At 32.5% G+C, this 59675-nt stretch overlaps 4 protein-coding genes across 5 annotated transcripts; 1 reads left to right on the top strand and 3 right to left on the bottom strand.

Annotated features, from left to right (window-relative positions):
• Positions 1-7728: 7728 nt before the first annotated feature.
• On the bottom strand, positions 7729-8385 carry LOC120090089 (Histone superfamily protein). Its single transcript, XM_039047578.2, has one exon. It carries the CDS (start codon positions 8275-8277, stop codon positions 7858-7860), a length of 420 nt encoding a protein of 139 aa, XP_038903506.1. The 5' UTR covers positions 8278-8385; the 3' UTR covers positions 7729-7857.
• Positions 8386-9679: 1294 nt separating this feature from the next.
• LOC120091436 (uncharacterized) lies at positions 9680-12664 on the bottom strand. Of its 2 annotated transcripts, XM_039049462.2 has the most exons (3): positions 11898-12664; positions 9955-9996; positions 9680-9865 (listed from the first exon to the last, which is right to left on the bottom strand). In XM_039049462.2, the coding sequence occupies exons 1-2, from the start codon at positions 12509-12511 to the stop codon at positions 9990-9992; spliced, it is 621 nt and encodes a 206-aa protein (XP_038905390.1). In that variant the 5' UTR covers positions 12512-12664; the 3' UTR covers positions 9680-9865; positions 9955-9989. The 2 variants fall into 2 exon arrangements, with proteins under 2 accessions (XP_038905390.1, XP_038905388.1); XM_039049460.2 differs by having other exon boundaries at positions 9680-10449; positions 11898-12647.
• An 8820-nt stretch (positions 12665-21484) lies between these two features.
• Positions 21485-24422, top strand: LOC120091167 (ras-related protein RABE1a-like). Its single transcript, XM_039049058.2, has 8 exons — positions 21485-21819; positions 22395-22467; positions 22566-22666; positions 23065-23130; positions 23415-23512; positions 23634-23696; positions 23827-23919; positions 24049-24422. The coding sequence occupies exons 1-8, from the start codon at positions 21747-21749 to the stop codon at positions 24130-24132; spliced, it is 651 nt and encodes a 216-aa protein (XP_038904986.1). The 5' UTR covers positions 21485-21746; the 3' UTR covers positions 24133-24422.
• A 75-nt stretch (positions 24423-24497) lies between these two features.
• LOC120091166 (DNAse I-like superfamily protein) lies at positions 24498-32561 on the bottom strand. Its single transcript, XM_039049057.2, has 11 exons — positions 32266-32561; positions 31494-31585; positions 31308-31392; positions 29758-29817; positions 29351-29420; positions 28341-28445; positions 26079-26454; positions 25788-25990; positions 25595-25703; positions 25353-25510; positions 24498-25242 (listed from the first exon to the last, which is right to left on the bottom strand). Exons 2-11 carry the CDS (start codon positions 31521-31523, stop codon positions 24975-24977), a joined length of 1464 nt encoding a protein of 487 aa, XP_038904985.1. The 5' UTR covers positions 31524-31585; positions 32266-32561; the 3' UTR covers positions 24498-24974.
• Positions 32562-59675: the final 27114 nt, after the last annotated feature.

Raw genomic sequence — 59675 nt, 5'->3', positions numbered from 1 at the left:
CTAATGAATAATAAATCATAGTCCAACTATGATCGAACCCCTCTCGGACCAGGAAAGGGTGTGGCGTCACACTATTCAAGTCCTGGAGTCAGCTCTTAAGAGAGCAATTTATCAACTTACCCTGACGTTAGGGAATGAGTGAATTCTCTTGTGTAGCTGTGTTCCCAACTCCTTAAACAGACGAATCCCCAAAATGGCAGGTTTGTTGAGTCGGCGATCTGGTCACTCTCACCCATACAAATCAAAATATCGCCTTCACATGCAGGAGTTCACAACTCACTCAGGATTCAGGTCATGTTATCTATGATCATCCTAGTGAAATATAAGTCTCTATTATGAACGGCATTATATAATGAGACTGAACATTTCGTGGTCCGGTCTTATACAAACTTCTTTATATAGAATATCCCCCTTCACATGATTAATGATCAGGATTAGATCATTTGTAGCACTTTACAATAATTGTTTCATCTATAAAACGGGTCATACTCGTAGTGTCATCAGGATAAGATATCCATTCTTATTCATCTCCTACAAACCATTTAGGTTATCATTTAAACATGATTCACCCATACATCTCTACATATATGCTTAAGGTACAAGATAACCTTGAATGTAGTTTATTGGTTTGTGGTTAATGCAACTAATTTTGAAATAAAATATCGAATATTTTATTACATAAATAAAATGTTTGTACATTACATTTACAAACTATAGAACCCTACGAAATTTAGGACATCAACCCCAACAGACTACTGGTTTGTGGTCAACAGAGGAAAGATTGAAAAGGGATACCAGCTGTGAAAGACTACAACATTTCGTTCTCGGACCCAAGGATGATAGCAAATCAATTCTCTGTAAGATTGTGGAGGCTGCATTTGAAAAGTTCAAATTTTCAAAGGACGAAGATGTTGTGAATGTTGCATTAATATCATACAAGAAATGGTGACGATGGGGAAAGACAAGAAAACCCAATTCGATTTGAAGACACTTCGAATTGTCGATGACACTGAAGTCTTTAGACATTTTGACTAGTCCTCCGTCCTATATAGACAAACATTGGAAAGTTTGAAGAACATTTTGCATGGGAAAAATGAGGTACACGAGTTAAGGAGATAATCAAATCCCAAACACGAAACATGTTACTGCATAAAAGGATTTGCACATGCATTTCAAGTACGTACTGATCCAATTTATTTCAATATCAATTAATTTATATGTTGTATATTAACATTATTGTCTATTCAATCATGTAGGTATGGGCTTATGAATGTCCTCATCTAATAAGTTCGTAGCTACCAAAGTTAGCAAGAATGCAATCCCACACATCTTGAAGTGGACATGTTCGGTAGCACCATCCTAGAAGCTGCTAGAAAGGGATGTCTTCCAACCCAAAAAAGTAAGAATGTATTTTTGTATACTACTAAATCGTTTAGCCTTTACTACCAGATCGTTTTGCTTATACTACTAGATCGTGTACTTACATCTATACGATCATTTAGCTTATACTATACGATCGTTTATCTTATTATAAACGATCGTTTAACATAAGCTAAGCGGTCGTATAGCTTTAAGTATACAATCGTCTATCTTACACTATGTGATCGTGTATCTGAGTAATCTGTCTTGCTAATGTTAGTTATTTTTATATACAGACTATTGTCGTGTCAAAACTTATATTGACGGCGGATAAGATAAAGTACAAAGAGGATCAACTATTAGGGATCGATGGACCCAAGTGCTTGAAGAATGAAGGATCAGGATATATTCGAAGGTGGTGATGCCGGGGCTGATCAACACTCCTCCCACCAACTCTCTCCAATGATGAATTTGAGGATTTTGATCACGGTGAGGCAACTGGACATGGTGATCATGTTGAGCACCAGATGACCAACTCCCCTCAAATTCGCCAGTTTCATATGGAGCAGTCTGACACACACAACAAGATGCAACATGCAAAGAAGCACATAAAATCCTCAAGAAAACATAAGAAAAGCAAGTCTTATAAAGTTATATGTGAGGAATTATCATAAATCCACAACACATTGGCAAACTTAATTAGCATGATTCGTCGATTGGGTGAGAAGCTAACTGAAGTTCGCAATCTTTGCGTCCATAATTTAGGGAAGGTAATAATTGTGTGTTGTGCTATTTACTACAAGATTGATTATATTTATCTAAAAGATCGTGTACTAAACTCTAAACGGTCGTTTAGATTTATCTACACGATTATTTAGCTTTACCTACATGATCATTTAGATTTGGATACATGATCGTTTAGATTTGGATAGTCGATCGTGTATCTTTATCTGAATGATCATGTATCTTTACCTGAACGATCATGTTTCATTTATTTCTATAGGATAACCCCAATGATTGCGATCATGGTGATCGAGATGATGATAGAGATAGTGACGAAGGGACCGGTCATCATGATCATAGTGATGTGGGTCACCAAACAGTTGATGGTGATCAAACTGTTGATGGGAAAACAGTTAATGATGGAGATATTGGATGAACCCCCCTTCACGATCAGTCCATTCCTATTAACAACGAGCAACCCATGTTGAGGGTCGGACTGTTGATGTAGCCAATGCACATGAACGTAGTTGTTGAAGGCCAAACAATTGATGAAGAACGAATGGTGAACCATCAATTTCATCAATCATTGAGGGTCGAGCCATTGATGAACCATTTGTAGTTGAGTATGACAACTAAAGAATATGAAGTCGATGAGACGTCAATTGCACATATACTCAACGAACCATCAATTGGACCGATCGTCCATGAAAGTCAACTTCCTGAACAGTCGTTCAATGTGCAGACCCACTTCGACATGAATTCTCCTATTGAGTTACAAGTCGATGTTGAACGATTGGAAACACAAAAAGAGGTCACTCAAAACAAGGTACGACTGTAGTATCAAATATTGACACACTCAAAACACCATAGTCACTAACTTATAATCTAATTGCAGGAAGAAGTTGAACACCCTGAGCGCCAAAAAAGGAAGGAGCCAGAAAAGTTTACACCTGAAGAGGTGCGAAAGGCAAAAAAAGGAGGTTGACTCTCGAAACCATAATCAATTCTAGATGTCCCTATAAAACCCTAACTATCTTCAAACGAGCCTCACCCACCTGCAAGGGAATTAAAACCACCCATAAGTGTTATAAATCCAAACTCATTGGTCCGATCCCTGAATTTTCCACTAAGATAGTTATGACCCATTGTTCCCCATCTCAGATGTTTTATTGTCGGCATACAAGACATGGAAAGCCAATCAAAAAAAAAAATGGATGGTGGTGTATACATTCTGGACCAAGGATTTCTTCAAAACACTCGAGAAGAACACATGGGTGCTTAGGGATGTGAGTATTTAATAGTTCGTCACTCATTTAACATAAACGATCGTGTTGTTAATCATGTACGATCGTATAGAATGATCTACACGATTGTGTTGTTATTAAGTATACGATCATGTTTGTAATATGCACGATCGTGTAGATTGATCTACATGATCGTATAGTTTGATTTACACGATCGTGTAGATAAATTTACATGATCTCGTAGATTAATCTACATTTATAATTAACTACACCGTTAATTGTTTGTATTAGGATAGGGACGTTTTAATGATGCACGTGCATCGGAAGCTACATATGCAACCTAACCCCTGCCAATATCGATTCACAGTGATGGATTCGAGCTTCATGGTATGGGTTATTTAATTTTAATTACAGTTTGAAACATGATTATGAATACAATATAATATATATGTTCTGTTTTAGGATGCCATCGTGGAATCAAAAGGTATATCAAAGAATATTTATGCAGTTGGTTTGGTAATGGAAGACAGAAACGTGGCACTCTAGATGAATCAAAGAGCACATATGAAGCACTCGGCGAACAGTCAGTTCTTTCTCAACTATGTGCTTAATGTATTCAACGAGTACAAGCCTACGTAGAATGAAGTGGACTTCGTCTTTAGGCTAATCAACATCAGACAACATTAGCTGGTGGCTGCCATCGACTCGTGCAACTGCAAGATAAAGGTGTTCAACTCCATGCCAAACTACATCCCCGATGACATCATGAATGACTATTTGCAACGGGTGGCCAGATCAATACCGTCCATGTTGATAGTCGTTGGTCATAATGAAGGTCATTCAAACTTCAAATATGGTCCGTGAGAAGTGAAACAATTGAAGGTCGTCCTTTAAACAGGAAAATCTCTATGTTGTGGTATTTTTTATGTAAAATTTATTGAATATCTTGTAACGAGAAAAGATAGTAGTAGCTTGCAACAAGAAAATATGCAACTATTTAGGAAACAATATGTTGCCCTATTGTGAGCCAATAAATATTTATGGTAATTTGAAATTCATAGTATCCGCAATAATTACATTTAATTAGTATATTTGGCCTAACCTAAACGATCTCTTAGTATAATTAAACGATCGTTTAGATCTAACTAAACAATCGATTAGATAATACTAAAAGATCGTTTATGTATAATACTAAGAGATCGTTATACCTAAACGATCATTTAGGTTATGCTAAGAGATCTTTTAGGTTTAACTAAACGATCGTTTAGATAATACTAAACAATCGTTTATGTATAATACTAAAAAGATTATTATCCCTAAATGATCTATTAGTGTTATCTAAACGATCATTTAGTTAAACCTATAAGATCTCTTAGCGCAATCTATATGATTGTTTAATTCGATTACATATCGTTTATCCTCGATGGACCCGCATCTGGTGTTATCAGTGGTTGCTTACATGTTATTTTGTTATGTCCTATGCCACCGCATCTTGTGCACCTATGGTCTGTCGTGGCTCCTCCCCAGTATAAGGTATACGAACGGTCTGACGTCGACCAACACTTACTACCTTTCGTGGTGGTAAAATTGTCGTTAAAGCCCGATCGCCTTCATTCTTGCCTATGACAAACTGGGTAAATCGGTTCTACGTATGCAGCAATGACACATTCAACAATAAACCACTTTACACAGAGTTTTGGCATTTATGTGCTGCAATGCAGCCGCAACAAGTGCATGTGAACAAGAATCTCTAAACAGTTGAATTCCATGCAACTACAAGTACGTGCACGAAGATCCACCAACCCATTCAAATGTCCATCATCTACATTAATTACATGCATGTCAATCGGGGAAACATGGTACGTTCTAGATTTCAATTCCTCAAGCTTCGGAATATCAAATGCATAATCATAAACTATGTTTGTGTATGCAATTGCGTCTGTGCGGCTAATATAGAACCAATCCTATAACCACTCACATATGTGCTCCACAACCGCTTTGTGATGAGCAGTTCTTGAGCATCCTTTAGCACTACATTAAAGCATTCTACTATATTTGTAGTCATCTTGTCATACCTTACAGTGGACTTGATAAACTCTTGTCCACCGTTGTACCCCAATTTCTTTGAGATATCTCGTCACACTAGGATATTGTTGGAGCTTGGCCTAATAAATTTCAAAATCGGACATCCTATATGCTTTTGTCGCAAGATAAAAATGTAGGATTATATCTTCATTTTTTAATTGGGTCATCAAGTTATTTCGGTTGTGCATAGCAAAATGCCTCAAAAAATACAGATGCGACCGTTTTTCCAATTGAGATATGACGGTCAGATATAATGACAAATTTAGAAATTCTCTTATTGACGCCTTTAAATTAGTCATTAACCATGTCCAAGCAGCATCATTCTCATCGTCCATAATACTAAATGCAATTGGGTAGATGTTATCGTTGATGCACATTGCTATTAACAACATACCTTTGTATTTCTCATGCAAGTGGATCCCATCAACCACAATGGCGGGACAAATGCAGTTAAAGGATCCCCTAGTGTAGGATCCTAATGCCATGAAGACATATTTAAAATATATGTCATCTTCTATTTCACCCTAAAAAAATACTTGGATTGACAAGTTTAAGTGCTTCACTGAATACCTTAACAAAGGCATATAATCCTTCTAGTGACCTTTGTACATATACCGATGCATATTCTCTTGCGCGACAAGCTCATCCATCGCTTATATTCACTCCATAATCTCTCCGGACATCTTCAATTATACCTATTGGGCGATATGATCGACCGACTTGATCGTATTTGGACGTGATTAAGTGTCCTGTCGATAATTACCACTCCTTATTTCAAGTGCGCAGGTATGTATGCTTGGGTACTTTGTCACCTTAAAGGAATCACTTCCTAGACACGCCATTTACATTCCTCTACTAAACACTGCATGGTTAACAAGCTCTCTGTCGACTTCTTTGCACAGTAGTCAAAATCTTTTCTTATCGCAAGCATTAACAATTTAATAGATAAATCATACTTGAAAAAGAAAATCTAACCAGGGAAGGAACATTGGATCTGAGGGCATCACCATCCGTGGGATTAAAGGAAGAATAAATATCCATATTCAATATGAGTCTGTGAGGTCCATCTCGTTTGGATGTCCCATCTAAGTTTCATTTCTATCTTCATCTCCCAAGTTACATGATTGGATGTCCTCATCTAGTGAAGACGAGTTATGTCTAGATGTAGTCTGAATGTCAGAATCTTGACTAGTTGGCATGGTTAGATTCCTTTGATGGTTAATATTTTCGGTGTATGTTTCCATGAAATATCATGGAGTGTGACTAATACAAACAAAGGCATCCAAGATGCATCACTTCTTTCCAAAAAAACTAAGGTCTTCATCATCGATTAAAGGACTTGTCACAATTTATCATATCTAATCTCGATCAAACATTGAAATTAGGTAACAAAAAATGTGTATACGTGTAGGTTATGATACACAATTGTGTATATCATGTAATATATGATCATCTATACTATTGTATAAGATCGCATTATGCTATGTTATGCACAAGTACACAACATGTACCTAATGATGTAAGTGGAGAATGATCTTCAGAAAAATGTAATAGAGAAGCAAATGGTATACGAGTGAAACTAAAGAGTTGAAAATGAAATTCAGTTAAGATCCAATAGCTTTTGAGAATAAATGGTTGAATTAAATTTGCAAATCAAAGATCAAATAATGGAGAAGAGTAGGAGATAAGCATTTAAAGCAAGGGTAGAAAAATAACCTTTCACATGTGAGAACAAAGTTTTTTTAAAAGAAAAAAAGGAAAAAAAAAAAAAAAAGAAAGTTTTTTGCTTTTTGAGTTATTTTATAAAATTTTCCTTGAAACCAATCAAAACCTAAAAGACTGAATGTTATAATTAGAAACTAGACCCATTATTTTTTTTCTTATCATCATCTTCCCATAACGAGAATCAAGAGTTACAAAAAACCAAAACCCTAACCTCCTCGATTCTCTCAAGAAACAAATCGCTCTCTTTCGTCACACCTGACAGAATCCTGCTACATGTAAAATGCAATCATAATCAATGGTGATTCTGAATGACGTCAATTCTCATGAATACTGGTTAATGGAGCAAGTTCGATCCGTAAATCAATCTCTGATCAAGAAATTTCACATTTACTCGAAGATCATGTCGATGCATAGGCACTATTAAATAATCGAATCGACAAAATAAGAGAATCCAAAACAGAACTCCGATCAGATCTGCAGAAACCCTAGTTCTTCACGTCGGAAATTCATTAAAAGCGAAATTTTAAAAAAAAAAAAAAAAAAAAAAAAAAAAACCTTCATCAGCATTTGCGTAAGAAAAGAGATAAAAATCTACCGAAGAAATAACTTGTTATTTATTAAAACTATTAGTTCGATACACCTATGACCTGATAGAAAGCAGCATCTACACAACAAATTGCCCAAAACGTAACCTAATTCCAAAATTCACCGACTCCGGAATTTAAGAGCTTGTAAATTTGGTTACCGCCTTAGTTCCTTCAGATACGGCGTGCTTCGCTAATTCACCAGGCAACACCAATCGAACAGCGGTCTGGATCTCCCGTGAGGTGATAGTAGGTTTCTTGTTATATCTCGCCAATTTCGAAGCCTCTTGAGCAAGTTTCTCAAAAATATCGTTAATGAAACTGTTCATAATCCCCATTGCCTTGCTGGAGATTCCAATGTCAGGATGAACCTGCTTCAAAACCTTGAAGATATAGATCTTGTAAGTCTCGGTGCTCTTCTTGATCTTCTTCTTCTTCTTGTCGCCACCGTCTTTGGCGATCTTCTTCTCGGCCTTTGGCTTCTTCTCCGCCGAGGAAGGGGCTTTCTCGGCTGGCTTCTTCTCAGCGGGCTTCTTTTCGGCTTTCGTTGGCGCCATTGTTAAGCACGGAAGAATTACAGGAATAAAGAAGGTGAGAGAGCTCTCGCGGGTTGAAGACGAAATGCACGAATTGAGGGGATTGAACGATTTTAAGAAATTGGGCAGAAGAGAGTTTATATAGAAGAATGAAGCGGTTTCTTATTGGCTAGCTGAACTTCACGCAGATCGTTGACGTGGCGCCGTAATCACCGTCGGATTCTATTTAAATGAGTTGCGGTTGAGATTACGTACTGAGTTTACTACTCTTTCCGAACTTCCGACGGACTCGACATCTATTTCAATGGTAAATGGTTCAAATTTTATTTAGATAAAATTATAGAAATTATATTCTTTTTAAATTTAAAAAAAGAAAACACAAAATACTACACTCTAAATAAATCTTAAATTTAATCTCCACTCCTAATGGTTGATTTGTTATAAATTTTTCTTTTTATATAGGAACAATTTTACTATAAATTTTGAAAATATATTTATTTATTGTATTTCCTTACATATAAATATATTAATATTATTATTATTATTATTATTATTATTATTATTATTATTTTTTAACTAATTTTGATAAAAATTAACTTGAATAACTAAATTTAAGATTTATTGAAAACAACTAATCTAACATTGAACATACTTCAAAATACAGAACCCACAATGATATTTTAAGAATTAAGAAAAAGAAATCTTAGTTTGAGTTCAGGCTTTGAATAATTTTGTTTATACGCTTCTTGTAGTCGTCAACTTGAATATATGTCACATTTACCAATCAAATAATGAAAATTGGTGTAATCGAAATAAGATTTCATTGATAGATCAATCATAATGAATCACAATCGCAAACATAATTAAATTATTTTTTATCAAATTTACTTAGAATTATGAAGTTGTCACATTTACTAGACATTACCATTGGATCAAATAGTAATCATAACAAAATGTGACAAATTTTGTGATTCTCATGTGGTGACATGAACGTAATCAAATGAGATCACATTTCACCTAGGAACAATGTGGCCATTGTTCAACTAATTTAAGCATACAACTCAACTAATAAGTCAAAAGTTTGAATCTCCCAATTATTGGATATCGTTGAACCAACAAAAGAAAATATACTTTATATAGTCAATTTCCATCATCTTGTACGACCAACAATTTAAAAAAAAAAAAAAAAGAATTAGAAGTTTTAAGAGCACTTTTACTCATAATACTTCAAAAGTAAATGATATGATAATACTTTAATGGTTTTGAAAAAGGAAAGTTGTTTAATAGATTGTATACTACTTTTCAAGAGTTAAAAATACCGTAACATTTATAGCCTTCCAGAAAAATACAGATGTTTAAGCAAATATGTGAGTTTCTCATAGACAAAAAGGATGAAATTGCAGAATCATTGGCAGATGAGATCTGTAAAACGCAAAAAATTAATCAGCAGGCAAATAATCTTTACAACAAAATGAACTGAAAAGAGCAAAGAGCAAATGTTTATTCAAAATGATGGAGAATAAACTCATCAAACAGATTGAAAGTTAACGAATCTATGTATTCATCTCCTTCACTTTACTTTCAATACACAAGAAGTTGTGTGTCCTAACTGCAGAAACACACAGGTGAAATTTGTAAGACGATAATCCATAGCAGCATCGTTTGGTATCCAAACTTCTTATACTGGTTGAAACAAACCTCTTGTACTGATCGAAAGACTGCAACTCGGCTGACTAAAACCTGTCGATGGTAAAATGTATAATGAAATAGAATAAGTCTACGGGCATCAAGTTAGAACAGCAAACTGATCATCATGACAGAGGAAGTGAGTCAAAGTTTTTGCAGATGTGAATTTGACCCTGTCTCGATATAGTTTAAACAGAGGGAAAGTGAATTGATCTAGCAATAATGGTAATAGCATGAGTCCAAGCCCGAAAGTGAATTGAATCTTCCTTCAAACTGAAGCCAAAAGAGGGGGAAAACCCAAAAAAGAACTCCAAGTTTCTAGCACAATCAAGCAACAATATAACCTTCACATATGGACTCTCAAAGCACATAAGAAACAATTATAAGCAAGTACACCAAAGAGGCTTTCTTTGGCCTTACATTCAGGGTGACCATAAATTTCCTAGAAACTAAACCATGTCCCCAACTTATGCTTCTAGGAGGAGCATCTACTTCATCAGCCATATCCTGCAATAAGATTGTGGAAATAAAGTGGAAACTGGAAAGCTCTCTTGCAATCGTTGCTTCGTTCAAAACATGTTGCAGTATGTAAGTAAATTTATGGCTCTTCTAAATTTCTCACTTCCTAATAAACTATGACTCTTTCTGCTTGTTTTTTATTCATGGTATTGGAAGTACTTAAAATTACAAAATCGATTTCAAAAGTGCACCATATTGAGAGGCAGCGACAACCTGTCTAGGATTCATGTCATTTCTAGGAGATCTACAGATATCTCGTTTCCCAAATATATGGGTGTTCTAATGGAGCTAATTCATCTGTGGTAGATAATTACAATGGGACACAAAGGAAATCGTAATTGGAGGATTCATGTGGATGAGCTTTTACTATGCCAATTTCTACTCAATAATAACAACTCCTCTGTCAAACTATCATTTTAGCCTTTAGATAAACTCCCTTTAGTCTTTTACTACAAAGGTTTCAATATTACTAGTCGACATGTTTACTTCCATAGTTCCATCTACCACCGCATATGAACCTTTAACAATGATGATAACCATAAATTTCTATGCAAACAACCCGGATATTTTTAGTAAGTAACTGAGCTTGAGAGAAATGAAAGAATGTACAAGTGCATAAAAGAAGGGGGGGAGAAAGGAGAGCCCAAGGAACTACAAAAGTGACTCGAGTCCAACAAAATCAAACAAATGTCACAGTTACATAAAGACCTAGTGAACGATGCCCACAAAGGAGTCATTGAACCTTGCCACCTCCCAAACATCATCAAACTACATATATATGATCTGCCTAGACCTTTCCATGTCTAAACAACATCCATTAAATCCTTTACCTAAGCAATGAAAATAGTTCTGTTTAGTGACAGACTGGTGAACCCATGTCTAAACATCCAACAACTACAAGACTTAAGAGAGAAATGTTTTACTCCACGAATTTTACGAAGGGCTATGACATACACTAGCCAAAATCAGGAAAACGCATATATCAATGGCATGTTAGAATAAAAACTAAGGGGCTATTTCGAAACTTCATTGAAGAATATACAAGAACTACAGGACTTGAGAGAGGAATGGTTTACTCCATGAACTTTGCGAAGGGCAGATTAAATCTATGACATACGCAAGCTAATATCACACAATATAGGGCAAAAGTATATATCAATGCATTATGAGAATAAAAACTAAGTGGCCATTTCAAGAATCAAAACTCCATCGAAGCCCCCATGTTTTAATTCTCAGTTTCTGAAATCTTCATCCGAACTATGGAAAAGCAAGATTTGTTTGGAAAACGTTTCCAGAAATCAACCCTCTGATTTTGTTTTAGACACTGCTTTTAAAGACGGCTTCTCATTGATAAGCTTCCTGTTCCCTCCAAATTCACAAGAACTGATTTATTCTAAAGAATTTCATGAAAAGTGACAGTAAACTAATTGCCGAACCTTTGAGAACTGGCGCTGACATTACGATGAAGAATCCGAGCGGCAGTCGAATCACCGCCATCAATCAGCTCCCGAAGACCCAATTTGCCCACCTTCTCCTCTTTTTCATCATCTTCTTCTTCCTCCTCGTCCTCCTCCTCTTCTTCCTCCTTCCGTTTATTCAACTCACGGTTGACCTTCCCCCGAAGCCTCTCAAAGTAATTCCCATATATATACTCCGGCGAGTATCCATCTTCTTCATCAAACAACATGACATGGCCGTGCCATTCCCAAACTCGAAAATCTGAATCCTTCTCCTCGTGAAACGCCACGCATATGTGGTGCTCGCCGATGGTGACGGCCTGGCCGGAATTGGGTTTTAGAGAATCGGTATTTCCGGCGAGAATGACGCGAATAATCTCTTTCTCGAGCTTCGATTCCTCTTTAGCGAGCTGGGTTTTGTTTTCATCGTTGTCATCGTCGGAGAGATTGGCAGCATCGAAGAGAAGTTCTTCGAGGGATTGGGAGAGAAGGGGATTGTTGTGGTTGTTGTTTGAGGGCCGAATATGGAGCCTCTCCATGAGAGTTTGAAGCAAAAGGTTGTCGAAATTAGCGGTGTTGGCGAAGGAATTCATGGTGTTCGGTTCGAGTTTGTGAATCGCAGAGAGTGATTCTTACTGGTTTTCTAGGAATGGATTTTGAAGGGTTTTAGGTGAAGACGGGGAAAATGGCATTGATGCCCTAAAATAAGAGGTTGAATAACAAGAATTGGATACATCTTTTAAAAACATTGAAAAGTAGTATTATGTTTATGTATTGATATCACAAATCCTAAGGTTACATTTACTAAATGGTAATAAATAAAACGCATTTAATCGTGTTTACTTATAATTATAAATCTATCGTATTTATGGTTATCGTTTATTTATAAATAATAAATAAATAAAATTGTACACTTTATTTAAGGTAAATTGACTATAATAAGAAGGGGAAAAAAATAGTGAAAGCACTCAGAGATTTTAGAAGTTAAATGTTTGACCAAGTTGTATGATAGCAATTATGTTAATGATCAAATAATTTGTTTTTATTTAATTTATCATTTGGTATGTTTCAATGGGAGATAATTTTGATTTCGAAATTTTGTGAGATTTTATGTTTTAACTCAAAACTTTAGTTTTTATTTTGGTTGCTAGGAAAATTGTTGTAAGAAATTAAGATTTTAAAAAATACGAGAATAATTAGAGTATCTATATGGAAAAAGTGATGATATCTATATAATTTATTTTTAAATTGGTTTTTTTTCTAACTAAAAAAAAATCAAAAAATTTGATCATCATACTAACGGTATGAGCATTTTTAAAATTTTATTTTAAAAAATTAGACTTATTTTTGCAATGACGTATTAACAAACTTTGTTCAGATTCTAAGTGATAATTTTTTAACTTTTGTTTTAAGTTTAAGGTTATTTTTTAAACTTTTGAACGTTTTGGGATATTTCTGAAACAAAACTTTAACAGTTTCCATCCAAAACTAATCGTAGGGATACTTTTGAACTATTTTTTAAAGTTTAAGTGTATTTTTTACACAAAGTACAAAGTTTTATGGCATTTTTTATAATTTAGCCTTAATGTTATTATAAGTTAATTAATTTTGAAATATTTGAGATAATTATAATTTAATTTCACTATTTTTAATTTCTATTGAAATTAATTTATAAATTCTACTTCGCAATTATTGAAATTAATTAATAGACACTAACACCAAATACAAAGATATTATTTGGTTAAAAAATTGATGTTAAAAGTGTAGATCTTGAAACTTATTGACCATATAAAAACTAAATCCAAAACTTAAAGAATATAAAAATATTTTTTTCCATAATTAAAAATATCATTTTAGGGATTTTCATATGGATGGGCCTCTTTTAGAGTTATACATGAAAAAACCACCATTTTTTTTAAACTGAGTGTGTGTGTGTGTGTGTATATATATATATATATATATATATATATATATATATATATATATAATGTGGTGAAATCACCCTAACAACTCTACATGTGGTGACCCTCAACAATTGATTCTTGCTACTTTTGATAATTCGACACTTGCACTCACTCTCTGAGATGTACTGAGGTGTACCTGGGGCCGAGAGTTGGGACGTAATTCCATATTCTATCATATAGTTCTAAAATTTAAGGTCCATATACTCTCTACCACGATCAGACCGTAGTATTTTTATCTTCTTATCTAACAAGTTTTCAACTTCAACCTTATACTCCTTAAACTTTTCAAAAGCTTCAGACTTACGTTGTATTAGGTATAGATACCCGTATCTTGGATAATCATCTATGAAAGAGGTGAAATATTCATACCCACCTCGAGCTCAAACACTCATCAAACCATAGAGGTCTGAATGTATAAGCTCTAAGGTTTTCTTAACTCTATAACCTTTTTCAATAAAAGGTCATTTGGTCATCTTGTCTTTAAGGCATGATTCACATACCAGCAAAGAGTTTTCTTCTAAACTCTTTAAAAGTCCACATTTCACCAACTTTTCAATCCTATTGAGGTTGATGTGACCTAACCTTAGATGCCATAGATGGATGTGTTCCTTAGAAGAAACATTTGATCTTTTTGCAGTTGTCGCCGTTCAGAATATTTCAGTATTAAACAAAGCTTTTATGACTAACAGCCTTAGTACATCTAAGTTATTTTCCGTTGAACCAAAACCAATCTCCATACCATTGAAAATAAACATTTTACTATCAGAACATGAGACGGTATAACCTTGTTCGATCAGACAAGAAATCGGGATTAAGTTCCTCTTGATATGAGGAACTACAAATACATTATCCAATAACAGATAACATTTCTTGTCCAAAAATAACTTCAGCCTGCCTACAGCAACAGCTGAAACAACTTCACCAGTACCGACTCGAAGAGTCATCTCTCCATCTTCTAATTTTTTTCAGGAACTAAATCCTTGGTAGGAAGAACTTACGTGATTATTAGCAGATAAATCAAGTATACAGGCAGAATCATCATTCTCTACCAAATACGTCTCCAAGACAAATAAATCACATTTACTATCTTTAGACTTCTTCCTCTTCTGAAGAGTAGTGGGATCAGTATCAGAACCTAAATAAGCTCCAAGTTCCATGTCAGAGAACAATTCTCTTTGATGAACTTTTCAGAGTCAACAATAATTGTTTTCTCTTGTACTCCCTTGACATTCAAGAAAGGCTGGAGATTATCTTTGGAACTGATACTATTGGTTTCTTTGTCATCCATCCCTTTGTGCTCAAAAAGTGAGAATTGATGTTCAAACAATTTTTGCAACGAGTCCATGATCTGATGTACAATGATCATGTTCTCAACCCTTTTGACCAATGCATCGGGTATGCTAGCCAAAATGTGAAGTCGAGCTAACAAGTTAGCCTTCATCCATACCTCACATGCATTACGAACATTTCAAAGTGCATTAAGGGTCGATACTTGAGGACACTCCTCGGCCATGACAAACTCGAGGTGATTTACCACGAAATATGTTTTAAGAGACTATTTCCAATGTATGTAATCGATCAAATTAAAAGAGGCAACTAACGAAAAATCATTCATGTTGTTGAAAAACACAAACACGTTGGTCTACATTAGAATTTAGCAAATACTCTTTTGAAAAACAACATCCAATCAGGTTTAGCAAAACTTAAATGAACCTTGTGTGACATCTAGTTTCACAATGACGCTTCAGTGGTTTAGGATAAAAGCCATCGAAAGGTAGTTAATTTATCCCTCCTCTGAATTGAGACACTCTCAACCAGTCATTAATACCAGAACAATTCTTGTTCTTATAACAACAAGCCACCATTGATTTGGTCAATAAATCATTAACTTGCTTAACAATTTTCCGTAAGTGTGACCTTTCATTTTAGATCTTAGAGTTCTGTTCCAAACAGCCAATCTGAAGGGAAAAAAATCTAATTGGAGCAAAAACTAAAGCGACCCTATCCATTTTTGGAGTTCACCTTGATATTGACCAACAACACAAAAAACATCCGAAGGGGGATGCTCCCAGGGCGCCACGAGGCCGTGCAAGAAGATCTCACGGTGCAAACCAATGAAGGAGACCGCAGGACATGTTGACACACATTTTTCACCCACTTACTATAAAACACTCTCTTCGTCCACCTAGATATTGACTCATGCAAACACCATCCGAAGGGGGATGCTCCCAAGGAACCACAAGGTCAAGCATGAATCTTACGGCGTGAAATTCAGGGAGAAACGTGAATGGAATTGACATATCATATACATCTTTTCCTCCCACTGAGTATTTGATAACCTAGGGTTTAGTTTACTTAGAAAAAAACATGACTAACGATTTTAACTAGGTGACTTTTTAGGTTTACCCAAAAGTAACTCTTACTTTAGAAAGTAAACTCTTTAACGAAGTCTTTGATTAACTATTGCATGCTTGTGGCAAATCTATCCAATTCACGTTTTCAGGTAGGTTCCCAGGTAGGAGTATTCTGTTTCCATCAGCTTAAATACCCTAGTCTAGACAGAACCCGCCTTAGACAAAATATCCCTTATAGATAGATTTAATACAAATTTAATCTTTCATAGAAATCAATTTAATCATATTAAACTGATTCAAAAGATTAAACATAGGTATCTAATCTCATTAGAACCAGAAACTTAGGTTTATCTCAATCAATTTTAAAACCCTTTTAAAACATGAGTTCACCTAAGTTCATGTGCAACTCTTTCTTATTGATTTTAGTTCTAATTTCCATTATAACATTTATAACCGGAAACAACCAAAACCATCCACAATGCGAAGCAACACATACAAGGCATTCATAACTCTTATAAACAAGCCTAAGTGTCATGTTCCATACATTGCTCATTCATTGCTTCTTTTATATAACATTAATATAACAAAACAATGAACCAAGCATATATGCTCTCATACACCCTTATACTATAACTCTTATAATATAAAGATGATGCATGAAAATGTTTAATACATGCATAAATATAACTCTTATATTTCATGATGCATGAGCATGATTTCTTGTAATTTTATCATGCCAATAACTATATTATAACACTTATAATATATGATGTATGAATAAAATGCATAATCTAATGTGGGTTTTAAATCTATATGTCATACACTATGACATATAAACCAACATACATCTCATGTACATTAAATAAAAGTTGATGAACCGGGATAACTAGCCTCAAATCCTAAAAAAAAACAAAGGTAAATATTACAAAGAGCAATGAATCACCGGTTCAAACAGGTGAACCGGGTCTTGAACCTCTGGGTGAAGCTCATTGTCTTCTTGATCGTGTAACAAATCCTTGTGATCATCTACACGACAGATAAACTATTTACTCAATCGTTTAGCAACGTTGTATGAGCATAAACGATCGTTTAACAACGATCGTGTACTTTTGACTATGCGATAAAGCATAAGTTCACACGATCGTGCAATACAAGCCTCACATGATCAAGTAGACGACAACGACGCAGTGAAGTACAATCGTCTAAATGATCACTGAGCAAGCGTAAGGTGTCGTATACCGTGTGATTGTGTAGTCAGTGACTATGTGATGAAGCATGCTGAACTACACGGTCGTTTAGTGCGCACGCCTTTTATTAAACGATGAGCATCAAATACTCTATGCGATCATCTACCTCAAGTGTCCACGCGATTGAACAACCAACGGTATGCGATAGAGAAAACTCTTTATCCCATCGTTTAGCCAATTTTCAACGATTCTTTAGCTTGGGCTACACGATATGACCAACCTTTGGTCTTCTTCCTCAATGAGAACTTCATCTCCATGCTTCGAAACTTCATCACGAACGACTCAAAAAACATCAAACACTTTGAATACATACTCGATTGTTTGTTAATTATGCCCAAAAACGCAAAGGCCCTTGCAAATTAACACTTTGTAATCTTTAAAAAAAAAAAAAAAAAAAAAAAAAAAAAAAAAAAAAAAAAAAAAACTTTAAACGGAGACAATCATCCCGTAAACATCCTTCAACACATCCACAAACACAATTAAGCCTTAAACATATTGCAAAACAAACTTAAAACCCACCAAGACTGTAAAAGAAGTTCAATACAAAAATGGTATTTGGAATAACATAACAACCTAGCTTTGATAGCAATTGAAGGAAATCATAATCAGAGATTTCCATAAGCAACGAAAGTGGATCGTTCCAAATTTCATTTAGATTGAACACAAATAATTACAGTCTAACCAGAAACTAATAAGTTATGCATCAATAAAAATTACAACATGCTATAATAGATTCAAATGATAGAGTATGTGTACCTTTGAAGAATCATTCTTCAAGAATCTCTCGAACGAAGTCCAATGCGTCCAAAATCAACACATGAATACAATGAACAAACTGCGACCAACAACACGAACAACTTGATGCTCCTCGAACCCAATTGAGTCAAACTAAATTCACGAACAAAGTAAGGACACTACCACAAGTGTTACTTTGGTATTCTCGATGTGATAATATAGGAGTTGTGGGCTCTGTATGTTCTTGGATTGAGGAAGAGATGAGATATATGATCGAGTAAGTGGGAGATGAAAATTTGTCTATCACATAAATGATATACTCGATCGTTTAGTAAATGAAGCCTATCGCATAGACTTTGCTACTCGATCGTGTAGCTACGATCAATGAGTAACTATCGCATAGTCAACCCAGCTCGATTGTTTAGACTCTGTCAACGCTATCGCTTAGTAAAACTTTTTTACTTGATAGCTTTTTCCATGAGAATTTTCCGAATGAATTCAACCATAATTTTAAGGGGGGGGGGAATTCTTTTTATCTCACGGTCACCATAAGACTTTCGATAACCTCTCACTCAATCTGTTATTAGATAAAAATAAATTAATTATCATATAATCAATATATTATAAATAAATATGATAACCAACTTATCATATTATATTTATAATCTATAATTTTAATATTTCATCATATAAAACATATAAACCATAGTTTTTTTTTTTTTTCCTATTTTGTGGTACTTAATATAAATCATCTTTATATTTATTTCTCCAATTAATGTATTTAATACATCACCACGATTATATCACATATAATTTGAACACTTCAATTCAACCCAAAATCTGATTCTCAACTTGAACCCAGTGAGCTACCAAGGGGACGTTATGGATTTGAAGCTTGAAACGCCAACGGTACATTAATAGCTGACTAAACTCTTTAGTCACGAGATCCACCATCTCTTAACTGCCAAGCACTCCACTAAAGACCGACAGCTGCACTCTTCGTACTATACATATATTTTTGTATCCATATTAACCAATCAACAGTGTGATAACCCTTCACAAATTGCTCGTAAGTACAGCTAGGCCAATTTACCGTTTTGCCTTTGTAGTTACATTTAACTCCTTAAGCACCACTGATTTCTCTAATGAACAATAAGTCATAGTCCTACTATGATTGAGTCCTCTATTCCAAAGAAATGGTGTGGCCATTATGTTAAAGACCCGAAATCAGCCCTTAAGGGAGCAATTTATCTACTTACCCCTGCTTCGAGGAAGGAGTGCATTCCGTCTTGTGTAACTGAGTTCCCAGCTCCCCAATCAGACGAATCCCAAAAAAGGTAGGCTTGTTGAGTTGGCAATCTAGCCACTTTCACCCATACTAATCAAATAACCACCCTCATAGGCAGGAGTTCCCAAATACTCAGGATTAAGATCGTGTCACCTATGGTTGTTTTAGTGAAACGTAAGTCTCAATTATCAACGACGTTATGTAAAGAGACTAATCATCTCGTGGTCTGGTCTTATACAAATTCTTTGCATAGGATATCCTCGCTCACATGTCTTCACATGAATGGTCAGGATCAAACCATTTGTAGCACTTTACAACACTTGTAAATATCTACAAAGCGGGTCGTATCCATAGTGCCACCAGGATAAGACATCCCTCTTTTATCCTTATACTACATACCATTTAGGTTATCACTTAAGGCATGCCCCACTTGTATGTCTCATATACATGCTTAAGTTTACATAAAATAACCACAAATCTTAGTTTATTGGATATGAGTAAATGCAAATAAAATAATATTTATTTTATTAATAACAATGTGTACAAACTGTTTACAAACTACGAGACTATGGGAGAATTAGGACACTAATCCCAACACTACAATCTTCGTGTGCCCAACTTCGACGACTACTGATAGAAATAAAACGGTGGGTTTAATTACCCACCATTTTATCATTCTCACTCTCACCCATTTCCACGCGTTTTTGTTACTCTCCCAACTCCATCAATTACTTTTTTGTTTCTCTCTCTCAGGTTCTTTTCACATTTACTCCCCATCTCTCATATTTTCTCTTATTTCACCGTCTGGTTCGTCTTTCTCATTTTCTCTCTCTTTTCTCTGTCTGACTCGTATGGGCTTTATTTTCCCTTTTCTTTCTCAACTCCTCCTTTCTCTTTTTTGATTTTCTTTCTATGGCTGTTCTTTTAGATCTAATTATTCTTATTCTATTTCAATAATATTACATATGACGTCCTATTATTGTTTCACTAAACAAAAGTTCAATCATCTATCCTTTGGTGTTTTCAAATATTATATAATTCTAATGAAATAGTGGAATTTAAGATTATGGCTTAAGTTTAGTTTAGTTTTTATTTTTTTATTTTTTTTTAAAAAATAATAAAGAATAAAGGTAGTCTGTACACTGATTCAACATAATAGTAGTACACTGATTCAACATAATAGTAGAAAAAATAGACATCAATATTTTTTAAATCATTTATCCGGTTTTAGAAAAAGGTAAATCCATATTCCACGAATTGGTAAAAAAAAAAAAAAAGACTATTGGTTGGTTTTATGATTTAAATTATAAGATTTTTTTTTAAACATTTAAGTTTCATCCCTTATATCTAAAACAATGTCAACAGTTTCATTTGATGACACTAATCCTTTCAGTTCCTTTTAATTTTTACGGTAATTAATGATTAAGTTGAGTTTTTGAATGGAATAATAACTTCTATTTGAGTGTTTAAAAAAATGAATTTAAAATTTTGTGTTCTGTATATGAATGCTTTGTAGAGAATTTATTATGTTTTTGAATGGAAAAGAGTTGGAAGTTTTTTTTTTTAGAAAAATTTATCTTAGAAAAGCTATAAAATATGTATATAGTTGAAAATTAAAATCAATAATAGCAAAAAAAAAAAAAAAAAAAAAGACAAAATCAATTTCATTTATAAAAACAATACCAAATACCTCAACTCAACTTAACTTTGCATACCAAAAACAAATAATGTAAATCTCCAGATAATAATTACAACTCAACTCAACTCAATTAACTCTCTGTTTATATTGCATATCAAACGTCCCCTAAGAGTTATGGGAGATCTATAAAATAAATAAATAATAAACTATGAAATTATTTAATAAGGTGTGAGATCCTTTTTCCTATTTTTAGCCACAACCGAAACGACGTCGTACACTCCTGAACAACTGCTCAGAAGAAGTGCCCCTAGAAATGAAGGCGCGGATTCATAGATTCGTTCTCGTCCATCAGATCAACGCAGATATGGAATCGTATGAAAATCCACCGGTCACGGAGTTCTCCCCCCGTAGCCTTAAGACTGAAACCTGGAGCAATTAAAAAATAATAATAAATAAAAAAGAAAAAAGAAAAAGTTTCCGCTCCCGGAAAACGATTTCAACGGCCGTTCGGTACCGCCGTACCAAGCGACGCCATCCCCCTCGTCGAATCTCTCATTGCCATTCTCTCCAGATCTTGTAGCTGTCCTTTTCGTTCTTCTCAATGGCTGCTCCACCTGCACGAGCTCGAGCCGATTACGATTATCTCATCAAGCTTCTGCTGATCGGCGACAGCGGTGCGTTAATTTTGCTCTCTTGCGTTGTTCGAGTTGCGATCTCGTGGTTTCGTTAGATTTAGAATCACTAATTGTGAAATAACTGGTTGTTAATCGGAAATTTACTTTTGTATGCGAATGTTCGATATCGTTTCATTAATATAGACGATTTGAGTATTTCTCTGTTGGAATCTAGAGTGCATATTAGTTGTTGATGAATCAGCGGTGAAATTTTTCGGAATAATTTGTCATTGGTGTGATTAGAGAATGTTGTTATAGTTTTTGTTTTGTGGCAGTCGTGTAATATCGATAGGAATTTGTTTTTCTGCTTGGACTCCTTAATTATAAGCTCACGAGCTTTTTCTTGTGATTGTGATATGATGAGAGGAGTTCAAGATTAGAATGTATAATAAGCTGCTGATGGATTGGCGGTGAAGTGCCTGAAAGGATTCGTCATTGACTCATTTGTAGGACAAGAGAATGTTGTTTTAGCTTTTGTTTCGTGAGAGTTGTATTGTACCGGTAGGATTTCGGGTTTCTACTTCGGCTCCTAAATTACAAAATCACAAGCTACTTCTTCTGACATGATAAGGCAGGTGTGGGAAAGAGTTGCCTTCTTTTGCGGTTCTCGGACGGCTCCTTCACCACTAGTTTCATCACAACCATAGGGTACGTGCATTCTACATTGTGATATCGAAATTAATTTTATTTCTCCTTTACTTTATTTGCCTGGCCTTCCTGATCTCGCTTTGGTTGTACTCGAACAGCATTGATTTCAAGATTAGAACCATTGAGCTTGATGGAAAACGAATTAAATTGCAAATTTGGGATACTGCTGGTCAGGAGCGGTTTAGAACAATTACAACTGGTCTGTATACATTTTTATCGTCTACTCTTATTAGCATTATTGGAATATGCAACTGTAGAATGGTTCTAGAGGTCCTTTTCGTTTCTTTCTACTTTCATCCTATGTTCTTTTTCATGCAAATCTTAAAATTTCTGCACGATTGCTCTCATATAAGTGTTTGCAATCCTTGATCTCCATCCTTGTTTTCAGTACCTGATGAATGGGGACATATTCTTTTTTCCTTTCTTAATTGTATTATTATCGATGTGATACTTCTTATGTAGATCTACATGCTGACTAAGTTTCAGACACTCGATTTTTTATAAGGATCTGATCTCATTTGTGTAGTTTTCATATGTAAATGTTTCTGCTTTTTTTGGGAGGTTTACTAAGTTCCAAGCAATTCTTTATTTCTGCAGCTTACTATCGTGGAGCCATGGGTATTTTGCTAGTGTATGACGTCACGGATGAATCATCATTTAACAGTAATTCTTCTCTATCTTAAACCAAAGGTTAAAAATCTGAAGATGCTTGTTGCTCTTCTAAGTTCATAGTAGGAAGCCTAGAGTTGGTTCAGATATTTCTCCGTCGAAGATACTTGTATTAGAGTAGCATTTGTAATCATTTATTGCGTTGAGGAACATCTCTCTCTCTCTCTCTCGCTCTCCTTCATGGCATTATCTTTTTATTTTTATTTTCAAGATCTTCGTTCCTGTCGAGGTATGATTATTTTCCTCTTTCCTTACTTTCTTTCTTTTAATTAATTCAGACATTAGGAATTGGATTCGCAACATTGAACAACATGCTTCTGACAATGTCAACAAGATACTGGTGGGTAACAAGGCTGATATGGATGAAAGCAAAAGGGTATGCACTTTTTCACGGTTTTGTTACTTCAACTTGTGTGCTTGCACATCTACTTCCCTCAGAAATCTATGAATGTTCAAGTCTCAGTGAATTGGTAATTGAAAATGGAACTTTCATTCAGGCTATTCCTACATCAAAAGGTCAAGCTCTCGCAGATGAGTACGGCATCAAGTTTTTTGAGACTGTGAGTAAAATAGTTGACTGTTCTTGAATTTGTTTCCTCCTGAATAGTAGTTTAGACTTTAGATCACATGTCTTGAAGATGTTGTATTGTGTGTGTATATATTTTGAACTCAAGATGTTTTATATTTCAGAGTGCAAAGACAAATTTGAATGTGGAAGAAGTTTTCTTCTCCATAGCTAAGGATATCAAGCAAAGGCTTGCTGACAGCGACTCCAAGGCTGAGGTATGAACCTTTTTAGGTTTTATGGCCCACAATTTCTTCTGTTGATTTATTATGCGATGCTTTGTGCATGAATCTGTTTTGGTTGTCCATGTACTGAGCCTTTCTCTCCCCCCTGTTGGGAAAATGCAGCCTCAAACAATCAAGATAAACCAAGCGGATAACGGAGCAGGGGCTTCTCAAACTGCTCAGAAGTCAGCTTGTTGTGGATCTTAAGACAGCTACACTAAAGGTGGTTTATTTGCAAGGCAATACAATTAGGTTACTCGTGCTTCATTTTCTGTCATTTTTTTTCACTAGTACTATAATAGAACTCAATTTGGGAGTTCATAGTAAATCCTTTATCTGGAAATTAATTATATGGTTCATCTGCCCCGTATTTTATTTCAAACTGCAAAAGAAGTTTCATATTTTAATGTAAGTCCATTTCGTAGTTGAGTTTACAAGTGTTTCATAAACTGAATCTCTTTAATTAGTAATGGAAGTTGCAGGCTGAGTCTACTCCATCTCTGTACCCATTTTCTAAATCAGTTCTTTTTCTGTGGTTGGAATGAAAACCATAAAAGACGATGAACTTTCAGTTAGTTAGAATATGAACATATACTTGTATGAAACTTGCCGTTAAATATAAACATGTTAGAATAGATAAATCCAGGGATGCAGTCATCATTCTTCCCATTTCCCATTTTTTCTAGCTTTCTTATATACTTCTGCTGCCCACCCAACTTTTTATCATTAACATTCCCAATTATATATCTACAAATTTCTCAAAAAACTATATCAAAATTTTGAGCTTGACGCCCACATCTTGCTTGATTTGATTCCTTTTCCTTAAACAAAATAAAAGAATCACCAGACTGAAATGTATGGTTGACCCACAAGCACGATTTATGTGCTTCATAGCTCAAGCACTTGAGATCTATCAGTCACCACGCCTACTGTTGATTGGTCGATGGCGGCCAGATTGGCTATAGCCTTAAGCTTGCAGCTTTCAGTTTTCAGCTGTTGGAAACTTGGAAATCAAATATACATTGGTTACTTTCCAAGACTAGTTACGGTTACTGAAGGGAGGTGTCAGTCGTTTCCGCCCTGAGCAAGAGTTCTTCAGCTTGGATTTTGGCTGTACATAAAGATGACAAGGCAGTGTCGATTGACGGTTTTGTTGCAGCAGCAATGTTAGAGTTGGCAGTTGCCAGATTTTTGTTTGCCAAGTCAACTTGGACTGAAAACAGTGAATAAACAGGTCTGTGATCTGAGAATCTAGACTCCCCTCTAACATACCACATCTGCTTCATTCCTACCCCTCTCCATAATATCCGATCGCACCTATCAAGTGTTCGATAAAAAGAAACCAATCAGAAATATTTACCCTTCTTTGCAGGTTAATAAGCTTCATCTTTTGCAGGTGAGATTTTGCAAGAATTGACAAAACATACCAAGCTGGAGTGCGGCGTTTCTCTTTGGATGGCTTGGAGTTGGAGGTCAATGCAACATAATGGTCAGAATTGGTGATATATTTGTAAGTTGGAGCAAACTGTATTCTTCCTTCTTCCCACCCTTTAAACACTCGACCAGCTCGTTGCTCTAACCTTAGCTGCCAAACATCAAATAAAAAGAAATCAAATTTTAAAGTTCAGAATCTAGTTGATTCAAAGTTTCCATCCGGAATCAAACTCACCTGATCTTTCTCTAGAAGTGCCTGCCAATCGTTTTTTCTAAGAAGCTCGTGTGTTTCCCCACAGCCAGTCAAAAGCCGATAGTTCAGATCCCCAAGCCAGATGACCTTGCTGCATATACATTGTTGTTAGAATCATACGAGCGGTTTGATTTGATCGAGTTAATAGGAAAAGAAGAAAGGGAAGGGAATTTACTCATGATCCAATATGGTCTCAGGAGGAGGTGGCTGTGCTCTAGTTGTAGCTCTACAAGAATGTGAAAACCTAGTTTTCTTCAAAATTTCACTCACATCTGAGTTTCTTTTTACTTCATCACCTTCCTTCTCCCCAGAGGTCAAATGGGTGCATACAAAGCAAAATGTTGTTTGGTTCAATGTCATGCTAATGGACACAGATCCCTATCAATGCACCACAAAACATCATTCGGGTTCGACTTGAACTCGATTACTCCGAGTTTTTTTATATATATACATAATTATAGCTTACCTTGTTACCAAGAAACCCCATAACGCCTCTTCCGACGTTGGAGACCTTCAAATTCGAGACGTGTTTATAAAGATTCGCTCGAACCCACACACACAAGAAAATGCCCACCATCTGTTTGCTTGCTGCAAGACAATACCGTCGCTGCATTGGGTTACCGGGCGAAAACACCCCGGTTTCATTGTCGTCTTCTAAAGCGAGCAAGTCGGAGAAACTATGCCTCGGCTTCTGGGGCGCTTGCTGCTGGTTTTTTGATGTCGGAGAATCAACGTCGTCGGTGTTGAGGGCTTGGTGGATGAGGGATAGCCACTGGGCAGCAGGGCCACTATCTCCCGCCCCAAGCACATTGCCTGCATTTAGGGGCACGATTTCTTGGAACCTATTAATAAATATTACAGAATTAACTTACAAAACATTGTTGACTTTCAATAGCAATCTCTCATGAAGAAGTCAAATTTTAAATTCAATTTATTAATTTTTAAAATTCATTATTAGGATTTCCACAATAATTAAACATAGTCTACATCCTACAAATCTTATTTTCAAAGCATTTCATTTTCAGCCGACTCTCATTTTCCTTTTTTTTTTTTTTTTTGCTCTGAAATGCCCCTAACATATGAATTAATTCAAAGATCTAACAAATCTTCCCAAAAAAAAAAATGTCATTTTATTTTCTTTTCAAAGACAGAGTGACAAGAAAGTCTTTTCCCCTTTTAAACAAAAAACTTCCCTAGTTTTACATTGTTTTGAGACTTTGAGTTTCAACCAAAAACAAAAGTTAGAAAGAGAAAGGCACTAACAAAATGGGAAGTTCAACTAACTAAACAACAACCGCTCACGGTGGCGCGTGAGCAGCTAGAGAGATAAGGAGAGGAAAGAGGGTTGGTGGGCAGTAAGTTAGTGATAGGCAATATATTGAAATGACTCTTCAAGTACACAATTCTAGGGAATCATTATACTTTATTAAAAAAAACAAATTACCCACTTTTTCAATGTTAAGGGTGTGAGTAGAGGCTCGGTTTTGAGTAAATTACAAAGCCGAAATTTAGAGGTAGAGTAGAAAAGTTTAACGCTTCATTTTGGGTTGTCATAGTTTTTAAAATAATTGTTGGCAACTATGTTTTTAAAAAAATCAGTCATGAAAATGTGTATGTTAGAGTGTTTGAAAAATAAATACAAAATATCTTATTTTAGATACAATAATGAAAAATAAATACAAAATATCTTATTTTAGATATAATAACTAAAATAGACTTATAATATTTTTTAATTTAAAATTTAAAATAACTGTTTAATATGATAAAATTTGTTCGTTATAGATCAATTTTTAAATATTAAGAAAAATAGCTTTATTTTAAAAAAAAATCAATATGGTATATTTTTTTATAAAAAATTGATACATTTAACTTATAAAAAATAGAAAACATATTTGATTATGTGAGAAATAGATAAATATATAAAATAAATCTTCTTTTTAAAATATAAAATTGAAAACTAAATATTAATTAAAAATAATACTTGATTTTAGGAAAATCTAGAAATTAGTAGGATATTGCTTTTAAAGTAGACGTAAAATTAACGTTTTTTAAAGTGATTTTAACTTATTTAATTAAATATGTTTTACCAAACGCAAAAAACTATTAAGATTTTTTTTTTCAAATGACTTTTTGATATAGCTAACCAAACGTAGGCTAAGTCTCGTTTCATAATAGTTTATTTTTTCGTTTATTAAAATTAAATTTGTAAACACTACTTCAACTCATAGATTTATTCAATTTGTTATTCACTTTTTTCCGATACTTTCAAAAACAAAGTTAAGTTTTAAAAACTAAAATCAGTAGTTTCTAAAAATTTGCTTTGTGTTTTGAATTTTGACTAAAAATTCAAATCCTCATATTAAAAGGTGATAACAATAACCAGTAACAAAAAAAAAATAAAAAATAAAAAATAAAAAATAAAAAATAAAAAATTGTTAATGAATGAAACTTTAATAAATCATGTTGCAAGAAGTTTGAATAGGAAGGATGCAAGTTTAACAAGTCAAGCCTGAGCTTGGTAAACCTTTGCCTTCAGTCAAGAATTAGACTTAAGAAGTCAATTCATGCACCAAAGTCCTCAAATAATATTACCAAATTAGAATTTGCACCTCAATTTTTTTTTTATAATGACAAAAGGTTTAAGTGTTTTTTTTTTTAAAAAAAAGATCATCGATAGATTGAAAAGAAACAAACACAATTTTCAAAAAATGAGAAAGAGAGAGCATACCCAAGAACATAAATGTCAATTGAAGTTGGAGAGTTGAGCCAATCCCTCAAGTTCAAGCCATCCTTTGGTGACTTTCCTCCCACATTCCATGTTCCCACCAACATCCTAATTCCCCCAATTGAATCCAAAAACAATAATCTTAGTGCGTCGAGAAAATTTCTAATACTACAATCATATCATACGATTTCATATTATATTTATCGAAATTTAAAGTATCAACACATACAATTCCGCTTTTTAAAAAAATACAGAAATTAAAATTATCCTATCTATTTCGATTTATAGATGTATCATATGTAAATAGATAGAATTGTTTGATTCTTATATATTTTTTCGAAGGAAAAAAAAAACCCTTCTATATGATGATACAATTTTTTTTTTAAAAAAAAATGTCCACTTACTATTTTTAATTTTATTAAACAAAAATTATTAGAGAAACTAAAAACAAATACTAAACCCTAAAAAAAGTTAAGAAGCTAAAAAAAACATGAAGTATGAAATTCAAAAATTAGAGAAGCAAATTAAAGACTCATTTTCTTTTTCAAAAAATTTGGTTACAAAGCACTTTTAGTCCCTAAATCTTGGTGTATAACAATTTAGTATCTATCCTTTAAATTTTGTAATAATTTAATACATGAACTTCATAATGTAACAATTTAGCCTCTATACTTTGAAATTTGTGACAATTTAGTTTCTATTAAAAACTAAGAATTTAATGATTTCATGCATAAATACATCATTAAACTAATTAGAGACTCAATATTTTGTAAAATATAAAGTTTACATCATGAAATATTAAAAGTTAACATCTAATATTAATAAATTTTTTACGTGAGAAACTAAATTGTTAAAATTTTGAAAGTATAAAAATTAAATTGATACATGAAATCACTGTAAAATTGAAAATACAGACACTAAATCGTTACAAACTAAATTTCAGAAACAAAATTGTTCCTCTCGAAAAAGGCTCAACATCAAAAATGATTTTTAACCAAGAAAAAATTAATTACCTCAGGTCAAGAGATTCACTGTGGGGCTTAGCTTTAAGTCCACTTGTCTTCTCTATTGTCCACCTTTCGACTAGATATTCAAGAGACCCAATCAGAAACAAACACGTGGAACTTACATATAAAATAACAAAAACCCTAGAGCCTATACTCTGCAAAAGTCAGGACTACACACTAAGTCTTGCACCCGAATCCTCCACCGTCCACGTGGCACAGATCCCAAAGACGGCAGAGTTTTTCAACTCTATTTTTTTTCATGATGGGTTATTAATTAAAAGTCTTTTCTCTTTATTGTCCACTGATCAAATCAGGTAAATTGATCTGACGGTTCGGAAGTGCCTGAGATCTGTAGAAAATTATTATTACTGCGACGCTGCACAGTAAATTATTTAAAAGAAAAAAAAAGTTACCTCCGATATCTTCTTCCGGCACGACGGCGCAGCGGTCTTGATCGGAACAGCTCCTCCTCTCTATTAAACAAAAAACCAAAACGACAAATCTAACTAAAAATTTATTTAAATCGAACCGATCAATCTAAAACCCATTAGAAATTTTATTAGTGTAACCATTTACACTGTTGTGATTCGATTCGATAACATTTTCGTTTTTGAATTTTGTGCTTGCTTACTTCAATTTTTTTTTTTTTTTTTTTTTTTTGTTATGGTTTCAAATTAAATTTTCAGCTAAATTTCAATTAAAAGAATAATTAAACTTAATTTCCAAAAACTACATAACTAAATCGTTATCATTTCTAGATTTATTCTATTTTAATTTTTACAATTTTAAGTGTTTTGTACTTGTAAATGTATTTGTTCGTTTGAAATTCATCCGTACATGACTTGTAAAAACTACACGAAATCACAAGTTTATTCATTAAACTTTAGAAATGGCATCTATTTCATCCCATTCGCTTCAAGTCATTGAATTTTTAATTATATATTATTGTTTTAAATTCAATTGAGGCATGAAATTTAAATTTAAATTTATTAAACAATTAATTTTTTAAAATTTCGAAAACATTAGAAACCTTATAGGCACGAAATTAAAAGCCCAATCATAAAGGCATAACAGACACAAATCTAAACTTTTCAAAACTAAAAATAAGTCTCTGTTATTAATTTGTGATTATCTTTTACCAAAAGAAAAAGGCTAACATATAAATTTTTTTTTTTTTTTTTTAATCAAGATATTCACTTAAAGCTTTTTTTTCTTGAAAACTCACTTAAAGTATTTTTGTTAACAGAAATTTATTGTTGTTATTATTATTGCTATTATTATTATTATTAAATTGGGAATTATTTTTATTATCTTAAAAATACAAAAATTAAATTTATTCATTTAAAAATATATAGACTAAATAAAACAAATCTTAAAATACAAAAACTAAAATAGTATTTTGAATCTAAAAATTACTCTTGTGGAGCATATTTTTAAGAAACCATCAGTAACGCAAATTTCAAACTTAAATTTGAAAATATGATTAAAAAATTGTTGAACGAGGCCCCAAAATTCCCCAAAAGACAGCTTCAAAAGCTGTCATTGACTAGATTTTACATATCAAGGTAATGCAAAATGTGAATTTTATTAAATTGTTAACAGATAATTTTGAAATTATTAAATTTATCATTTTAAAATTAGTCCAAAGCTTAATTTTAATTGTTTGTAACTTTTAAAATTGCAGTAAATTTTTTTACAGATGTAGCAAATGTACAACTATTTAAAAATTTAAAAAAAAAACCAGATTAAATTTTACTATTTTATATAAATAATTTATCTGATTTTTCTATTTTTAAAAATCCCCTAAAATAAATTATAAAACTAAATATTAAAGTCATACAAAAATAATTTAAACCTTTTCTAAGTTTCAAACATGTCCTAAAATCAGTTAAAATTCTCTTATATTTACTTTTAACATGAAAAAATTAACCTCAAGTCTAAGTTAAAATTCTCTTAAATTTACCTTGAGTGACGAAATCGGACTGAAAACCATGCTTGTCGGCCGGAAAATTCAGCCAGTTTCTCGCAACAACCCTGGGCCACGACGACTACGGCGGAGAAACAAGTCGACAAAACATCATAAGCAAAACCCAAAAAACGACATGTCGGAAAATTATTCAATCTCCATCCTTAAATAACAATCTCTTACCTTAAAGATCTTCCCTCGTTTCATTCCCATTGCTCCGTCGCCGTCAACCGAATCTAAATCCTTTTTCTTTTTTTCCGGCCAAAAACCGCCGACTAAAACGGCGGAGGCCAATGATTGCAAAAATATCCAATTCATAAATTAGTAATGAATGGTAATATATTTTTTTCCTTTAAAAAAAAAAAATCTAAAAGTAAGTAATTAAAAAAAAAAAGAGTAATTAAGTGGTTGATTAATAATAAAATTGCAACTGGGGTTTGAAACAGACTTTAATTATTATTGTTTTAATTAACGTTTTCAACGGTAATATAAAAGATCCAATTGCAGGAAAAAATGGAGACAGCCAGCCTCCGGCAAACAACCAAAAACAGAGAAAATGAAATATCAATAAAATAGTACACAAAGAAATTTAATTAAATAAAATTAAAATTTTTTTAATTGAATTTTCAGCAACCCATTTCAGATCTTATGAAGATGCTCAAATCCCAGTTCCCAAAAAGTTATATTTTTTTCTCGGAATTCCAACTGGGATTTTCTCGGGAAAAGTTCCTGAGAAAATTCCTTCTATTGGAAAATTTTCTAAAAGAAAATTATGGATTGCAATAAAATTTGACTGTATTTATGTAAAAAAAGAAATTGCAACTCAAGAAAATGATGGGATTGGTTAAAATGGTGAGATCAGAAGAGGAACAAATAAGTAAATAAAATTAAGTAGAGAAACTAATGAAGGTAAAAATTAGGAGAATTGGGAGTGGGAAATTAATTAATTACTTACCGAAGAAAGAGGGTAATTTTTATTTCAAGAAGACATGGTGGTTGAGATGGAGATTAGTGGAAAAAGAGGGGTGGTGCGGCGGCCGGAGGAGGAGATGGGGGCGGAGGAGAGGGCGGAGGAGAGGAGGTTGAAGGCGGGGATTTGAGGTGTAATTGTAAAGTAGAAAGAAAGGGGAAGTAGTTGGTGTTTGTTAACAAGTATTCTAAAAAAATGGTTTTGTTTGTTTTGAAAGAGAACTCCCACTGCTGCTTCTCTTCTACTACCTTTTATGCAAAGGCGACGCCTTATTTTATTTTATTTTTTTTAAAAAAGAGACATTATGATATTATATATACATACATTGAATGGTTAAATATTTTTTTTTATCAAAGTTTTAGATCTAGTTTTAATTTGATTTGGAGAAGTCTAGAAGTTTAGATGATTAGTTCTTAGGTTTTTGAGTTAAGTTTCAATTTAGTATCTTAATTTTAAAATATTATAATTTTCCTCTTAACATTTGAATTTATTTCAATTTAGTTATTAAGATCAGAGATTTACACTTTTAACCTTGATTTTCATTAAATATTCATTTTTTATTGTTTGTATTAATGTATATTAATAAATTTTAAACAACTTAATTAATTAAGTTTCACTTTTTTCTACATTTTTTTAAATAGAAAAATTTACTTCATCATTGTTTTAAACTAATTAATAAACATTGACACCAATGATTTAAAATGAGTATTTACTGAAAATTTTAAGTTAAAAATGTAAAACCTTGATACTTATGGACCAAATTGAAACAAAACTCAAATTTCTATGATAAAATTGTAACATTTTGAAACTTATAGATTAAAATGAAACCAAAATCAAATCTTAAATATTAAATGTGTAATATTTTGAAATCTCGAGACCATATAGAAACTATACCCAAAACCTATGACCAAAAATGTATTTTCCTTAAATATTTTATAATAACATGGTTTAAATATTGATTTAGTTCTTCTATTTTTTTTCTTTCGGTTCATTTTGGTTCTTCTTGTACTTTCAACTTCAATTCATTTTAGTCTTTAAACTTTCAAAGAGTGATTATTTTAATCTCTAAAAAATAAATAAAATTGAAAATGAAAGGAGCAAGATGGTTACTTTTTTCAAAGTACAATGACCAAAATTAACATTTTAAAAGTACACGAGTCAAAAAGAACAAAATTTGAAAATGTAGAGACCAAATTGGTCACTTTTAAAATATGGAGAACAAAGTAGTATTAAATCTAATTACATTTATAGTGCCAACATGAGTATAACTGAAGTATAGTATTTATATTGTTAAATTTGAAGTTAGAAGTCCAATTCTAGCTATTTGTCAAAATAATAACAATAATAACATTTATAGCTTTGTTTTGGAGGTAAAAATAACTAAATTGTTAATTATCTTTTTCATTAAAATTGTCATTGACATTGACCTTTCGATATATTCATAAAATTGAAAAATCAATATTCTAAACTTGCTTTTAAATTAATGACATGTCTTCGTATTTTTTGTTTTCAACTATATTTAGTTTTTAAGGTTTGAGTTTGATTTTAATTTAGTTATTAAATTTCAAAATGTTACTAGTTTACTCTTAAAATTTAAGTTTTATTTCAATTTGGTCCATAGGATTTAAAGTTTACACTTTTAACTTTTAATTTTTCACTCAAATACTCGTTTTATGTCTTTGCCGTTGATGTCCGTTAATTAGTTTAAAATAATTTTAAAGTGAACTTTCAAATTTAATTTTAATTACGATAAAAAACAATGAAACTTAATTAATTATAATTATAAGAGTTTTTTTAATTAATTAATAGACATTAACACTCGAGACATATAATTAAAATTTAGTGAAAATATGAGATTAATAGTGTAAATCGTGAAATCTAAGGATCAAATTAAAATAAAACTCAAATCTCAAATGTAAAGCTACGACATTTTGAAATCGAAACTAAAATAAAACTAATCTCACAATCTAATGATTAAAAGCATAACATTTTGAAACTTAGACCAAATAAAAACTAGGCCCATAATCTATGAGATATTTTTTCTCCAGATTTTAATTATAGTATTCCATACGTTTTGGATAACTATAATTGTTTTATATTTTAGTAATTATGAGAATAAGAGATTGAATTTTCGACCTCATTCGTTTCATTTGTAAATGATCGTTCTATTTAAAATCTTATCACAAAAATAAAACAGTGAAAACCACGTGCAAACTAAACTAAAATGGAAAGTACACACATAGTTAACTAGAAATTCTGACTTTCTTTCTTTTTTTTTTCTTTTTAAAAAATTATTATTATCAACCAATCTTTAACATTTACCAACGAAAATTGTATAATTGAAAAATATGAAACAAAAAAATAAGACTAAATTTAGAGAAACACATGGGACTAAATTGAAAGGTAGTACGAAATTAAAAAAAAAAAAAAAAAAAAACAAACAAACAAAAAAAAAAAAAAAACCAAAGCATATATAAACTATTGACTTTTATGTGAATAACAATGTTGTTATCCCTTAATTTTATATATAATGTTGTAATCATCATAATTAGAAATAAGTAGCAATAACAATTTAAACTTTAATATATATATAACAATTATATATGTGAATACGAGTCTAACTCAATAATAATAGACATGTATCCTTTCATAGAGATTGGACGTTCAAATCTACATACTTCACATTTAATTCACTAAAAAAACAATTACATTTAAAAATAAATTTTATGTTTGATCGATTTATCGATATTCACACCTTCATGAGAGTTTCTAATTAAACTGTAAAGCAATAAAGTTTAGAGTTAATAAAATCAAGTGAGTATAAATTAATTATATAAAGAACTAAATCGTTATGTATAGTAATTTTTTTTAATGACATGTAGGGTGAGAGAATCAGATCTATAATCACGATAATATATGTTTCATGTTAGTTGATTTATGTTTGTGTGGACTTATTCGTAATTATATAATCAAGAAGAAGTTTAAACTTTAAAAAAAAAAAAATTAAAATCAAACTTAGGCTCAAATATAGTGTAAATTAATACACTAAGAAAAGTCATACAAATGCTGTATTTGAAAAATGGAAAGAAGGTAAAATCTGTGATTTTTTTTTTTAAAAAATACATATTAACTATATATGTCATGAAATGATATTTTTCTATAATTAATCAATCATTATTAAGTTTAATATTCGTTTTTTCTACATTTTTTTTTGTCTTGGCACATCATTTTATTTTTATTGAATCCAATACAATTTTGCAATTAGACATAATTGTTTTTTTTTTCCCTTTTTAAGAATAATTTTGCATCACTCTATCATTGTCAGCATTTCCCTTTATATGTATCAAAGAAAATAATTATTTCACTTTAAAATAAAATAATTTAAAACAAAAGAAAATTGAATGGCTTTAAATCAACAAGTACCATATGATTTACAATAATGATTATAGCACTCTCTTATTTTCATTCATTACCCAAATGTACTTTCAGCCTCATATAGTTCTTTAATTATTACTTTATATTTAAAAAAATTGCAAGTGCAATAAGATAAATTTGGAAAATAAAATCCAACGAAAACATAACGTTTCAAAAAATATCTATATGTTCAATAGTATGCGATTGTTTTTAGTCGAATATTCCACTAAACTCATTTTAGATATTATATTAAAGCTAAAGTGTTGGTCCTTAGGGGAAAAAATAATAGTACATCTTATGAAGGGGAAAACACTACATTGATATAAAAATTGCTTTTCATGCATTTTGTCTTTAAATTGAATTTAAAGACAATGCATGAAAAGCAATTTTACCAAGTCAAAATTTAAAGACAAAATGTATGAAAAGCAATTTTACCAAGTCAAAATAAATTAAGTCAATGTTTGTCGTTGGCGGTGCCTTAAAGTCATTTAGAAAAAAATCTCCATAAAATAAATATATTAACATCATTAAAAAAAATAAATTAATTTCACGTCTACTTTAAAAATATTCTACTCCTAAAATCAAGTAGGATTTTTAATTAATATTTATTTTTCAATTTTATATTTTAAAAATAAGATTTATATTATATATTTATTTATGTATCACATAATTAAATTTATTTTTCTATTTTTTATGAGTTAAATGCATCAATTTTTTTTTTTAAAATGAAAATTTAATTTTATATATAGTACATGTTGAATTTTCCTTTGAAATGTACTAACTTTCTGGTAGAACAACACTGAGAAAAGATAGTCAACAAATAAAATTGTATTTTAAATATTATAAATATTATAAAAATAAATAGATCTTATTGCTCAGTGTCCTAAAAATCATGTGTTAATTTTTATTTTATCTATGTGCCTTGTAGTTATTCACTAATTTTCATATTATTAAATTTTCATTAGTTATTTTATAATTTTAATTTATTATTATATTATATTATTATATATTTATTTTATTATTATATATTTTTTCTTCATATCCATTATGCTCCATTGTGCTCCTCAATTTCACAACACATTATCAACACGAACTCTTGTTGCTTCCATCGCTGAAGGTGGATCCTAAAGATAGGTCGAGTTTTTTTTCCCTCTTTATTATAATTAATAAATTAAATATTATTTTTCATATTTTGTACATATTAAATATCTAATATAAATATAATATTTTGTGATAGTGTTGTCATGACAAACCTTACGAAATTAGAATTTGTAGTCATTGACAATAATGACAATAATTATTTGACATGAGTGCTCGATGCTGAAATTCGCTTGGATGCTATGAACATGGGAGAAACAATTAAAGAAAGAAATACGACATCCAGTTAGGACAAAATAAAAGCTATGATTTTCCTTCGTCTTCATCTCCACAAAAAATAAAAAAATGGAGTATCTTATAATAAAATATCCCCGTATCTTGTGGAAAAATTTGAAAGAAATGTATGATCATAAAAAAAAAAAACAGTTATTCTTCCTAAAGCTCATTATTAGTGGATGCATTTAAGGCTATAAGATTTTAAATCAGTAAGCGATTACAATTCCACATTATTTAAAATCAGTTCAAAATTATTGTTATGTGAAGAGACAATTACTGATGTCGATATGTTAGAGAAGACATTTTTTATATTTCATGTCTCGAATATGCTCATACAAAAACAATATCGAGAGAATGATTTTAAACAATATTTTGAACTAATTTCATGTCTTCTCGTGGTCAAACAAAATAATGAGTTATTGATGAATAACCATAAATCTCGACTAACTGGAACAACACCATTCCTTGAAGTGAATGTTGTGAATGTTAATAATCGTGGTCGAGGTCGTGGTTGTGGTTGAGCTTGTAACCATGTCAGAGCAAGAAATAATTATTATTTTCGTGGTGGTCGTTCTAATCTTTCAAATTTCAAAAGAGCCACACAAAATGATGATCACAAAGGAAAAACTCCACAAGATAAAAGTTAAAAAAATGTTAAAAATAAATGCTTCCGACGCGGAATAACTAGGCATTGACACATACCTATCATACGTCAAAACACTTAGTTGACCTCTATCAAGCCTCCCCGAAGGAAAAAGAGAAAAATGTGGAAAAACTTTGTATACTAGGATAATGATATATTTGACCCATCCCATATGGCAAATTTGGATGTAGCGGATTTCTTTGAATCTCCCAAATAGAAGATTGACACAGTTGATGGATTTTTTTTTTTTAATTTTATTTTTTACTTTGAGAATATCTAGACTTAATGTTGTTGTTGTAGGTTTTTTTTTTAAAAAAAAAAAAATATATATTTTCATGTTTTCTAGTAACTTTTGTATATTTTAATTGTTGTTTTCCTTATTTTCTTTTAATAAAGAAACGTGAATTGTTTTCATATGTTGGGTGATTAAAAAATGGGCAAATAAGATCTATGTCTACCTAACAATGCAACCACTCATACAAAACTTACAAATAAAAAATACTTTTCTAAATCGACAATGCTGAAAACAAAAGTAAATACAATATCAAGTTCTGCAAACTTGATCGAAGGTTTTGGAAAAACAAAGATTATTTTGCCTAGAGGAACAAAATTTACAATTTACATTATATTGTTCTCTAGTTAATCAAAGAGAAATCTTTTAAGTTTTAAAGATATAGTTGCAATGTTTATTATATTGAGACCGATAGTAAGAATAATGTGGAATATCTATATTTATCTCTATTGTCTCAAATGAAAAATGTATATTGGAAAAGTTGCATGCTTTATCATTTGGATTGTATTATACTCATGTACGGGTAATTGAAACATACGCAACAATGAACCTGAAGTTCATGAATCCACATATATTTACTATTTGGCATGATAGATTTGGTCATCCAGGGCCTATAGTGATGAGAAAAGTCATTGAGAATTCAAGTGGACACCCATTGAAGAGCCAAGAGATTCTTCAATCTAATGAATTATCATGTGATGTTTGCTCTCAAGGAAAATTAATAATTAGACCATCAATAGATAAAGTGGGAACTGAATCACTTGCATCTTTAGAACGAATTCATGGTGATATATGAGAACCTATTAACCAACGAAGTGGATCGATTAGATATTTTATGGTATTAATAGATGTATCTAGTAGATGATTACACGTGTGCTTATTATCAAGTCGAAATCTTGCAATTGCAAGATTACTTACTCAAATAATTAAGTTAAGAGCACAATTTTCTGATTATATAATTAAGACTATTCGTCTTGATAATGCTGGTGAATTTACATCCTGAGCTTTTGATAATTATTGTATGTCAATTGGGATAAGTGTTGAACATCCTATAGCTCATGCTCATATACAAAATAGTTTAGCAGAATCATTTATAAAACGTTTACAATTAATTGTAAAACCATTACTTATGAGAACTAAGATTTCTTCATTTGTGTGGGGACATACTACTTTGCATGCAACATCACTTGTACGCATTAGGCTAATAGCTTATTATAAGTACTCAAAATTATAGTTAGCTTATGATCATAAGCCAAATATTTCCCATATGAGAATTTTTGGATATGCAACATATGTTCCAATTGCTCCACCATAACGCACTAAGATGGGTCCTTAAAGAAGGTTAAGAATATATATTGGATATGATTCTTCATCAATTATTAAATATCTTGAACCCCCGACAGGTGATGTATTTAACAATTTGCTGATTGTCATTTTAATGAGACAAATTTTCCAACACTAGGGGGAGGAATTAAGAAATTGGAAAAAGAAATTATATGGAACGCATCGTTATTGTCCCATTTAGATCCCCGTACAGATCAATGTGAAATTGAAGTTCAGAAAATAATTCATCTGCAAAATATAGAAAATCAATTACTAGGCACATTTATATATCCAAAGAAAATAACTAAGTCACATATACTAGTTGCAAATGTTCCATAAAAATTGATATCACAATACAAAAAGGTGTCATTAATGAGTTTGAAACACGCCAGAAGCGTGGTAGACCAGTGGGTTCCAAAAATAAATATCCTATAAAACAAAAAAAAACAATTAATAGTAAAAAAATATTTGATTGAGGATATAAATACCCATGAAGAAATCCTTGACATGACTTGTGAGGAAGGTGAAATACCTAAAGATAATAATGAGATTTCAATAATTTATGTCATGACAGGAAAAAAAATGGAATCGAACTAATGTAGTTATTGACAACATTTTTGCGTATAATGTTGCTCTTGATATTATATATGAAATTGAGAATTTTGAACCAAAATCTGTTGAAAAATGTCGACATAGAAAAGATTGGCTTCAGTGGAAATAAGCAATCGAAGCATAATTAAACTCACTTTCAAAACTACAGGTTTTTTGACCAGTAGTCCAAACACTAGAAGGTGACAAACCTATGTGATACAAATGGGTATTTGTGAGAAAAAGAAATGAAAATAATGAGGTCACAAAATATAAAGCAAGACTAGTTGCATAAGGGTTTTCACAAAGACCTAATATTGATTATGAGGAAACATATTATCCAGTGGTGAATGCAATTACACTAAGATATTTAATTGGTCTGACTGTGTATGAAAGACTGGATATGCATCTCATGGATGTAGTCACATCATACTTGTCGGGGTTGGTGCCCTATATCTCGTAGAGTTTTATAGTTGGTAATTTTATCGTACAAACATCTTATTTATCTTATAAAATATGTGATGTTTTACTTGACATTTAGTTGCATTAATCCACAAATCAATAAATAAACATTCAAGGTTATCTTGTAGCTTAAACATGTACGAGAGACATATGGGTGTATCATGCTTTAAGTGATAACCTAAATAATTTGTAGTAGATGGATAAGACTGGGTATCTTATCCTGGTGACGCTACGAGTACAACTCGCTTTGTAGATGTTACAATTGTTGTAAAGTGCTACAAATGATTTGATCCTAATCATTCATGAAGAGATGTGTGAGCAGGGGTATTCTATACCTTGTATAAGACCAGACCATGAAATTTTTAATCTCATTATATAACGTCGTAAGTAAATAAATTGCTCTCTTAAGGAATTCACTCCTTCCGCAGTGTCGAGGTAAGTGGATAAATTTCTCACTGAAGGGCTGATGCCGGGGCTTGAACAATGTGCGCCACACCCTCTCCTGGCCTGAGAGGGGTTTGGTCATAGTTAGACTATGATTTATTGTTCATTAGAGAAATCAATGGTACTTAAGGAGTTAGATATAACTACAGGGACAAAACGATAATTTTGGTTAAGCTGTACTTACAAGAAATTTGTGAAGGTTCATCGTACTATTGATTGGTTATATCCAATGGACATAGACATATATCTGTATTGCGCAGAGTGCAGCTGTCGGTCTTTAGTGAAGTGACTGATAGTTAACAGATGGTGAATACTTTAATTAAAGAAGTTAATTAATTATTCACATATTGTTGGAGCTTCAGAGGTTCACAAGGTCCCTTCTATAGCTCAACGATAACTAATAAGAATCAATTTTTGGATTAATTTGAATTGTTCAAATTGATTGAGAGAATTAATTATATGTGATATAATTAATTTAATCTAATTATATATGATATAGTTACTATAATATATTTCATACATTATAATATACAGTTTATTAGAGAGAATATAAATATTTGATTATTATTCAAATATTAATTATGTGAATTGGATTAATATAATTAAATTTAATATAAATGTGATTTATATTAAAAGTCATTGGTGAGAGAGAATTAAAATTATAGGTTATATTATATTTGATACAATATAGAAATCATGGGTTATATGTTATATTTGATATAACATATAGTTTGATATATATATATATATATATATATATAAAGAAGGTAGTTATTATATAAATATATATATTAATTGATTTATTAAAAACATATTAATTTTATTTATTTTTCAACTCCCTCCCGCTCTTTTTTCTCCTCAATGTGATATTGGGAAGGGGTTTCAATATGTTGATTATTGATTCATCTTCTTCTTCCTAAAATTTTTTACAGAAAAGGTCCTGTAAGTTTCGATTTTTCCTTCCCAATCTATTGCTTTCATCTCTCTCAATTCTCTCTTCCAAAATAGTCAGAGCACACACAAACTCCTAGATCTCACCCAAAGAATATAGAGGTTTCATCGTGGTGGTGACCTTTTTGGTTCGAGGGTTTTCTTTCTTGGAGAAAGGTTCATCAAAGGTAAGGGTTTCTAAACCCTTTTTTTAGAATGCTGTAATTTAATTAGATGCATAATTTCTATATGTTTTTACTGTAAAATTGTTGTTCTGTAAATTTTGGATTTGTGTTCAATCCCGTTTTCTGCTTAAGGACCTTAAATGGTTCCTTCAATATTTATATGGATTTCTTGATAATGATACTTATATGAGAATCTCATAAGGATTTAAAGGTACCTGAAACATATTCATCAAATTTATAGGAATTGTATTCAATAAAGTTACAGAGATCACTAAATGGATTGAAACAATCAGGATAGATGTGGTACAATCGCCTGAGTGGATATTTATTGAAGAATGATGTCAAAATACTCCAATATGTCCGAGGGTTTTTATAAAGAAATCAAAGTCAAAATTTGTTATTGTAAATTTTTTTTCTTGGTTTGCAAAGCACCATATCTTAGTATAATTGATGCACTTATGTATCTTGCTAATGATACAAAACCAAACATTGCATTTTTAGTAAATTTATTAGCTAGATATAGATCTTCTCCTAGAAAAAGACATTGGAATAGAATTAAGCATATACTTTGTTATCTCCGAGGAACAATTGATATGAATTTGTTTTATTCAAATAAATCAAATTTTGACCTAGTTGGTCATGCAGGTTCTAGATATTTATCTGATCCACACAATGCTATATCTCAAACAGATTATCTGTTTACATGTGGAGGAACTGCCATATCATGGCGATTGGTGAAATAGACCATAACGACCATTTCTTCAAATCATACTGAAATTCTTGCAATTCACGAGGTTAGTCAAGAATGTGTATGACTAGGATCAATGACTCAACACATTCGTGAAACATGTGGCTTGTCTTCTAATAAAAATCTTCCAACAATATTATACGAAGATAACACACCTTGCATAGTCCAAATAAAAGAATGATATATTAAAGGAGATAGAACAAAACATATTACAACAAAGCTTTTCTACACTCACGATCTTGAAGAAAATGACGACATCACTATACAACAAATTTATTCGAAAGATAACCTGGTAGATTTATTTACAAAAGCATTACGAACCACAACTTTTGAAAAATTAGTACATAACATTGGAATGCGGCGACTTAGAGATCTTAAATGATGTTTTAATGAGGGGGGTAAATATATTGTATTATTTTAGGAGTATATATTATATGAAATATGTACTTTTTTTTATTCACTAGGATTTTTTCCCATTGGATTTTTCCTAATAAGGTTTTAACGAGACATATTTCATATATACATGGACATCTAAGGAGGAATATTATAAATATTTTAAAAATAAATAGATGCTTATTGTTTAATGTCCCAAAAGCTATGTGTCGATCTTTATATTACCCACGCGCCTTGTAGTTATTCATGTTTGGTATCCATGTACAACCAGATCCTACTTGCCACTTAGCTTATAAATAGGGACACTTGGTGGATATCACACATATTGATGAGAAGTCCACTTCAAATTTTCACTAAAATTTCATAATATTAAATTTACATTGTCTTAGTTGTTTTATTATTTTATTATATTATTATATTATATTTTTCATATAAGTCGTGCTTTTCAATTTCACAAATTGACTTTATTTATTAATTTTTTCCCTCTTACTTGTCTATCCTACACGTGATTTCAATTAAGGGCATGTTTTAGTATAAATTTCATTTTTTCTAAAGCAATATTAATGTAAAGTCCAATCTCCGGTGGTATAGTATAAAATAGACTAAAATATAATTCCAATCAACATTTTTAGCTTAATTCCTAGTTTACCCTCTCTATGTTTGTGTATGTGTTTGTTTTGTTCAAATTTTATAAATGAAAATACTTTATATATACATTTTTTTGAAGTAGAAAGTACTTTATGTTTTATAAAAAAAATGCTTAGTTGTTAAATCTTGTTTTTTTAGCCTACATCTCAATTTAAACAAATTTCTAAACCCAACATAATAGAATCAACATATATAGTTAAAAATATAAACAAAACATAAAATTTAGAACTATAAAGTTGAAAATTTTGTATATAGCAAAAAAGTTTAAAAAGTGATTTTTTCCCCTTTCTTTTTGAAAAGGAGTTAAGAAAGTATGAAACTTTTAAACAATTAACTTTTGTTGGGTTGTTGGAGAAAAAAGCAATAATGAAAATAATAATAATAAAAAATAATAAAAGAAATAGTCTAAATTGATTTAGTAAATGAATAGATAATAAGAAGATTTTTATTGATAGAAAAAATGTTAAACTATTTACAGAAATAGTAAAAAAATAAAAAATTTATAGATACTAATAGACATCTATCAGTTTTTATCATTAATAGACACTAATAGATTTTTATCAACCTCTATCAACAAAGATTAAAATTTTTCTATTTTGTAAAAATAAATTTTCTTATTCTTATTATTATTTTGTTTTTGAAAATTTTCATGGATAATATTCCAATATATTTGTGGTGAATTCTCATCCAATAATGAACTTTCTACAAAGGTTTCCATCTTAAACTATTATTTTCAATCTTTAAGCCATTGGCCAAAAGGATTGGGAATTGCTTCAAAAGAGGGGTATATAGTCCCAAAACTTCACAAAAGCATCCAAAATATCCTTTTGGATTCTATTATTCATTTCCCTATACATTATCAAAATTATTGATAAAGAAAGCTATAGTTCTTCAAATTTGTGGGTAAGACAAATAAGAAAGAACGTTTTTTTTTCTAAGTACTCGTCCTTAGATAAGTATGTACTTTTTTTTTTTTTTTTTTATTTTTAGTTATAGTCGATTTCTGTCTCTATTCAATCGACGTTGAATTTGAATTATATCCCTAATAAAGTTATTGTTTGTATATATATTTTACTATCATCAATGAACCATCCCAACCCTATAAATTAAGGTTGTGACTCAATCGAGGGCGGATCTATTCAGAGACCAAGAGAGCACATGCTCCCCTCAAATAAAGACTTATATATATATATATATATATATATATATATATATATATATATATGTATGGTTTTTCATTAAATATAAAATATATGTAACCTTATTTTAGCATATCATTAATTTGTTTCTTTTCATAACCAAAGTACTATGGTTGCTTTAGTGGTTGTAAACGACATCTCTCTTGCCCAATAAACCTTCTAACCTATATTTTATAGTCTCTAAGTTTTGAAAATTATGACTATTAAATCCTTAATTCTTTTACTTTTATAGTAAAAAATTGTCTAATAGATCTTAAGGTTTCTATTCTATATATAATAGATCTAAAAAAAATAGGAAGATGTTTAAAAATTAATTATCTATTAGACAAAAAATTTTGTCTGATTAAACCTTAGATTTTTTTTTTTTTAAAATGGTCGTTATATATTATTATTATTATATTTTTTTTTTACATTTTTTTAATATGCAAGAGACTCCATTGGATGGAAATTTTATATTCTAAGAATCTAATAGATGCAAAATCGAGATTCAAATCTATTAGATATTTTAAAATTCAGTAACTATATTTGACACAATTTAGAAGTTCATGTATAAATTTGTAACACTGTATAAATTTGTGCTCTTATCATGAAGTTCTCGATCCACCATAAGTTACATGTAAATGGACTTGTACCCCTCCTCACATAAAACTTTGGATCCACCACCGGACACAACCCTTAGATTTGGGCCAGTTCATTGAATACTAATTGTTTAACCATTATAAAAAATCATTAATAACATAATTATATACAATATTATGGTGGGTTATTTATATTAAAATTACTAATGTGCGTGTATATATAATAGAGAGAGTAAACGATACAACAATTGAGAGTGGGGAATTTAAACATTTGAACTTTTAATCGATAATATGTTTAATTAGTTCAACTATGCTAAGTAGGCATCTTTACTTTCTTAGTTATATAGAATAGAGGTAAATGATGATTTATCTGGTAAAGATTTGAACATGAATTTATTTAACAAAATTTAAAGATTAAATCGTATACTTCAAATGCTTGCATCGTGAATCTATCTTTAAAAAATAATAATAACAAATGAGTAAGAGATGATATTAAACAATCATAAATTTTCATCCATTTTGAAAATGTCGATCAAGAAAATCTTATTTATATGTGAAAAGTGAATACAACTAATATAAAATCTCTATTGAAAAATTAGGTTATCTAACACATGACTAAACTTGTCACACAAGATGTTACAGCATTTCCAGAAACATCATAAATAAATGCAGAAAACTAAAACCAGAATAGAACACAGAGTTTGATAACCCAGTTCAGTGCAATACCACCTATGCTTGGGGAGTATTGTTCTCGTGGAAAGATAAATTCATTAATATAAAGTCAAAAAATTACAAAGATATACTTATCTGTAAATAAACGGTAATTATAGTGACACTAAATAGTCCAACTTAGATAATGATCACTTACACTCCCCTTAAGTGTGAGATTCCCTCTCAATGAAACTTAGGCTCCTCTAAGTGTGATATCCCCTCAACTTCAATGTACTTAGGCTCTCCCTAAGTATAAGAATATTAGTGAATGATCACTAGGCTCTCCCCGAGGCAGTGACTCTATCCTTCTCTACTAGTATCTTTCCACCTTCTTGTGAATATTTCTTCACGTTATGAATTTAGACTCCTCTTAAGTTAGAGAATTTCTTCTCAAGAGATGATTTGTTAGGCTCCCTCTAAGACTAACTAATCTTCTCACGAAGCACGCTTCAACATGAACAACGACACAACTTCAACATCAACAAAGATTCAGAATCAGAATTCAACCACCACAAGGATGGAACTCATTTTGAACAGATTAATAAGATAGAATCACTCATGTCAACAATGGCAAAAACTTCACAATCTCATAGATTGACACACTTGTGTTTTTTGGACACAGACAAGACAATGACTTGAATATTCTTCAAAACGACCAACCCTAAAATTGAACAAAAGCCTCATATATATTTGGGTAGGGTTGAGAATATATTCAAGGAAAGAATAAATCAACTCTACAAAGAAAAATAAGTAGATTACAAAATTTGGAAAATCCAACCAACAAATTATAAGGAAAAATTGTTCGACAGATTTTTCTATTTGTCACGTAACGATGTCATAGATAATGTCACTGCATGTTATATGACATGTCGCAAAGGACAAGAAAACACACTAACAAGTATGCATTACACATAACATCTAAGGAACCAAACTCAGGAAAATTTAGCACGACACGGTACGTGTTACATAAATATGTTGTTCAAGTTTTGCCTATAATAAATAAGTCAATCATATTCTAATAACAAACACCTTAACAACTATATTAGAGATTTGAACCTCTACCATGTTAGAATTTAAAAAATAATTCATTTATGAAAGAATTTATTTTTGCCATAGTTCTAATGACAGAATATTCCATTTGTTTTTCTGATTAAAAACAGAATATTCAAATCGATACCTACATTATTCGATCAATAACGAAAATTTACATATTGAAATAGAAGCAAAAAAATCATTTTAACGAAATTAATTTATAAACGAAGAAATTAATTATTTAATCCGAAACATTAGCATTACACTGGCCATTTGGCTGGCGTTAAGGTCAAAATTTTGGAGAAGAAACACGCAAAGGCAATTAAGTATATTAATTTGACCGTGTGAGTGCGCCACACCCGATCACGTTCTCCATAACATAAACAACCAAATTTAAGGTTTATTGTTTTTGTTTGGATTAGGCACTTTTTATATGACAGACCAATAGGAGAGATCCATATGTCCCATTTAATAAGAAATTTCCACGTGGACGGCTGTGTTGCCTCTTGGAGATCCTGAAGATCTTGCCTGTGATTAACCTAACGCAACTAGAGGTGGTAACAATTCAGCTCATAAAATCATACTGTGATGAAATAATTTAGAAATTTCTTATTATGTTGATAAGTTTTGAAAGAGATTATCTAACCTAACACAAGTAGATGCTAATTACCATTATACTTCTTCTATGTCTGGTTGAGGTTGGAGTCTCAAATTCTCATTCAAATCATAATTGTTGCGTTAATAAAATAATAATAATAATAATAAGATGAAAAAGAGAGCTTTTGTGTAATAATTCTTTTTGAAAATATATTTAGATACATCTTGAATTGCACACATGTTTGTGTAGCCATTCAAATGTCTAAATCAAAAGTTATCACGTGACAAGTTTTTATGTCTTAAAAATAAATATTTTTTAATAGTTGATTTCCTTTGTGATTGAAAAAGATGCATAACGTTGAGTTGCACTTAAGTATTAGTCAAGTTTTTATATCTCTACTATTATATTATTTTAAAGAAAGATAGTAATTTAAAACTACATTTGAATATAGAATTTGCTATGATTACATCTTCAAACTTTAACTTGAACTATCATATCTTTAAATTAGTGAAACTGTCTCAAATAAAAATTTTAGATTAAATTGTAAAAACTACATATATAGTTGAGTGCTAACCTTAACCATTATTATTATTATTATTATTTTTTTTATTTTTTTTTTTAGTTTAGGAATGGTTAAACATTTTGCAAAATTTAAGAGCTCAATCAAACTTTTGCAAGCTTTTAAGCAAATTTTAATGAATATTCTTTATATAGGCTATATATTTACATATCTCTAATGTTTTTAAAAAACTGACTTGTTGGAATCATAAAAGTTTAAAAGAGTAAATTAGAATATATTTACATTGCCAATGTTATTTTACCATAGAATATATTTACATTACCAATTTTATTTTATCATCAGGGCTGTTAGGAGCCAACATGAGATGGTATATCCTCACATCCTATATCATCTCAGTGTTTGGAAGCCTATTATCCCATCTCACCGATTTTAATGGTTTGTGGGCCCATTTTTAGAACGTGTTTCATATCCCACCGTCATTTTCCTTCCGTGTATCGTATATCATCTCAATGCTTGAACATACTTGATCAGAACTCTTCAGACATCAGAACTTTCCACATCCTATATCATCTCCGCGTCCCAAACAGCCCTAAGTCATATGAAATATATCAACCAACGCGAACATATTTATAGCAAAAGAAAGCGAAACATTTGAACATTGAAACATAACAAAACAGATTTAATTACGTAAATTAATTTCATTGTTAGAAATTTCTAATTGGATTAAAACTATCAAATTAAGATAATATTTCATGTACAAATTTAACATATATGAAAGTTAAATTTATAGTTTTTTCAAATTGATTGATGATGTTTATTATTGATACGTGTACGAGTTATACTAGCTAATAAAATATTGGATATATATGTATCAAAATGAATCTAAAACTTTGAAAAAGTTCAAATTTTTTACGCATTGATTTGCTCTTTTTCACCCATCAAGCAACCTCATCCCAATATAAAATGATTAAAAACATAAAAAATGAGTTACTTTTGTTGACTCAAGGATCTAACATTAATCTTCCAAAAGATTAGAAAAATGAAAAATACATAATTAAATCATGTTTTTACGGACACGTACCAATATTTATCATCTGTTTCTCGGAAAACCTTTTTGACTTTCCCATTAGCCAAACAGGAAATAAGATAGAGAAATAATGATATTATTTTATTTTGTTTTGTTTAGTGCATTGTTATGGTAATAGGGAGCTATATATGAAGGTCGGTCCAAAGAGATTAATAATTTTCATTATCCTTAGAAACTTCCAATTATGTGTCACAAATTTAAATCTCAATAAATCAATAATCACATCTCTAATCTGTTTTTGTTTTCTTTTTCTTAGATTAAGTAAATTGTGATGTTAATCCATAACTTGTTTTCTTATGTCATAATTATTTGTCCAATCATCATGGGACCCTCCATATATTATCCTAATTAATTAGTTGTATCCAACTAAAATGCGATGATGGAAAAAAAATAAACCAAAGTTTAATGGATTCTAGAGTATATTTAGAAATGTTTTTGACATCACATTCCAATTCCCTAGTATAAAATAAGTAAACTATTTAAGATATCTTTCCTTGTACATGTCGAGTGTCACGGTCATGCTTGTCCAAGGTGTATTGTCCATGGTCACATGACCGCTTCCACCTCTTTTTACTATACTTTCATCTTATGTATTTCATTTTGCTAGGTAGTTAGGTTTATATGTACTTTTCTTAGTGAGTAACCGCTCGCTCATTTCCATATGCGAGGGTAGCGGATGTGTTTTTGTTTAGAATGCACTATATGGGGATAAGACTAACTATCACTTCCCCATACCCGGAGTAGTATGTTATAAAGTTGTTGTTGTTACTTATTGCTTTCTAGCCTACTACAATCTTTCTCTTCTCTATTCTTACAATCAAACCGTTTGCGAAAACATTTTCTCCAAACCCGTTTTCTCTAAAACAGAGGTGGAGGTTGCGAGAGGCACCCGGTGTACCCTCGGCGTTCCGTATTTGAATGGCTGACTTATTCGTGGGCGGGAAGAAGTGTCGCACAATCGCTAAGGGAAGCTTCAGAAAGTGCGATTGTGACACTAAGCGACCTTATTTAAAATCTCAATTCCCTAGCATAAAATAAGTAATCTATTTATTTATTGTTAACGAGATATGTAATATCAAATAAGCCTCTATAAAGAGATAACAAATCAAAATAAGATGCACCCAAGTCAGTATCCCTAGGGTATACAACTTTATCAAAGCCAGAAGAGATTTTGTAATTTTTGTCCAACCATTTGCTGAAAAAAATTTCAAGCTTATTCTCCATGGACAGATTTGACCCATTCATGTCCATGCAATCCCATGCCAAGTCTTAAGAGAGATACCAAAGGGATTTTAGTTCTTAGCCTTTTAGCTCACCAAAAAGATCAAACCTAAGACCTTAACCCTTGAGGAAAGAAGTACCTTTAGTAGAGTTTTCCCAAAACTTGCTTCCTCTTCTGCAGTTATCTCCTTAATTCGCACTTCATGTTGTTTTAGCTCTGGGAAGACATCACCCATCACTTTCACCACAGAAGGAATCAATAAGCCACCGTTCGGAACCTACAAATCCTCAAGGAGAGGAATGTCAGAACTCTTGGGAGATTGGATGTTGTGCACGGTGTCAGAGACATGAGAACCCCAAAAAATCTAATAACTGAGATTAAGAGACTTGAGAGAAGGGATTAAAGCATCATTTGGACCAAGAATGGCAGGGCATTGAGACAACAAGATACCAGAGAATAAGCACGGGAAACAGATAGGTAGTTTGATTGCAAAAGAGTCAACATGTCGAAAAAGTTGATTAAACACGAACACCCCAAAATCAAAAGTAGACAACGTTCCAATCTGATACAGAAGACTAGCTAAAGAAGGAGAAAAAATGGACCCATGAGTCAAAGGATACCAGTTAGCAATCCCAATTCGAAATAAAATAGCATACTTCACACTGAGTGTGGAGGCAGACAATTGACCAGAAGAAGGCCATTCAGAATGAGTACGACCTGTAAGCTCAATAACAAGATCCTTAATGGAGAGATGAGGCTCACAAAGAGGAGGGAAAACAACACGCACTAGATAAGCATTAATGACAACAGGAGAAATGGTAAAAACAAGTACCTCTAATATGGACCTCCTAATAATCAGAAAAGCTGGATAATTGAACTTAAAAGGGAGATTGACAATGAACTTATTGAGATTGGTGTCCTAATTCTCCTGGAGTCTCGTTGTTTGTAATTATACACATTATTTTATGAATAAAATAACTATTATTTCATTCTGGTATTTACTCATATCCAATAAATAAAGCTCCATGGTTATCTTATGTAAACTTAAGCATGTATATGAGATATACAAGTGGATGTCTTAAGTGATAACCTAGATAGATCTATAGTATAAGGATTAAGGTGGGATACCTGATCCTAGTGACACTACGGATACAACCCACATTGTAGAGATTTGCAAGTGTTGTAAACTACTACAAATGGTAGATTCTAACCATTCATGTACAGGCATGTGAGCGGGGGTGTCATATACAAAGAGTTTGTATAAGACTGGACCACGAGATAACTAGATTCTGTATATAACATCGTTGATACTGGAGACTTACATCTCACCTAAACGACCATAGGTGACACGACCTAAATCCTGAGTGTTTTGAGAACTCCTACATTTGAGGACGGTTCTTTGATTAATATGGGTGAGAGTGGCCAGATTTCCAACTCAACATGCCTACCTTTTTGGGGACTTATCTGATTTGAGAGATGGGAACTCAATTACACAAGATGGAATTCACTCCTTCCCCGAAGCAGGGATAAATAGAGAGATTGCTCTCTTAAGGGCTGATTTCGGGGCTTGAACATAGTGGCCACAACTTCTTTTTGGAAGAGAGGACTCAGTCATAGTGGGACTATGACTTATGTTCATTAGAGGATTCAATGGTACTTAAGGAGTTAGATGTAACTATAGAGGCATAACAGTTATTGGCCGAGCCGTACTTACGAGTGATTTGTGAAGGGTTGTTACGCTGTTGATTGGTTAAGATAGACACATAATATTGAAGGAAATTGAACACGAGGATTTTCATGAGCAGCGGAAGGATCATTCCAAATTACAATCGTATATGAACTTTACAATTACAATCACAAACAAAAACATACGGTTATGCATAAAATACAAAACTTACAGCATGTTATACAACAGATCAAGGACAAGATCAACACACTTTTGTAGATGCATCTTCGAACTCCTTGATCATGAACGCTTGACCACAGCAACACAGCAACACACTAATGCTCGTCCAACGTGACTGCTACACTGCAAGATCACCGTGCACTTGAACTAAGTGATCGCCAAGGTCATGAATACCCTGAACACCACAAACGACTTCCATAGAACCTCGACAGTGCCGAGTTGAGTATGACACCACCAAGAAGGCTTCCTTGGTATTATCGGTGTGAGAATCCAGAGGGTGGGCTTTGTATGGACTTGGTTTGAGGCAGAGAATTGGAGGAATCACAATTGTGTAAACGATTGAGCAAGTGGGAGATGGAACAACCTATCGTATAGGTCAATGGCCAATCGTTTAGGAAAAGCTATGCGATCGTCTAGCAAAAACTATGCGATCATTTAGCTCATCGCTTAGCTGAATGTCTGTCGCCTAAGAACACTTCATGATCGTTTAGCTAACTCCAAGCTGTCGCTTAGTAAATCTAATTTACTTGACAACTCTCCATGTGAATTTTTCGAGAGAGGAAATCTCAAAAAATAAACAAATTTCTTGATTACTAAAATTAGGAAAACATTTTTCTTTTTAACTCACGATTACCATGAAACCACCAATAACCTCCCACTCAATTGGTTATTAGAGAAAAAGAGATAATTATCCAATAATTAATATTATTATAAATATAAATGATAACCAACTTATCACACTATATTTATAACCTATAGTTGTAATATTTCGTCTCATGAAACATATAAACCATAGCTCTTTGTCTATTATATGGCACTTAATGTAAATTTCATTTACATTAATCCTCCACTAGATGTATCTCATACATCATACCGATCATATCTTATATAATCGAATTACCTCTTGTCAATTTGAACATTTCAAATCAATTGATCTTCAACTAAATCCATTGAGCTACCAAGGGGACTTTATGGACCTGTAACTTAAAGCTCCAACCGTACGTGAATAACTGATTAAACTCTTTAGTCACGGGATCCACCATCCGTTAACTGCCAGGCACTCCACTAAAGATCGATAGCTGAACTCTCCTTACCACAGATATATTATATGTCCATCTTAACCAATCAACAGTGCGACAACCCTTCACAGATTGTTCGTAAGTACAGCTCGACCAATAACCGTTATCCCTCTGTAGTTACATCTAACTCCTTAAGTACCATTGAATCCTTTAATGAACATAAGTCATAGTCATACTATGACTGAGTCCTCTCTTCCAAAGAGAAGCTTTGGCCACTATGTTTAAGCCCCGAAATCAGCCCTTAAGGGAGCAATCTCTCTACGTACCCCTGCTTCGGGGAAGGAGTGAATTCCATCTTGTGTATTGAGTTTCCAGCTCCCAAATCAGACAAGTCTCCAAAGAGGTAGGCATGTTGAGTTGGCAATCTGGTCACTCTTACCCATACTAATCAAAGGAACGCCCTCAAAGGCAGAAGTTCCCAGAACAATCAGGATTGAGGTCGTGTCACCTATGGTCGTTTAGGTGAGATGTAAGTCTCTAGTATCAACAACGTTATATATAGAGTCTAGTCATCTCGTGGTCCAGTCTTATACAAACTCTTTGTATAGGACACCTCCGCTTGCATGTCTCCACATGAATGGTCATGATCTACCATCTGTAGTAGTTTACAACACTTGCAAACCTCTACAAAGCGGGACGTATCCGTAGTGTCACCAGGATTAGGTATCCCACCTTAATCCTTATACTACAAACCTATTTAGGTTATCACTTAAGGCATGATCCACTTGTATATCACATATACGTGCTTAAATTTATATAAGATAACCATGGAGCTTTGTTTATTGGATATGGGTAAATGCTAAAATGAAATAACATTTATTTTATTTATAAAATAATGTGTATAATTACAAAAAATGAGACTCCGAAGAATTAGGACACCAATCCCAACAAATATATATGTGGTAAAGAGAGTTCAACTGTCGGTCTTTAGTGGAATGCCTGACAGTTAACGGATGGTGGATCCCGTGACTAAAGATTTTAGTTAGTTATTCACGTACCGTTGGAGCTTCAAGCTACAAGTCCATAAAGTCCCCTTGGTAGCTCAATGGATTCAAGTTGAGGATCAGTTCTTGGTGTTGATTTGAAATGTTCAAATTGACAAGAGGTATTTCAATTATATAAGATATGATCGGTATGGTGTATGAGATACATTTAGTGGATGATTAATGCAAATGAGATTTACATTAAGTACCATAAAATAGAAAAAGAGCTATGGTTTATATGTTTTATGAAATGAAATATTAAAACTATAGATTATAAATATAGTATGATAAGTTAGTTATCATTTATATTTATAATAATATTAATTATTAGATAATTATCTCTTTTTCTCTAAAAACCAATTGAGTGACAGGTTATTGGTGGTTTCATGGTAACCGTGAGATAAAAGGAAAAATATTTTCCTAATTTTAGTAAGTTTTTGCAAACAATGTTATTTTGAGATTTCCAATCTCGAAAAATTCTCACGAAGAGTTGTCAAGTATACTAAGCGACAACTTGGAGTTAAAATCCTAGGTTATAAAATACTCAGTGGGGGGAAGAGATGTATCTGATATGCCTATGATTCTACTCATGTTTCTCCTTGAATGTTCACACTATGAGATTCATGCTTGGCCTCGTAGTGCCCTGGTAGCATCCCCCTTCGGATGATGTTTGCATGAGTCAATATCAAGGTGGACGGAGAGAGTGTTTATAGTATGTGGGTGAAGGGTTTGTGTCAACATGTTCTATGGTCTCTGTCATTGGTTCACACCGTGAAATCATTCTGTACTCCCTCGTGGCACCCTGGGAGCGTCCCCCTTCGGATGGGTTTTGTGCAGTTGGTCAAGATCAATGTAAACTCCAGAAATGGATAGTTTCGCTTTAGGTTTTGTCCAAATCAGATATTTTTCCCTTCGGATCGGCTGCTTGTGGTAGGTCACACTTACGGGAGATTGTTAAGTAAGTTAATGATCTCTTGGCCAAATCAATGATGGTTGGTCGTTAAGGAACAAAAGTTGTTCTAGTATTACTGACTGGTTAAGAACTTCTCAATTCAGATGAGGGATAATTGACCTCCCTTCGACGGGTTTTGTCCTAAACCTTTCAAGCGTCATTGCGAAACTAGATGTCACACGGGGTTCATATTATTTTTGCTAAAACCTTATTGGATGTTATTTGTTTTACAATGGGTATTTGCTTAAAACCTAATATAGGTCAATGTATTTTTCTTTTCAGCAACTCGTTAGTATTTTCGTTTAGTGATTCGCAATGTATATGAGGTGTGGATGAAGGCTAAGTCATTGGCCCGATTTCACATTTTGGCTAACACACCTAATGTTTTGGCCAAAAGGGTTGGGAACATGGTCATTGCACGTGAGATCATGGACTCGTTGCAAGATATGTTTGAACGTCAGTTCTTACTTTTGTGATGGATAAAGAAACTAGCAGTGTCTGTTGTTCTGACACTGATCCCACTACTATCCAAAAGAGAAGGAAAGACAGTAAATCTGATTTATTGGTCTTGGAGACGTGTTTGGTAGAGAATGATTATTCAACCTAGATCCTTGATTCGGGTGCTACCAACCATGTCAGTTCCTCTTACAAAGGATTCAATTCCTAGCAAACGTTGCCACAGGGAGAGATGACTCTACGAGTCGGTACTCATGAGGTTGTTTCAGCTGTTGCTGTAGGCAGGCTGAAGTTATTTGTTGACAAGAAACGTTATCTATTACTGGATAATGTTTTCGTAGTTCCTCATATTAAGAGGAACTTAATCTCAGTTTCTTGTCTCATTGAACAAGGGTACACCGTCTCCTTTTTTTTAGAATAAAGTATTTATTTTCAATAATGGAACGGAGATTTGTTATGGTTCAATGGAAAATAACTTATATGTACTAAGGTCGTTAGTCATAAAAGCCTTGTTTAACACTGAAATGTTCAGTATGACAACAACAGCTAACAGACCAAAGGTTTCTCTTAAGAAAAACGCCATCTTTGGCAGCTAAGGTTAGGTTACATCAACCTTCATAAGATTGAGAAGTTGGTAAAAAGTGGAATTCTAAAGAGTTTAGAAGAAAACTCCTTGTCGGTATGTGAATCATGCCTCGAAGGCAAGATGACCAAATGACCTTTTACTGGAAAAGGTTATAGAGCCAAGGAATGTATAAGGTAGAGCTTATACATTCAGACCTCTATGGTTCGATGAATGTTAGAGCTCGGGATGCGTATGAATATTTCATCTCTTTCATAGATGATTATTCAAAGTACGGGTATCTCTACCTAATGCAACGTAAATCTGAAGCCCTTGACAAGTTCAAGGAATATAAAGCTGAAGTTGAAAACTTATTCGGTAAGAAGATAAAAAAACTACAATCTGATCGTGGTGGAGAGTATATGGACCTCTAGTTTCAGAACTATATGATAGAACATGAGATTACGTCCCAACTCTCGGCCCCAAGTACACCTCAGCAGAATGGTGTATCAGAAAAGAGAAACAGAACCTTGTTGGACATGGTTCGGTCTATGATGGGTTATGCTCATCTTCTAGACTCATTTTGGGGTTTTGTAGTAGAGACTTCATGCTATATCTTGAACAACATTCCCTCAAAGAGTGTTTCTGAAACACCTTTTGAGTTGTGGAGAGGCTGTAAAGGTAGTTTACGCCACTTCAGAATTTGAGGCTGTCCAGCACATGTGCTAGTGACTAACCCAAAGAAGTTAGAACCGCGTTCGAAGGTTTGCCTTTTTGTAGGCTACCCCAAGGAAACGAGAGGTGGATAGTCTATAATCTGAGTGATAACAAAGTGTTTGTTTCTAAAAATGCTATCTTCTTGGAAGAAGACCACATCCGAGATCATAAGTCACAAAGTAAGCTCGTTTTGCAAGAGATTTCTAGTGAGACTGAGACTACTGAGGGTTCAACAAGAGTTGTTGAACAAGCCGACAGATCAACAAGAGTTGTTGAGGTCGGTACATCTAGTCAACCAGCTCAAGAGTTGAGACTGCCTCAACGTAGTGAGAGGGTTATGAACGCACCGGATCGCTACATGGTTTTGACTGAAGCCCAAAACGTCCTTTCAAATGATTAGATCTTGGATCCGTTGTCTTTTAAGATAGCAATGAAGGATGTTGACAAAGATGAATGGGTTAAAGCCATGAACTAGGAAATGGAGTCTATGTACTTCAATAGCGTCTGGGAGCTTGTTGATCCTCCTGATGGGTAAGATCTATTTGGTGTAAGTGGATATATAAGCGAAAGAGAGGTGTAGATGGAAAGGTACAAATCTTTAAGTCTCAGTTGTACTTATGAGCGATCTGTAAAGGGTTACCGCATTGTTGATTGGTTGATATGGACACAAAATATATCTATAGTAAGAAGAGTGCAACTGTCGATATTTAGTGGAGTGCCTGGCAGCTAACGGATGGTGGATCCCGTGACCAAAGAGTTTAGTCAGTTATTCACGTACCGTTGGAACTTCAAGCTACAAGTCCATAAGGTCCCATTGGTAGCTCAATGGATTCAAGTTGAGAATCAGTTCTTGGTGTTGATTTGAAATATTCAAATTGACAAGAGAAAATTCGATTATATATGATATTATCGGTGTGATGTATGAAATACATCAAGTGGAGGGTTCATGTAAATGAGATTTAAATTAAGTACCATGAAATAGAAAAAGAACTATGGTTTATATGTTTCATGCGATGAAATATTAAAACTATAGGTTATAAATATAATATAGTAAGTTGGTTATCATATATATTTATAACAATATTAATTATTGGATAATTATATCTTTTTCTTTAATAACCAATTGAGTAGGAGGTTATTGGTAGTTTGATGGTAACCGTGAGATAAAATGAAAAATGTTTTCCTAAATTTAGTAGATTGTGTGAAAGTTGCTATTCTCGGAAAAACTAACGAAGTTGCTGTCAAGTGAATTGGATTCATTAAACGATAGCTCAAGAGAAACTAAACGATCATGGAGTGACACTACACGATAGTTCATCAGTTGGTCATAGCTAAACGATCGCGGAGCATTTGCTAAACGATTGGGCGTTTGTCTATACGATAGACTTTTGTCATCTCCCTCTTACTCAATCGTTTTCATGATTGTTACTCCTCTGGTCTCTTCCTCTTACCAAGTCCACACAGAGCCCACACTTCTGGATTCTCAGACCGAGGATACGAAGGTAGCCATTGTGGTGGTTTCTTACTCAACTTGACTGAGTTCAAGGTTTTGGAGGCCGTTCTTTGGGTTCGTGATCTTGGAGATTGTTGTCTTCGAGTTTGCTATTGATCGTGCTGTGTTGTGGTCGTTTTGTTCGAGCGTTTGTGTGTTGCTGTCTTGGAGACTGAATGAACGTTCGTGATCAAGGGAGTTTCAAGATGAATCTTCAAAGGTATGTTTAATATTTTCCTTGATTATCTGGTAAAGCATGTTGTAATTTCGTATTGTGCATGGCCTATAAGTTTCCGTTTCTTGACTGTAATTGTTAGTGTTCAATTTCAAATGAAATTTGGAACGATCGTTCCGCTGCTCACGAAAATCCTCATGTTTGATTTCTTTCAAGAGGAACATTTTCATCAGAGGAAATGGACTCAGTCTCCTCAGGGGAACTCGAGTTAGAGACAGATTGTTCATCATTAGAATCAGCAGGAAGGGAGGAAGCCACTGCTGATCACAAGAGCAAAAAGCAAAAGCAACTGGAGAAGATATCACAGGGTTATGCTCTGAACGAATAACAAAATCCCCCATGTTAAAGAAAATGTCAGTAACAACAAGGATAACACTAGAAACCTTCTCAGTAGTAGATGAAGAGATCACAGAAGCATAAGTAAAACACAACATTATTAGTAACATCAGAACCAACTACAAGACCAAAATTAGTATTAACATTGACTAAAGCAGTAACATAGATTTTATTAGGACCAATATCAGAATCAACAACAGGGTTAGACACATCGGGAGCAACAATAGATTCATCAACAGTCTCAGACCCAACAATACACAAAATAGGAACATCATATTCAATATCA

The sequence above is a fragment of the Benincasa hispida genome, chromosome 11 (assembly GCF_027475165.1).
Source record: "Benincasa hispida cultivar pf3 chromosome 11, pf3_genome.v1.1, whole genome shotgun sequence".
NCBI classification, from domain to species: Eukaryota; Viridiplantae; Streptophyta; class Magnoliopsida; order Cucurbitales; family Cucurbitaceae; genus Benincasa; species Benincasa hispida.
Note: the sequence above shows the minus strand (reverse complement) of the source record. Positions and strands in the feature narration are given on the sequence as shown.

Excerpts from the sequence above, each read along its gene's own strand:
- LOC120090089 (XM_039047578.2), bottom strand. The coding sequence starts at position 8,277 with ATGGCGCCAACGAAAGCCGAAAAGAAGCCCGCTGAGAAGAAGCCAGCC.
- LOC120091436 (XM_039049460.2), bottom strand. The coding sequence starts at position 12,511 with ATGAATTCCTTCGCCAACACCGCTAATTTCGACAACCTTTTGCTTCAA.
- LOC120091167 (XM_039049058.2), top strand. The coding sequence starts at position 21,747 with ATGGCTGCTCCACCTGCACGAGCTCGAGCCGATTACGATTATCTCATC. Across the intron at positions 23,513-23,633 it reads ATATGGATGAAAGCAAAAGG|GCTATTCCTACATCAAAAGG; the intron begins GTATGCACTTTT and ends ACTTTCATTCAG. Across the intron at positions 23,920-24,048 it reads ACAGCGACTCCAAGGCTGAG|CCTCAAACAATCAAGATAAA; the intron begins GTATGAACCTTT and ends GGGAAAATGCAG.
- LOC120091166 (XM_039049057.2), bottom strand. The coding sequence starts at position 31,523 with ATGGGAATGAAACGAGGGAAGATCTTTAAG. Across the intron at positions 28,446-29,350 it reads AGTGAATCTCTTGACCTGAG|GATGTTGGTGGGAACATGGA; the intron begins GTAATTAATTTT and ends TGGGGGAATTAG. Across the intron at positions 25,991-26,078 it reads TGGGGTTTCTTGGTAACAAG|GGATCTGTGTCCATTAGCAT; the intron begins GTAAGCTATAAT and ends GTGCATTGATAG.